This window comes from Chiloscyllium punctatum, chromosome 19, assembly GCF_047496795.1.
Source record: "Chiloscyllium punctatum isolate Juve2018m chromosome 19, sChiPun1.3, whole genome shotgun sequence".
NCBI classification, from domain to species: Eukaryota; Metazoa; Chordata; class Chondrichthyes; order Orectolobiformes; family Hemiscylliidae; genus Chiloscyllium; species Chiloscyllium punctatum.
The window spans coordinates 69731386-69803474 of NC_092757.1; the positions used below are offsets into that span (position 1 = coordinate 69731386).

At 38.8% G+C, this 72089-nt stretch overlaps 1 long non-coding RNA gene across 1 annotated transcript; it reads left to right on the plus strand.

The window, feature by feature from the left end:
• Positions 1 to 16549: 16549 nt before the first annotated feature.
• On the plus strand, positions 16550 to 46864 carry LOC140491453 (uncharacterized). The gene is made up of 2 exons (XR_011963314.1): positions 16550 to 41031; positions 44379 to 46864. It is a non-coding gene; the product is annotated as an uncharacterized lncRNA (long non-coding RNA).
• The last annotated feature ends 25225 nt before the right edge of the window (positions 46865 to 72089 follow it).

Consider the following 72089-nt stretch of genomic DNA (forward strand, 5'->3'; position numbering starts at 1 on the left):
TACAGCACCAACCTACTCAACCTCTCCTCACATGGCAGTCCTTTCACACTTGCTTTCATCCTAGTAAGTCTTTTCTATGCTGCTTCTAATGCCAGAATATCTTGCCTGAGATAAGGGCCCAAAGATTCACAGAATTTCACAAAATTCCCACTGTGGTCTCACACCTTGTGTATTTCTAGCAAAATCTCCCAATTTTCATATTCTATTCCCTTTGAAATAAAGACCAACATTTAACTTGCCTTCCCAATTACCTGGATGTAGGCTTGCTCGCTGAGCTGGAAGGCTCATTTTCAGACGTTTTGTCACCATACTAGGTAACATCTTCAGTGAGAATCCAAATGAAGCAATTACCTCTTAAATGTGGAACTTAGGCAAACAGTTAGATGGATCTTTCCCAGTGACATTTTGTATTGGGAATAAATATACAGCAAATTTCATTAGGCGCATGAGCAAACTGATTCAAGTGTTGATGTCATGCCCATTAGAGATAATTGTAGCAAAGAATAAAATGCCATAGGTAGCATCATATCAATCCATTTATTCCTTGCTGATGAAGCATTAGCCTCTCCACCTACTCATCACCATTGACACATTTCAGAATGAGAAATGGTGTAGAGAGAAATAGTTATTTCCATTCTAATTTTAAAAGTTTCAATTTGAAACATTTTCCCATGAGGCTATATGCCTAATGTGGAATGCAGATTATAACTGTTATGATTATTACAATAGTGTTGAGATATCCAAGAACGGAACATGATATATGGAGACAAGTTTAATTTTATTGTAAATTATGTAATTTCTAAATGGAAATGGTGTATAAAGAAGTCCCAAATCTTATAAATGAAGATTTTTAAACAAAAGTTATGAAACTAGACTTATTTTCACAGTTTTACACATTAATCAAATTATCTTGAAAATCAACCATTTGCAAGTGATGAATACCATACTTGAAAGATTGCACAAGTAATTCCTTCCAAGGTTTATACCAACGTCACCTTGTCACCACCAAATCAGAAAACAAGGGACTGCAATCATTAAGGTGGTCAGACTGCACTTTAAGAAACTTCTGAAATCAATACAAAATAATAGCTTTGTCCAATGCTTTTGTACCTGCCCTCAAAACTGACAGAAGTAATTTGCGCAGTAACATAGAGTTATAGGGTCATAAAAATGTACAGCACGGAAACAGACCCTTCGGTCTAACTCGTCCATGCCAACTAGATATCCCAACCCAATCTAGTCCCACCTGCCAGCACCCGGCCCATATCCCTCCAAACCTTTCCTATTCATATACCCATCCAGATGCCTTTTAAATGTGACAATTGTACTAGCCTCCACCAATTCCTCTGGCAGCTCATTCCATGCACATACCACCCTCTGCGTGAAAACGTTGCCCCTCAGCTTTCTTTTATATCTTTCCCCTCTCACCCTAAACCTATGCCCTCTAGTTCTGGACTCCCCCACCCCAAGGAAAAGACTTTGTCTATTTATCCTATCCATGCCCCTCATGATTTTATAAAACTCTTTAAGATCACCCTGCAGCCTCCCAACGCTCCAGGGAAAACAGCCCTAGCCTATTTAACCTCTCCCTACAGCTCAAATCTTCCAACCATGGCAACATTCTTCTAAATATTTTCTGAACCCTTTCAAGTTTCACAACATCGTTCAGATAGGAAGGAGACCAGAATTGCAGGCAATATTCCAACAGTGGCTTAACCAATGTCCTGTACAACCACAACATGACCTCCCAACTCCTGTACTCAATACTCTGACCAATAAAGGAAAGCATACCAAACGCCTTTTTCACTATACTATCTACCTGTGACTCCACTTTCAAGGAGCTATGAACCTGCACTCCAAGGTCTCTTTGTTCAGCAACATGCCAATCTATGAAACTTTAACAAACACATGAAAATGCTGAGGATTTGAAGAGTTCTATTAAATTTCTATCTATACTCTGTGATTGATGAGGAATATTTTGAGATGGTCACTAAAGAATAAATGTAGAATAATCAGAAATCCTGACACAAATCAATAAAGGGGAGCTCACTGCATGAGCTTTAAGAGAGGGATCAGGCTAAGAAACAGATGTGTCTATTAGTGACAGTCAGCAATATAAATATAGCAACAGCCTAACACCTGCATAATATTTAGTGAGTCATACCCACAAGCCTAATTAAACTATATAAAATTAGGTCAATTTGTGCTGAACAAACCTATCACACTTTAGAGATGGATGAAATTGTGCTCAGTTACTCCAATTAAAGATGAAGGGATAATTCTGGCACTGTCTTTGTAATGTGTTCATGACTACATTCCTAATTGCATCTTTTACCATTATTCTAAACAGACATAACTCAAAATGCTTTTGTTCAGGCAGCAAATTGTTTGCCTATGTATTGTAGAGTGCTGTCATAACTGATTAATGCTGAACAGATTTATCTATGTAAAGCAAATACCATGTGTTTAACAGAGCAAAACTAGCCTTGTTCGGAGAGACTTTTAAAAAATAGACAACAGCAATCATAGAACGTTTCAGAGAACACGTCTGGGACACCCGGACCAACCAACCCAACCACCCCATGGCTCAACACTTCAACTCCCCCTCCCATTCCACCAAGGACATGCAGGTCCTTGGACTCCTCCATCGCCAGACCATAGCAACACGATGGTTGGAGGAAGAGTGCCTCATCTTCCGCCTGGGTACCCTCCAACCACAAAGGATGAACTCAGATTTCTCCAGTTTCCTCATTTCCCCTTCCCCCACCTTGTCTCAGTCAAATCCCTCGAACTCAGCACCGCCTTCCTAACCTGCAATCTTCTTCCTGACCTCTCCACCCCCACCCCCACTCCGGCCTATCACCCTCACCTTGATCTCCTTCCACCTATCGCATTTCCAACGCCCCTCCCCCAAGTCCCTCCTCCCTACCTTTTATCTTAGCCTGCTGGGCACACTTTCCTCATTCCTGAAGAAGGGCTCATGCCCGAAACATCGATTCTCCTGCTCCTTGGATGCTGCCTGACCTGCTGTGCTTTTCTAGCAACACATTTTCAGCTCTGATCTCCAGCATCTGCATTCCTCACTTTCTCCTCAACAGCAATCATAGATCCCAGCTGCTAATATAACTAATTAAATTAAATTATACAGAGTTTGGCTATCAAGTGAAAAATATGGAAGGTATATTTTTAAAGTTCTGACATCTAAATTGGCTTGTTAACTATGCTAGTTTCAATTGCAAATTGTACTTAATTGACCCTAGTTTCATTCTTACCTTTTGGTTTAGAACATGCATATATGTCCCATATAATCTGTAACCAGAAATATATACTTTGTTTTTAGTTTGATGGAATGTAATAGAGTTATCTGATGTGATCCAAAGACACTTACACAATTTGTGCACTATCCGATGAGAGTGGAATAATTTAGTGTGACTTATTGAAACAATGCATTTAGTCACCACAGGGGCTTTTGAAAGGAAGTAGGGTGGGAAAAAGAAACACAGAGATTTGGGCAATGTTAGACTGCCTGTCACTCCCAATACAATAGGTTGAGCAATGGGTTTTTGGATGATGTGATGATATGTGAATTTAGCATGTGCAAAAAAAATGCCTGAGGAACAGGAACAGTAATTGGTGAAGCTCCAGCTGTGCACTGTGACTAAATCTCTTGCATGTAACAGTGGGAGGAGACTCAGTCTGAAATTGTTCAGAATTAGTCCCAAATGAGATATTATTTCACTGATATTATTCAGAAAGAAAGGATCACAGAATAACGAAAACATCCACACAAAGATTACCATTTTTTCAGAAAATCTATTTGACAGTAACAGTTTAGTTACAGTAATAACAAAAAGGGCAAAATGAAGGCTTGATTTTATATTTTTTCCTTCAAGTTAGCATTCAACTTTCCCCACTAAAACAGAATGATGGAGGATCTGCTTGCAAATCTTTGTCAACGCTAATTCTGCAACAAAGGAAATATTTACTTGTCAGTTGATTCTCTTTTCCTCTCAGCAGGAAGTGCTTTCAGAATAAAATATCAAGTCAAGCCTATCAGGCCTATTTGCTAGTTTTTGATTAACAGCGTTCTTCAATTATTATTGTCCTATACTTAGAGACATGCAATAGACGTTTTCACACAACCGATCATGTTCTAGTGCAGCATTCAAGTAGCCAATATTTTTTCAGAACACACCAGCTAGTCTTGATAATGTGCAGAAGCAAAAGTAATAATTTTTGCTTTTTAATGAGAAACTTAAAAATGACAATGGAATAAAAATTACAATGAGCATGAGTTTTACATACTGCCAATCATTTCTAACTAAAATCGGGCACAAAGGTAAAAAATATTCAGTTAGAGCAACAATGTTCATACAATTTAAAAATTGGTGTGCAATGAATTTATTTCAATTAGTACTTTTTATACCTGTTTTATGTTAAAATATCAGAATCACACACCAGGCATGCCCTTTTTGTGGTCTGTGACCTAAGAATTTGTATAAGTTCATATGTAGCTCCCTTTTAGTTTCCACTGTTTCAATTTAAAAATAACCAGCAACACAGCATTATGCTTTAAAAAAAAGTTGAAGGTTAGTTTATTACTCAACTGTTGTTATAAGTTACATAAGAATCAAAAAGTTTAGTCTGGTGACTCTTTGTCAGAAAAGTTAACTTTGATTTCTCTTCACAGATGCTGCTAGACCTGCTGAGTTTTTCCAGCAACCTTTGTTTTTTGTTTCTAACTAACTTCTAAACTCACTTAGTCATTAACTTGATATATTCTCATTTTTTTCAGAGTATTTCTGAGACAGGAAGAATTGTTCACACTTCCAGGGATACCATTTACAGTGAGTGTCTATTTACACTTGGAAATATTCATTGAATTTCAAAAAATCTCTTGAGATTCCTTTTGAAACAAGTTGACTGATTTTGTAGATAAATTACTGAACTCCACCAGTTATTTTGAGCTGTGCAATTTTTTGATATTCAAAACAATCACCAATAATGACAGAGTTTTATATTTTCTCCATGAAAATGCAAATTATGAAAGCCAAAGCACTGTACAATTAAAAGAAGGAAAATGCAATTCTTGAAAATCAAATAAAAAGAGAAAGTGTTAGAAATACACAGGAAGTCAGTAACTATGATTGAGCTAAGACTGCTTCTTAATCAGTCTTTCTTATTTCATACATTAACTGTTGTGTGTTTTCACCATTTCCTTCTACTGAAAAAGGTTCATTGTGATTAATTGCGCTTTGGCACTCCAAGTGTATTAAGTATCAAACACCAGTTTAGGTCTACATTATTGGAAACATAGTACTGCTACAAGATGCAAACAACAGCATATAAATTAAATACTTGATATCATCCATGTCTCAGTTAAAAATCACACAAGACTAGGTTATAGAGTTGAAAAAATGTGGTGCTGGAAAAATACAGCAGGCCAGGCAGCATCTGAGGAGCAGCAGAATCGACGTTTCGGGCATAAGCCCTTCTTCAGAAGACTAGGTTATAGTCCATCAGGATTATTTGGAAGTACTGGCTTCCGGAGACTGCTCCTTCATCAGGTAGCTGTGCAGCAGGATCATAAGACCACAGAACTTATAGCAGAAGATCACAGAGTCAAGCATGCAACTGATACAATATATTGCAGAAACCTCGATTACTGTTGAGTCTTTCATCTTTTCCAATGTGTTAGACAATAGACAATAGGTGCAGGAGTAGGTCATTCAACCCTTTGACTCAACACCACAATTTATTATGATCATAGCTGATCATCCACAATCAGTATCCTGTTCCTGCCTTGTCCCCATAACCCTTGATTCCACTATCTTTAAGAGTTCTATCCATCTCTTTCTTGAAAGTATCCAGAGACTTAGCCTCCACTGCTTTCTGGGGCAGAGCATTCCATATATCCACCACTCTCTGGGTGAAGACGTTTCTCCTCAACTCTGTTCTAAATAGCCTACCCCTTATTTTTAAACTGTGTCCTCTGGTTCTGAACTCACCCATCAGTGGAAACATGCTTTCTGCCTCCAGAGTGTCCAATCCTTTAATAATCAATGTGGGCGGCATGGTGGCTCAGTGGTTAGTACTGCTGCCTCACAGCACCAGGGTCCCAGCCTTGGGCAACTATCTGTGTGGAGTTTGTACATTCTACCCGTGTCTGTGTGGGTTTTCTCCTGGTGCTCCAGTTTCCACCCACAGTCCGAAGATGTGCAGGGAGAAGGTAGCAAAGAGTACAATAGGTAAATGAGGGTGGGGATGGAGGTGATAGGTCAGAGGGGAGGGTGGAGCAGAATAGGTGGAAAGGGAGATTGGCAGGTAGGATGGGTCATGAGGACAGTACTGAGCTGGAAGGATGGAACTAGGGTAAGGTGGGGGGAGGGGAAATGAGGAAACTGGTGAAGTCCACATTGATGCCCTGGTGTTGAAGTGTTCCGAGACAGAAGATGAGGCTTTCTTTCTCCAGGCGTCGGGTGGTGAGGGAGTGGTGGTGGAGGAGACCCAGGACCTGCATGTCCTCGGCAAAGTGGAAGGGGGAGTTGAAATGTTGGGCCACGGGGCGGTGGGGTTGATTGGTGTAGGTGTCCTGGAGATATTGCCTGAAGTGCTCTGTGAGGAGGTGTCCAGTCTCCGCAATCTAGAGGAGACCACATCGGGAGCAATGGATACAATAAATGACATTGGTGGATGTGCAGGTGAAACTGTGATGGATGTAGAAGGCTCCTTTGGGGCCTTGAATGGAGGTGAGGGAGGAGGCGTGGGCGCAGGTTTTGCAATTCCTGCGGTGGCAGGGGAGGGTGCCAGGATGGGAGGGTGGGTTGTTGGGGGGTGTGGACCTGACTAGGTAGTCACGGAAAGCAGAAAGCAGAAAGGGGTGGGGAGGGAAATATATCTCTGGTGGTGGGGTCCGTTTGGAGGTGGCAGAAATGTCGGTGGATGATGCGGTTAATGCGAAGGTTGATAGGGTGGAAAGTGAGGACCAGGGGGTTCTGTTCTTGTTACGGTTGGAGGGGTGGGGTTTGAGGGTGGAGGTGCGGGATATGGATGAGATGCGTTGGAGGACATCTTCAAACACGTGGGAAGGGAAATTGCGATCTCTAAAGAGGGAGGCCACCTAGTGTGATCTGTGGTGGAATAAGCCCAGTCGCTCCAACCTTTCAACATATGATGGTCCTGCCATTCTTGGAACTGACCTCGTGAATGTTTGCTGCACTCCCTCAATAGCCAAAATGTCCTTCCTCAAATTTAGAAACCGAGACTGCACACAATACTCCAGGTGTAGTCTCACCAGGGCTCTGTACAGCTGCAGAAGCTCCCATACTCAATTCCTCTTGTTATGAAGGCCAGTATGCCATCAGCTTTCTTCACTGCCTGCTGTACCTGCATGCTTGTTTTCATTGACTGATGTACAAGAACACCTAGATCTCGTTGTACTTCCCCTGTACCCAATTTGACTCTATTTAGATGGTAATGTACCTTCTTGTTTTTGCCACCAACATGGATAATCACACATTTATCCACATTAAATTGCATCTGCCATGCATCCGTCCACTCACCTAGCCTGTCCCTATCACCCTCATAACATCCTCCTCACATTTTACCTTGCCACCCAGTTTTGTGTCATCAGCAAATTTGGTAATATTACTTTTAATGCATTCATCTATATCACTGATGTATATTGTAAACAGCTGCGGTCCCAGCATCGAACCTTGTGCTACTCCACTGGTCACTGCCTGCCATTCTGAAAGGGACCTGTTTATCACTACTCTTGCTTCCTGTCAGCCAGCCAATTTTCAATCCAAGTCAGTATTTTGCCTCAATATCATGTGCTCTAATTTTGCTCACTAATTTCCTATGTGGGACTTTATCAAAGACTTTTTGAAAGTCCAGATACACTACATCCACTGGTTCTCCCCTGTCTATCTTCATAGTTACATCCTCAAAAAATTCCAGATTAGTCAAACACAATTTTCCCTTCATAACTCCATGCTGACTCTGACCTATTCTGTTACTGCTATCCAAATGAGTCCGTAATTTCATTTTTTATAATTGGTTCCAGCATCTTTCCCACCACTGACGTCAGGCTAACCGGTCTATAATTCCCTGTTTTCTCTCTTCCTCCTTTCTTGAAAAGTGGGACAACATTAGTCACCCTCAAATCCACAGGAATTGATCCTAAATCTATAGAACATTGGAAAATTATTACCAATGCATCCACAATTTCTAGAGCCACCTCCTCAAATACCCTGGGATGCAGACCATCAAGTCCCGGGGACTTATCAGCCTTCAAACCTAACAGTCTACCCAACACCATTTCCTGCCTAATATAAATTCCCTTCAGTTTATCCATTATCCTATGTCCTTCAGCCACTATTATATTTGGGAGATTGCTTGTGTCTTCCCCAGTGAAGAAGATCCAAAGTACCTGTTAAACTCTTCTGCCATTTTCTTGTTCCCCATAATCACGCGTTTCTGTCTTCAAGGGCTCAATTTTAGACTTAGCTTTTTTTTCTTTTCACTTAACCTAAAAAAGCTTTTACTATCCTCCTTTATTTTTTGGCCAGTTTGCCTTTGTACCTCATTTTTTCTCCATATATTGCCTTTTCAGTTATCCTCTGTTGCTCTTTAGAAGTTTCCCAGTCCTGCGGTTTCCCACTCATCTTTGCTATATTATACTTCTTCTCTTTTATCTTTATACAGTCCTTAATTTCCCTTGTCAGCCACAGCCGTCCCTGCCTCCCCTTAGGATCTTCCTTCTTCTTTGAACTGATCCTGCACCTTATGCATTATATCCAGAAATACTTGCCATTGTTGTTCCACTGCCATCCCTGCTAGGATATTGAACTTTGGCCAGCTCCTCCCTCATAGCTCCATAGTTCCCTTTGTTCAACTGCAATACTGACATTTTCGATTCTCCCTTCTCCCTCTCAAATTGCAGATTAAAACTTATCATATTATGGTCAATAACTCCTAATGACTCCTTTACTTCAAGGTCCCTGATCAAATGTGGTTCGTTGCACAACACCCAGATCCAGAATTGTGTTCTCCCTGGTAGGCTCCAGTACAAGCTGTTCTAAGATTCCATCTCCACAAACTCCCTTTCTTGGGGTCCAGAACGTTCCTGATGTTCCCAGTCTACCTGCGTGTTGAAATCCCCCATAACAACTGTAGTAATACCTTTGCGACAGGCCAATTTCAACTCCTTATTCAATTTACACCCTACATCCAGACTACTGTTTGGGGGCCTGTAGATAATTCCCATTAGGGTCTTTCTAACCTTAGAATTTCTCAGCTCCATTCATACTGACTCTACATCTCCTGATTCTATGTTCCCCCTCGCGAGGGACTTAATATCATTCCCCACCAACAGGTTTGCAGGTTTCAGTTCATTAATATGTAAATCCCAGAACTTCTTTCAAATCACATTCTCAAGATCACTTAAGGTTTAATGAACCAAAACCAGACACCCATTCTAAAAGATGAACGACTTAACAACAATCTAGTTTATTCAATATATGGTATCAGTTGCATGCATGACACTGTGATCTTTTGCTATAAATTCTGTGTCTTATGATCCAGCTCCACAGCTACCTGGTAAAGGAGCAGCACTCCAAAAGCTAGTACGTCCAAATAGACCTGTTGGACTATAACCTTGTGTTGTATGATTTTTAACTTTGTCCACCCCAGTCCAACACCGGCACCTCCACATCATGTCTCAGTTGGCAGCACTCTCAGCGAAGTATCAAGCTTCGAAGTCCCAGCACAAAAAATACGATTGTCATGCCAATACTGTAGGTTGGAGGACTGCACTATTAGAGGTGGCGTTTTCAAATGAAACATTAAACTGAGGCTCCATGCGGCTGCTCGGATATACATGATGTGAAAAATCCTACAACACTCTTTCAACAGAAAAACAGGGGAGTTATCCCTGTGTCCTAGTCAATACTGTTCCCTAAATCAGTGTAAATATAAATTATCTGGTCATTCCCCCATTACTACAACAGTGACCATAGTTTAAAGTACTTCGCTGGTTGTAACGCGCTTTGAGATGCCTTGTAGTCATGAACAACGGCAATGTAGAAAATTAATAGACGATCATATCACCAGCAAAAAAAAGTTTATTTGACCGAAAATAAGTAAGTCACATTATTGGGAGTTCTCTTAGCCAAAGAACTCATGCATTTAGTTCAACTTTTGTTATTATGGAGTGGAACAGCCAATTCACCCACAAAATTTCTTAGATAATGAGATAAACAAAACAACCCGAGCTAATGGTGTCGAAGTCACTGGGAAACCCCTTTATTATCTTTCAAACAGTGCCGTGGGATTTACTTAACGCTCTTTTACCTAGCGAGCATAATATCTCATTCTGAAAAAAATAAATAAACCACGTTATTGGTACCGAACAGCACTGGTGTCAGGCCAGATTATAAATCTCTGTGACGTGAAGTTTGAGTCAAAAAACAAATCTACGATGTTTCTAATCATTAGTTTCTGAACATTAGTCTTTCCAAATGATTATCTCTTAAAAGGCGTTAAAGTTAATTTATATATTTATTTCACAATTTCAAACGACTGAAAACTTTCGCTGTGACTTTTAAAACACATTTGAGTAATCGAAATGTCTTGCTGTTGTTAGGTAACCGTTGGGAAATTTTGATTATGAAATACGCACTGGGCCACCTGCATGTTAGGAAAAATCCAAAGTGCACTTGTTCTATCGTTCAGTTTGCACGACCGGACAAGGGCACGAACGATGATTAGCACATGATGATGATCTGTCTACTTGGGGAAAGTACAAAGAAAATGTACTTTTTAAAGTTAACGTAACGTCTTGAGGAAAACCAGTGAACAAGAAGGCCTTTGTGATTTAAGTTATTAAAGATAAAGGCAGGAAGCCATTATGACACATTTTTCCTTAAAAAAAAAGTTACATTTAGTTGGGTCAGCGGTGGCACGTGATCGGGATTACATCACATTACTGTACGTCCAGTAGTCACAAGGGCGAGACATGGAAACAGCTGATCGGCCCCAGGAGGTCACCAGGTTCGCGGCGCTCAGCTGGAGGGGGCGGGCACCGCTACGCAAACCTTTCTGTTGAGTCATTGAATCCGCCCACCCACCTAGGCCCCGCCTAATCCAACCCTCGATAGGCCCTTAAGACACAGCCCGCCAAGTTGAGTGGCTACAGGAGCTGCCTGTCATGATGCCCCTTTGCCATTCAGAATTGTACATATTATTTTAAAAGGTTATATTCAGATAAAATAGAACGTTTGTTTTCATAATTGGAATTGTTTTATTCCTGTTCGGTGAAGCGTGAAAACAAACGTACAAAAGTATGTACTCTAATATGATGGGTGCCAATAATGACGTTCAAGTTATAGCAATAACCCAACCTTTCATGGTAAAACTATCCTCAACATTCCTCCATATGCTCTCATTTTAATCAATTCCAGCGAATTAGCCGTCAAACCTTAAATCGCCATTCATAAAATGCTAAGTCATGCGGACGCAATCTGTTCTGGGACGTGTAGTTTGGTCATGCGCGACGTGGTCCGTAACCGTTAAACAGCCGGTGCACGAACGACAAATCCCACAAAGCAGCGCGCACCAGCTCGCTGTCGATGGAGAGGCGGGCACTGGCCCGCGTGTTCGCATTGGGCAGTTTGCCCCACTGACGTTAAGCTTGGAAGGCCACTGGCACGATAGCTGCAAGCGATTGGCTAATGTGGTAGTCAATCATCATACGTCACGTTTACCAGTTATTTCTCTCGTTCCCCACCCCCGCCTCGTCCAAAAACGATTTTAAAATTCCTCCCCTCGCACAGCGGCTGGGAAGAAATCGTGGCGCTGCCGTGTCCATTTCCCGCCTCCTGATTGGGTGGACTGCAGCCGGAGCCGCGCCCCGTTGCCCATTCCCCGCGCAGGGATTGGTGGGAGAGGTTGTCAATCAGATCTGACGGTATCGTGACGGTGGTAACTGTCAAGTGAAGTTAAGTGGGGAGCTGGCCGGTGTCTTAGTTCATCAGTCAGTCTGATTGTTGGCGCAGTGAGAGTGGACTTATTCTAATCAGGGGAAAAGTGTACAGTCACTTACCAGCGGCATTGCTGGCTGACCCAACTCGCCAAGAAGGAAAGCTCCGAGCCCTGGTAAAGAGGGTGATTTTCGCCGACTTGTCATTGACGACTCATCAATTACTGAGAGGACTGAGGCAGCGAGGCGCCGCTGGGACAGAGACTTTCATGGGGAGTTCGTTCACTCTTCTGCAGCCTGGAGGGTGGTGATGTGAATGTGCGCAAGTTCCTGAAGTTTAATTTAAAAATCTTAAGGGATTCTAGACAACTCCCTACAAGTGCAGAAAAAAGCTGAAAAGTGAATTAACTATTTTTTTTATAAAAAAGTTCAATTCTTATACGTCTTAACTCTTTCCTCTTCTCCTCCCCCCCCCCCCCCCCAGAAAGATCTGCCGTGTTTGTTTAAGTAAGATTTTATTTCCCGATCCTTTTTTTTTTATGGGTCTATAATTTTTTTTAGCTAACGAAGCTTTTTCTGCGTCAAGAAAAGGGAACGGCCTGTCTTTTAAAGATCTTTAAACGTACTGTGTTGAAAATAGGTGAAGGTCAGGAAAGTTCTAGAAGTGCAGCTGACTACTAAATGGGAGGTATAAAGACTTTTTTTAAAAATCGGTTTTATTTAAATTGATTTAGGGAAGTGAACATTTGGCCTCCACCTAGCCTGACCCAGAATTTCTGGATAAATCTTTGTTTCCATATGGTGCTTAAATAATAGACCCCCAAAAAAGATTTAAATTTAGGGAAATGATTTCCTGAGAGTGTTGTACTAATATTTTTGGAGCCGGGAGACAGAGAATATATTTTATTTTTCTCTTTAATTTTTTTTCGCGACTTTGGTTGTTTGCATTTATCTTTATTCATGCTTACGCAACACTGCAGTTGAGTTACTGCCCTTAGTTTGGAACTGCAGGGAGCAGTCTAGCTCCAATGTCATTGCTCTTGCGTTAGTTAAAATGGGTTTCTTCCCACCCCCACCCCCATATTTAATGATAAGAACTTCAATAGCTTAGCCCCCTGTAGAATGAAAGTGTTCCAAAGTCTCCAGATAATTATTTTGTGTTTTGGGAACCGTGCATTGCCCCGGAACTGAGAGTAAGCGAGTGAATAGAATCTCTGCGGGGGGAAAAAGTGAGATGACTAATGCGATTTATTATAAATCTTGAACATTTTATCTAGAACTAGTTGATTCATAGTTTTCACCAGGGTTGTAAAAGTATGGGGTACTCTTAATGTTGGAAATAACTATTGATGTGTTTTGTGTGGAAAATTTTCCTCCCGAGACGTGGGGTGTGTACAATTTACTGCGAATCTTGTATGTCAGAAATGAACGTACTGGGAATTTTATATTTTGGCAGATTTTGGGATTCTCACCATAACTAAATGTGAACTGGAAGGAACTGTTTAAGAGCAAAACATCGTATATAAATTGGATATTATCAAACGAGTTCATCTTCAAGAACGAATGATGTCCCTTTCCAGTGGCTCTACCATGCTATCCAACCTGTGACTAAACACTTGATCTATCGAAATATATTGTTTCTATTTCAATATCATTATATTTTAAATATAATTTTGGTAAAAGAGTTTTGAATTTAACTATACCTGTTTCTTTATAGATAATGTTTTATGTATAATGAGTTTTCAAATACTTTGCGGGGACCTCTGATTTTTGTCGTCTTCCTCTCTCTCCTCCTCACCCCACCCAAGGCTGTTTCCTGTTAAGTCACTGAATGAATGCCTCCTTAAATCTGGCCTATTGCTGAATCATGCATTAGAGCCAAGGTGAAGGGAGGTACTATACTGAAATTTTTATCACAGTTCAGACAAATGGGGCTGGCAGACTGATTGGAATTTGCTTATATGCAAGAGGCATCTCAAGAATTCACAGCATCATAAGTTGACAGTAACCCACATTACTAAAGACAGGCTGGTCCAGTTTCCATAGCTACAGTACCTCCTGCATTCTCTTCTGTTTAAGTCTATCTAAGTAGGGTGTGGCCTTTTTTAAAATAACTACATTTATTTCCATATGAAGGGAATTGTTTTTCTCTTTGAAAACAAGATTGGGCTGAGGAAATGTCTTTTACCCAATCAAGTTTTCAATGTAATAGAAACTATTGTCATACCTCTGGTTGTAAAGCCAATAAAGTAAACTTGTTTTTAAGTGATTCTGGTTTCTACCATAACTTCGTAAAAGGTTTCAATTACTATGTAACTTAACCAGGGAGATAAAGAAGATATTTTTTCTTTTTTTTTGTAGGAGGATTGAATTCCATGAATTACTCTGGCTATCCGACAGCCGTTCTTCACTGGCTAGTTTTATGTCCGTGTCAAGCAGCTAAAGCTGCCAGTTGAAGAACTGTTGAGGTTGGCTATTTGCAACGGGACAATGAAGAGGATGTGAATGTGTGGCTCTGTGGGCCAGAAGGGACTTAACTGTTCTAGTCTTGTGTGAGTAAACATTGATTACTTGGTCTGGAAGAAACATGCTTTGTAATACAGCATGTTCCAATTGGCTTAATGCTCAGTTGCATAACTTTGATTATATTGTATAAATGCACACTTGTAACTTCTGTCTCTGGGTGGGGCTGTTTTTACTTTATCTTTATGTTGCAAAAAGAATTCTAATGTGCTTAACCTCTGCATTTTGTAAGAATTCCAGGAGGCAGTTTTTTCTTATAGTACTTTGTTAGAAAGTTGTAATCAAAATAATTGCCTACTTTTAGTTTACTGCACAAAACATAACCATATAAATTTTTTAGGACATTCTAAATACTTTGTTTTAATGTAATTCCTTCATTAGTCAAATTCCTTTGAAGTGACGTACCTCCCAGCTTATCGTGTTAAAACATGAGCTGTATTAAAGAAACAATACAGTTTAAAAAGATAGCTTTGGCTTTATATGTAGCTTGTGTTTTGAGTTTTTAGGTTAATGTTCAAAATGGCGAGCTCAATTTGCAGCTTATGACTGGTTCTTTATAATCACCACGCTTTTAGAAACAAAAATGTTGTCATTTGTATTACCAAATCAATATTTTTCCTTTTTCATTAGATCTGTGGTTTTGGGGCAAGAAAAATCAATTCTTTTGGAAGCCACTTCATCAAAATGCAACCATTACAGTTTTTGTTTTTAAGGAATAAATCTCTGCAGCCTTAGACAAGTAGCCCTGTATCCAACTCTTCTATGCAACTGTTTATTTTTTTTCCTTGGAGAAATAACTATATATGTACTGCATTTTATCATGGGGATATGTCCCGTGTAGCTTCATTTTAAGTATAATTACATGACAATTCTGTCAAAGTCAAAACAACTGATGTCAAAAGGCATGATGTAGATGTTGCTTTCTACTAAATGTTAGATAGAATACTCGGTAAATTGTATTTCACCTAGAGTTTACACAAGTTGTCATTCATCAAAAGTTCAGATTGCTTGAAAATTAACTTTTTAAAAAACTTTTTTTGGTTGGACAACCTCTTTGGGTTTTTAAAAAACCTTCTGTTTCAATTCTCACAGCTGTAACTTCCAAAATTAATTCCAAATTTCCACTGACAATATTAATAAATTGCCCAACAAGCTTTCAAGTTGTTTTTTTTTGGAGCAAACCAGCTAAAAACATTGACTAGGAGATACTTTTTTCAGATAACTTGTACTATAAATGACTAAAATTTACTTTTTTCATTTCACAATACTTTGTACCTTTTTAAGTGCGCAATTCATTCTGAGATTTGGAGATGCCGGTGTTGGACTGGTATGTAGAGTTAAAAAATCACTCAGCACCAGGTTATAGTCCAACAGGTTTAATTGGAAGCATTAGCTTTTGGAGTGCTACTCCTTCCACAGGTGTTTGTGGAGTATAGGATTATAAGACACAGAATTTATAGCAAACGTTTAGTGTGATGGAACTAAAATTATATATTGAAAAAGACCTGGATTGTTTAAGTCTAATCTGTTAGAATGACCACGTTGGCTTCAGAACCATTGCAAAATGATTGGCTCAAAAGTATTTGCACATTTTTTAATCTTTTCTAGCAGATAAATTGCAATCTGTGAACTAACTTTTGTAGTTGCGTTTATCATGATGATTCCTCCCTTAGTGAGAGCTAGGCAAAACTTTCAAGCTGGTTTAAATCCTTACAAGATAAAAACAATGACTGCAGATGCTGGAAACCAGATTCTGGACTAGTGGTGCTGGAAGAACACAGCAGTTCAGGAAGCTCCTTGGATGCTGCCTGAACTGCTGTGCTCTTCAGCACCACTAACTAAATCCTTACAAGCCTACTGTCTTAATGCAAATTAACCTGCATTCATGCATGATGAATCACTGAGACTCACTGACTTGTGCTCCTCCTAACTTAATCCTACCATGGCTTCTTGTAGGCACTTCTCCCTTTTCAAGCCTACCTCCATAGCAACATGAATTGCATTTTTGGGTTGGGGGGGGGGGGGGGGGGGGTGCGGCAGAGGAAACCTGGTGGCTGTGATTAGTACAGCTACCTTAGCACCAGGGGCATATGTTTTGCTTCTAGCCTTGGGTGACTGGAGTTTGCATATTCTCCTGGTGTCTGCATAGATTCCCACCCCCAGTCCAAAGCTGTACAGTTAAATGTATTGACAATGGTAAATTGTTGAAGGATGTGCAGGCTATGTGGGTTAGCCATGGTAACTGTGGTGTTGGGGGATAGGGTGGAGAGTTGGTCTGGGTGAGATGCTGTTTAAAGGGTCAGTGCAGACTCAGTGGGCTGAATAGTCTCTTTTCTGCACTGTAGGGATTCTGATTATACTTAACAATAAATGCTAATTTAGCTCTCCTTCAATCTTTCAACTGCATGTTATTCTGCAACTAAAAGTTTAGGATCAGTTTACAAAAACCCTACATTCCTAACACCTTTTGTAGGATTTCTGAGATGAACAATCAATCCACTTTCAGCAACGATGTTTTGGACATTGTTTACCAGTGTGTGTAGCTAGGTACTTCTTCAAACAACCTAAAGTACTACTAGAATCTTTGACGGCAAACTTGGATGGCTGCGTTTTAGCAATGCTCGGAACATGTCACACAATTCCTTCCTTGATCTGTTTTGTTATCAAGACAATCTTTAACCATTTTAAAACCTTTGTTATGCTGGACAGCAAGATCTTTTATACAGAAAAACAATTTCCAATTGACCAGCGGAAAATAATGGGAGAACTAAGTTGGCTACAGAAAGGTGCACGAATAGGTTTTAAAGTATTTAAAAAGTTAAAAGAAATTTGCAGTAGAAATGTGGAAGAGATGCTATTAACATAATTTTGACCTAACAAGAGCCCAATAGCTGATTGCTACAGGATTTATTTTATTTAACCAATAGCTACCAAACATGTCCTCCATCTGATTTTGCAATGTTTAATTTTTTAAGTTAACTTTTCAAAGTCCAGAAAGCCTTCTATGGAAAGTGAAAATTGTGTAGCTGTACACATGCAAATAAATCCCTTGATCCAAAGTCGTAAATATGGCCATTGTTATGAATAGATGTTGCCCTTCTTTGTGGTAATTGAAATATTTATACTTTGATTATATGGCAATTTGATGACTGAATTCTCCTATTGAAATTCTAATGCCCCCTTTAAACTTAGTACAGTATCTCAGTATTTTGGTTGGACTGATGTAAAAGATTTCTTTTCCAGTGTCGTCCAATTGATTATATTTGCCATCTAAGCTAGACTGGATTTTGTTTAAAAGAAATTTGTAGAAAAATTATGATCTTTCGGTTTATGGCTCACTTGAGTCACCTCCCCCTCCCCCCCCCGATAGTTCTGAATTTGAGCCAACACTCCAATCTAATAGCTATACTATTTTCAGCCTTGACCTGGAAAGTTTCTTTTGCAGCAAGTACATTGATGGCACATGGTGGTTGAATCTGAAAGACCTGTTAAGGGATTTTGAAACAACTAAATTGTCAAACAGTTCTGAATATTGAAACAATTGTATTTACTACTTTGTAAAAAGTCCAATAAGAGATGAGGCCACATTAGATTTGGCCAGGTGTTAGATCTGGAGGTAGGTGAGCACTTTGGCAATAGTGACCACAATTCAATTACGTTTACTTTAGCGATAGAAAGGGATAGGTATATATTGCAGGGCAAGAGTTATAGCTGGGGTAAAGGCAATTGTGATGCGATTAGTTAAGATTTAGGATGCATAGAGTAAGGAAGGGAACTGCAGATGATAGACGCAATTGAAATGTGGAGCTTGTCAAAAAACAGCTACTGCGTGTCTTTGATAAGGAAGTGGTCAAGCAAGGGAACATTGTCTTTACTGAAGATGAGACGTGAAGGCTCCATTAAGTTGCTTGAAAGTTACAAATTAACCAGGAAGGGCCTAAAGAGTACTAAGAAGAGCTGGGAGGGGACATGTAAAGTCCTTGGCAGGTAGGATCAAGGAAAACTCTAATGCCTTCTGTAAGTATATCTGGATCAAAAGAATGACTAGGGTAAGTTTAGGGCCATCGAGGACAGTAGTGGGAAGTTGTACGTGGAGTCCACGGTGATAGGAGAGGCACCAAATGAATATTTTTGTCTTTTTCCTATGTGAGTACTGACCGTGTTGAGGAGAATACTGAGATACAGTGTAGATGGGATTGAGGTTCATAAGGAGTTGGTGTTAGCAATTGTGGGAAATAGATGGGATTGATCCTAGGATTCTCTGGGAAGCTAAGGAGGAGTCTGCAGAGTATTTGGCTTTGATCTTTGTCATCATTTGTCAACAGGCATAGTACCAGGAGACTGGAGGATAGGAAATGTTGTCCCCTTGTTCTAGAAGTGGAGTAGAGACAACCCTGGTAATTATAGACCAGTGAGTCTTACTTTCCTTGTTGGAAAGGGTTATAAGAGATGGGATTTATAATCATCTAGAAAATAATAACTTGACTAAGGATAATCTGTTTTGTGAAGGTAGGTGGTGCCTCAAAACTGAGTCCTTTGTGAAGGTGATCAAACAGGAGGATGAGGGTAAAGTGGTGGTTGTGGTGTATATGGATTTCAGTAAAATGATAAGGTTTCCCGTGATAGTGAATTGCAGAAAATAGAGACATTGAATTGAGGATGATTCAGTGATTTTGATCAGAAATTGGTGAATTGTAAGACGACAGCAGGTGGTTGTTGATGGGAAATGGTCATCCTAGAGTTCAGTTACTAGTGGTGTACCACAAGGATCAGTTTTGGCACCACTGCTGTTGGTCGTTTTTATAAATAATATGGATGAGGGCGTAGAAGAAAATTTGTAAATGTTATTAAGGTCAATGGTGTGGCGGACAGTGTGGAAGGATGTTGTAGGTTACTGAGGGACATAGATAACCTGCAGAGCTGGACTGAGGTGGCAAATGGAGTTGAAATGGAAAAATGAGGTGATTCACTTTGGAAGGAGTAACATGAATACAGAGTACTGGGCTAATGGTAAGATTCTTGGTTGTGTAGATGAACAGAGAGATCTGTGTCCATGTGAATAAATCCCTGAAATTTGTCACCCAGGTTAATAGGGTTGTTAAGAAGGCACAGTGTGGTTAGCTTTTATTGGTAGAGAGATTGAATTTTGGAGCCATGAGGTCATTTTACAGCTGTAAAACAACTCTGCTGAGGCCGCATTAGAGTACTGCGTACAGTTCTGGTCGTCACTTTATAGGAAGGATGTGGAAGTATTTGAAGGGGTGCAGAGGAGATTTACTAAAATGCTTCCTGGTATGGAGGGAAGGCCTTATGATAGGCTTAGGGACTTGTCAGTTTTTGTTAGGTGGTTGAGAGGTGACTTAATAGGGGGATCCAGATGATCAGCAGATTAGAGGGGGTGGATGGTGAGAGCCTTTTTCCTTGGACGGTGGTGACTAACACAAGGGGACATATCTATCACCCCACGATTTAAAACTATAGGACAGATGTCAGAGGTAGGTTCTTTACCTCAAAGTAGTGAGGGTGTGGAATGCCCTACCTGCAACTGTAGTGAACTCACCATCATTACGTGCATTTAAATGGTCATTGGATAAACATGTGGATGATAATAAAATAATGTAGGTTAGATGGGCCACAGATTGGTTTCACAGGCTAGTGCAACATCTAGGGCTGAAGGGCCTGTACTGTGCTATAATGTTCTATGTATGTTTTGTTTGAAGCCAGTATAATGCAAAACTCTATGCATGCACTATGGTAGTTTGTCTCAAATGTATATTGATAACTGAAATAGATTTTCTTGCTAAAGTTGACATTAAAAATGCATTGCTGAACAGAACTGTTGAAATACCATGTTTAAGAATGCACCCCTAATTAAATACATGTGGTAACCAAAATGTGTAGCAGAAAGTACTATGAGAGATGTAAACCTGCAAGATTTCAACATCTAACTAACAAACTTAGTACAAAAGGTTGTTCTAACTCCCTCTTGATTTCTTGGTAGAAATGTTGCAATAAATTCATCTTGAGTAAATGTGTAACTTGACAGCAGCCTGATTTACATAGGACTGTATGGTATATACAGGGTAGAAATGAACCATTCAACCCAACCAGTCCATGTTGACATTTATGACTTATCCAAACCTCTTTCCATCTTTCTATATATGGAAATAAGTCACTATAGTCTTGGAGGATCATAATGCTGTGCTCTCATGAGTGAGACAACTTGTAGTGATTAAAGCTTAAGGGTTTGAGAAGGTGGGACCTGATGACATCAGCTGATGCAGGAAATGAAACCATGCTGTTGATGTCTCCTCTATTCCCTCCCCCACCATATTTGTATTGCTTTCCCTAAGTGTATCAATGTTATTTGGTTCAATGGTACTGCATTTTACATGCTCACTGCTTTTGGTAAATAAGATCTGTATGTGTCTCTGTCGAGCTTTTTTCTTTATTTCAATTAACTCATCTATGCCATTTTTCTTTAAAGTTAAAATGATAAATTTTCCCTCCATGCCTTTTATTGCTTTTGTTTTCATAATATAACATGTTCAAATGTGGTAAAACTGTAAAATCAAATGTGGTTTGATTTTGTAGATTTAGCATAACTTCCCTAGTTCTCAATTTTATCCCATTAGGAATAATGCTTTCTGATTAGTTTGCTTTTTTGATGGCTATGCAAAGCCAGTGGCACACTTTTGTGATTAGTAAGTTTGCACTCCATAGACCCTTTATCTCATCTGAGCTTGCACCTTCCAGTCTTTTTTTCAAACAGACCATCTATCCTTCCTGCCAAAGCATATGACTTCATTTTGCCCATTCTACAAGTTTGTTATTGTCCTTCTATGCTGTTCTTTAGGATTTGGGCATCATCCCTAGTTGCCCTTAAATTGTATGGCATACAAGGTCATTTCAACAGGCAGTCGTCATATTACTATCTGCCTGGAGTTATGCAGGCAGTTCAGATAAGGATGGCTGATTTATCTCTGTGAAAGAAATTAGTGAATCAGAATGGTTTTAACACCAATGGTAGTTGCTGTGGTCATCCTTACTAAGACCAGCTTTGTTTCAGATTTATTAATTGTATTTAAATTCCGTGGTGGGGTTTGAACGTATCTGTTAAGAGCAATGGCCTGGTGACTGCATACAAGTCCAGTGAATACTTAACAAAATCCACTGCTTCCAAATTAACAACTACCCTTTACTCCCACAAGCTTTGTTTGAAGCCAAATAGCACTCTATTCTGCCACTTACATTCTTCCCCGCCTCCCCTGATTCTATTTTCTAATCTTATTTAGACTGTAATTGGGCATTTATTGAAACATTTTTCAAATATTGAAATTACATATACATTACTGTTGCCTACTGCTTTTGTTACTTTCTCAAAAATTCAATAAAGTTGGTCAGGCAAGGATTTCCCTTTTTGAAATCTATATTGACTATTAATTGGCCAAGGACTTCCAATCTCTGGATAATCAGACTGGGTGTTCTTTGAAAATAGCACATCAGGATCTCTGAGGTTCCAAAAGCTAACTACAGTTAGTTCCGCTATAACACAGTAGCTGTGTTCTCGTGCAATGCCATGCTAAAGTCATATAATAGCAGCACCATTTAAACTAATGGGAATGGAATTGCATCATAAGGAATGTATGCTTTAAAACTTCACTTTAGAAACAGTGTCCCAATTTGTCAATTGTGTTATAGTGAATTCAGTTAACAAAATGACCTGTACATAGTAAATGTTTGAGTTCTTATCTACTTCCCTTAGTAGTTAGGTCAGAAACATTTTAAAGGGATTAAAATTTGCTTTAACTCAATAACATGGTGGCTCAGGCGACTGTGCAAACTCCACACAGACACAATCCTTGTATTTGCATGGGTTTCTTCCCACAGTCCAAAGATGTGCAGGTTGGGTGACTAGCCATGGAAAATGCAAGGTTACAAAAATATATCTTTCAAAACTGCACTTTGTAATTTTTTTCCCTCTAATATATTGGTGTTTTTGTATTAGAAAATCCTAGTAACTGCAAAACATTGAACTTGCAATCTATAATGCCAAGTTTCATTCCAGGCACACAATTGCTAGAAAAGTCAATCAGCTGGGATCAATAGTGTGGGACACTTGGAATGGGCATTCATTGAATTTGAGGGATCTGTGTTTCTTTTTTTAAAAGTGCATGAAAGTACTGGCTATAAAATGGGAGTGTTTGTTGTGATATATGTTACATTGGTTGGACTTTCTAAATGACTTTGAATGTTACCCAAATTGGGAGTAGTAAACATGTGGATTATTTGAAGTCTGATTTAAAATTAATGAGTTGGCTGATAAATTTAAAGGGAGGAATACAAGTAAGAATTTCTAATGATGAGATACCTAAAATGATTACCCAGCAAATGGAATTAGGAAGAAAACCTGAAAATGACTTGTCATTGATCAAATCAGCTGAGATTCAGTTAGAATTTGGGGAGGTTGGGGGAGCGGAATACTTCCTTGAATTAAAAAGGGGAGTGAAAACTTGAAGTTTTAAAGTGTCCGTTTCAAAGATGGGTTGGATATTATGACTTCAGGCCAGAAAAGTTTTTAGAATAAAGTAGTTCAGGGTGATTTTTGATTCAATTGAGAGATTTAGAATTAACTCAACTTTAAGTTTACACTCGCATTAGAATACAGATATTTCGCCTTCATTTCATCTTCCTACCTCCCTTTTAAGGGTCAAAACATCTTTGGGCCTTAGTGTTTGTATTTTAACAGTTACAATTTGGAATGTGTACTCCAGGTTGTCTGAAGAACAATCCAAAAACTATAACTGTTAAAAGGGCAATACTTAAAAAGCTGATTTTTGTGTATAAAGTTTTATTAATATTTAGATCTATAAGAAACTGAATCAGGTATCTGTAGAAGTTGCAAAAATTACAGCTGTGATCAATGGTTTCAACTGCTGAAGTTGGAGGAAAAAAACTTGAATGAGTGAACTTGTGATTCTGAAAGTATTCCCAGTAAATCTTGGACTAATTTAGATGAGCCTGAAGATCTGAAGTAGCAGTTCTGACAGAAACTGTTATCTAATACAAACACTTAAATGTAAAGAGATGTCATGTGGGAATCAACAAGAAAATTGGAGCAATAGAAAATCTAGCAACAGGAAAGTTATTCGTTTTAGTGAGTAAATAGAAGAATGCTAGAACCCAAAAGCAGTTTTTTAAAAAAAAACCCTCCCTTGTCAGGGGATTGAATCTACAAAAGCCAGTTGTTGGAAGTGAAATAACTACTAATTGTAGTAATACAAATACCTAAGGAATCCTCGGAAAAGAGCACATCAGGAAAATAAATGGGTATTAAGTGTAGCAGTAGCACTTGTAGAGCATGTTCATTGTGAATGCACCAAGATGACTTGGAACAGACAAGAAGATTCTTCTATTGCTTAAGACGATTAGGCCAGTGAAGGCTCTAAATGTTGATTCTGGCTGATGGGTTAATTAAAATATTAATTGAATGCGTTAATGGAGGTTATGACTTGGTGAATTGAAAAGGTGTAATCGCTAGTGCAATAAATCCCCATAGAACCAATTGACTCTACCCCAAACTCAAATATTCTTCAACCTGATTTTGTGCAATTACATGAATTCATTTTTGAACCAATTTTGATGTTCCAAGGATTTCCAGAACCATTTTTTGGGAGTAAAAAGTGGTCTTCCACTTACCATCCACAATCTCATGGAGCATCAAAAGATGGCAATAAAGTGTACTTACTAGGACTTGTGCTGTCCAAGACATCCTAATGATCAGGGTAAAGGAATTCCCTCATTTGTTTTAACATTAAGGATACCCCTAAGGAGTCTACAAAATTCGAGACTTTTCCCATGATCTATGAACATGATGTGATAGGGCTACTTAAATTGATTTAAAGAAAACTCAGCCTACACTTCCAACCTATGTTTGAAGATTCAGAAACTAACCAGAGTGGGTGTTGGTCAAAAACTCTGAAATGTGCTCAACAGACAATAAAAAATAATCAATAAAAAGGGCAGAGCTGAAGCTTTTTGTTGCAAAATTAAGGCAGTACATTACCATTTCTGGGACACTATTAGAAACCAGGTTTACTATAGGGCTGTACAATGTAGGAGCAAAAGTGGGTCATCTAGCCCATCACATCTTTACTGTCATTGAATGAGATAATGACTGATGCAATAATCCTTCACTCCACTTTCCTGCGTTTTTCTCCCACAATTATTGATTTGATTGCTAGTTAAAATTCTCTCTCCTCCTTGGATATACTAAATACACCTTCAATTGTCCTCTGTGGTAAAGAATTCCACTGATTCACTACCCTCAAATTTCTCCATCTGTCTTAAATGTGTTACTGAGAAACCTTACTGTAGAAAAGGCTGTTTAGCCCATTCAGTCATGTGTACACTCTTGGAGCATGCCACCCAAACACAGCCCCCTTACCATATCTCCATAACCCTGCATTTACCATAACCAATCTACCCAACCTGCACATTTGGATTTTGGGAGGAAACTGGACCATCTGACTGAAATCCACACCGACAGCTGCCCAAGTTTGGAATCTAACCTAGGTCCCTAGTACAGTGAGGCAGCAGTGCTGATCACTGTGCCACACTTCATCTGAGATGCCCTCTGGTCCTAAACTCACCTATAAGGGGAAAACAGCATCTTCATATTTTCCCTGTCAAGTTCCCTAGGTTTCTAGTATGTGAAGATTGCTTTTTATTTTTTCATGTTCCTATGAATACAAGCCTAATCGACTCACCTGTCTTTATAAGCGTTTCTTCAATGCCATTATACCTTTCTTTCCATAAAAATCTCCAAACTTTTCAGTATTCCAGCTGTGGACTGGCTAGTCCCTTGTATAGTTTTAGCAAAACCTCTATCTTATATACTCCATTTACCTACCCTATTTTATGTTGAATTTGAATGCTCGCTTCTGTGACTCATAGATGAGGATTCACAAATTCACTTGTTCCAGGCATTTCCTCATCAATATGTTCAGATTATTATTGCACACCTCTGGAGCAGATGCAATATGAATCCAGGCTTCTTGGTTCAGAGGTTAGGACACTACTGCTGTACCACATGAGCGCTTATTCCTCTATTCTTCTGTTCCACAGCTTTCCGTAGTCTTTCTCCATTTAAATAATATTCAGTTCCTCTTCCTGCCAAAGTGCACTAACTCTCTCTCCTTCCCTCATTCCATCTGCCAAGTTTTTGCCTACTTGCTTAATCTGTCTGTATCCCTCTACAGGACTCCCATCCTCACCAATCACCTTCCCACTTATTTTTGTCATTTACAAACTTGTGTGATGATGTTGTCACTTTAAAAGTTTTTTTTTAAGAGATTGTAAAGGCAGTAGTGCCAAAGTGGCTACTGAAGACTGCCTAAGTCAATAGTTTAGGAGACCTTTTTTGTTTTAATAAAACTATTATAACAATGGAAGAGGGGTGACCAGTTCCCACAGATCAAGCTTTCTAGTTTTTTTTACCTGTAGCAGTCAAAAGCTGTTTGGGTCCCGGAAGAGTTGACGCTTCAGTAAAGCTTAGTTGCTACTAAGTTGATTCTTAGTTGCTACATTCTCTGAAATATCTCTCGATGTTTCCTCCTGGATTGGAAAACTGCAAATAAGAATCTGTCTGAATTTAACTTTTTGCTGAGGGACATGTTTTATGGCATATTACCATATTGGAACTGTTAATTAGTGGGTACTGTATTGATTATTTGGTTAAGTTTTCAAATGTTATTCTAAATTCCTTTTCTTTGTTTTTTAATTTAGTGTTTAAGTAAATTGTTTTGCTTAATATCAAATAGTTTGACCAGTCATATTGCACCTGGCCTCTCTTCTACCTTTTTAAAATAAGTTAGGGTCTGGGCTACCACCTTAACATTTTGAGCAGGGTCTGGTCCATAACCCTTTGGTTTTGGTGCATTCTCTTTCTGCAGTCAAGTCATTTAATATATATTTTCCATAATTATGACTCCAGCACTGGTCCTTGTGGCACATCTCTAGGTACAGGTTTTCATCCTGAAAATGTCCTTCTTATCCCAATTCTGTCTTCTATTCATTAGCTAATCATCTATCCATCTAATATACTACCTCCAATACTATACTACAGTTATTGCAAAGTCAATGCAATTCCTTTCCAATTTCATGATTTGAAAGATTTGTAATGAGGTGATTGAAATTGCATGGTTTGTTACAAAGTTGAGTTGTTAAAAACAACACTGGTAAGTTCCACTAACTGAAAGCCCATTTGGTGTTACAAAATCTAATATTTGTGTGCATCAATGCAAATATCTGCTGTAAAGAATGAAAAATACACCACAACTCTTTTGATTTATGCAGTTATGATTATATTGATTCTATGTTCAGTCGAACCTGGGAAGAACCATGAGAAAACTGCTCAATTAGAGTCAGTCTGAATAAAAATGAAAATAGCCATTCGCAAAAGTGGCTGCATTTTGTTTTTAGGCCATGCTGTGGAACAAGGCCAGGAAGTACCTGGAAAAGCAAAATAAGGGCTATCTTAAACTTTCCCAGAATGAAGGAAAAAGCAAAATTCTGCAGTATTGACATGAGTAAATTTTATCAGATGTTTCAGATTTCAGCACTTGTTCTGATGCTTTTTAACTTGTTAAAAAGCAAAGTGCCTTTTGATCATATGAAAGTTATGCTGTCGACCACCCAATTTCAGCAGAACTGACTTATCTGAAGCTTTTCAAACTAGATATTGATGCCAGTGATATTGTAGGTAATATTCTTCTATGCAGATCATTTGGCCATCAGTTACTTTTCCAGGAAATTTCTTAACAGAAATGGGACACTGAGCTTGGTCTTGGGATCATCGATGTTAACATATCCAATTTTGATATGCATATGAAGTCTTAGAATTTTTTTTTGTCACAGAATTTCTTTACAAAGCAAAAATCCCAAAGATTATTTGAGGTCTGATTAGTGCAACCATATTATTAACGATTTATGTTGGCAATTGTGAATGCTTTGTCAAGAGTAGATACCTTCCCACAAAGAAATTGCAAAAAGGTGTGATAAAGATGTAATTGTGCTTTGTTGGCCATTACGTGTTTAAGTGACTAGCAGGATACCAGTGTCAGTTAATACAGCTGAGTTTATAATAGATTGAGAAAACAGACCAGTGTTACTTCAGTTTTAACTTCATTTCAAGAGTTCAGTTTAGGAGAGCAATCATCCCAGTAGAAGGGTTTTAATTTGAGAATTCTCTCACACACACACACAACAAGTTATCAGACATTAAAAGGAGCTTGGAGCAGCAGGACTGCAAGCAAGCCATAAAACCAGCAGCCCAAGAAGAAATTGAAGAATCAAAGTTCAGTTGGGTGTCATGATATTTATCCAGGATTGAGTATTTCTAAAAATATCATTAGACAGTGGGTTAAACTGTTCTTTGCTGTTTGTAAATGTCTAAACGTGTGTGTGTGTGTATATAGCTTTAATTTGGGTTCTTCAAGTCAACACTGACAGCCTAAATACTGTGTAACCAACTGCCGAAATTAAACCGATCTATCAAGCTAGGTTTCACATCGGAGGTCTGATTTTGCCCAGTATAATAGTTATCATTTATGATATTGAATGCTATATAAAATGCAGTCAGAGTACAAAATGGGACATAATCTAGAGAAATACTGAGATTTTGGCTGACTCAGCTGAGTAGGCCAAAATAAGGCAGCTGGTCCACTCAAGGCCATGAAAGCCAGTCAAGATTAGGACAACAGCCATTTTGAAGTATTTAAATTGTGGATTAAAGCAATCCCATGGATAGGAAGAGTGCACAATAGGAGGTGCAAGATGTTGCCAATCTGAGAAGACTGGACACTTAAAGCAGCTTTTCAAAACAAAAATGCTGCAGAAAATAAAAAGCAAGCAAAGTCTGAAAAAAAACTGGAAATTCAAGAAATTTAGAAATACATGAAGTAAAAGCTGCAAGACCGATTATAAACTATTTATTATAAGATTTGTTTTTATTTGTCAAACTTGCATGTCCAATCAAGAATTAAACTTGGGGCCCAGATCTTCAAGTGTAAGGTCAGGTTACTATTACACTTGGCCACAAACAGTGAGAGTTCTGAGATTTTAATTAGTAAAGGATTTGAAGAGCATCTGTGTGGAGCAGAAATGCAATTATATGGCTACAAAGAGTAGATGATATTCTGTAGAAAGACAATGGGACAATTCCAAAATTGAAGGAAAGTTTAAGAAAGATTATTTTGCTTTAAGATGCTAGTTCCTTATGTGTATATACACTCTCTCAGGAGGGTACCTCCCATATACTGCTGAAGAAAATTTAAATAATAGCTTGACAGAATGCTATATAATGTAATATTACCTGCCCAAGAGCCAACTGGGCAGAGCTTCTAACAGTTTCCAAACCTAGTGGTAAGTTCAGGATATGTGTAGATCTGATGCAGCAGCAGTCAGAAGAGAAGTCTAGCCAAACTCTTCAATGAATGACATTGACAAGTTCTGCCAGGCTAGCTTGCTTTTCTCTAAACAAGGCAGTAAGTTTTTTTTCTTTTGCAAATATCCTTGGGTTACAAGTCAAAGCTTGTAATATCAAATATACCATTCTTCATTATTTCTGAATTAATCACTTTCCTTTTGGGGTATCATTAGCATAGTGATATTTTCATGCACAATATCTCTTTGTAAAGTAGAATGAAGTTACTTATCAGATGCATGACCTATTTAGTTCTACAGAGGGCTTCAAACTGGGGGTTGATCTTGGAGTTTATGAAGTTTGAAAGTATTACAATGAAGGTTTCCCATTTAATGTGAGTGTATAAGATTATAAATTAAACTCTAAGAACATAATATCTCTCTCTCTCTCTGTTGGATAATAGATGCTCAAAACAAAAACTATAAGTGACTTTGCACAACTGCAATGTTCAATGATGGCCAGCGATGTATGGGAGCAGCCAACCAAGTACGGAAGTTTAATTAAAATTTGATTACAATTCGTAACTTTGAAGTATTAAGCATACAATAGCACTTCAGCAGATAAGTCACTCACTTTGTCGTATGAGTAGGTGCTTTATAATCCCAGGTTTCACTCAGTAATGGCTGCTGATGTATTCTATACAGGTTTAGCAGCAGAACTCCTTCAGGTCCAGCATGTGATGGGATAAGGAAACTAGCATAGCTTCCTTCCAGTAAATGAACTATAACAGAACAACTTTCAATTGATCATAGATAAAGAAGCATTGGTGATTTGTCAGATGAGATTGGAGCTTCTCATTATGAAAGAGAATCAATTTTCTGTTCTATCATTGGATTCCAAAAATATTATCAAACTCATTTATGTATCCAAAGATTAAGGCTTGCAATGATTCTTGAGATCATAATGCAATGAGAGGGAAACTCAAATCATAGCTGACACATTGTCTACAACTGCAGTTGATCAAGATTAAATGGATGATTAATCCTTAGTTATGAAGTAGACACCTTTTCATTCATCAGAAGCTTTTTTACTAGCTTCAAAGTAGTTTTGCTTTTTTTTATAAAGGCAGGAACAGGAAATGTGACTACAAGATTGTTTGTTTGAAATGTAACACAAATGATTAGCTGCTGATAATTTATCACGAACAAAGGGAACATTTTACCATAGCAGATATTCTAGTCTTTTAATCAGCAGCTAGTGTTACTGAAGACAAAAGATGATCTTGGATCTGTGGAGGTCATGTGGGAATATTGGGTGTAGAGCTCATATACAGCAAGCTATATAGTAGCCAGGAATTTCAAAAGAAATTAAAAATTAATTCATTTACCATATCTGCAATCAATCAGTCACCACCAGAACCTTTAGTATTTCCTTGACTCTCAGGTAGAGCAACTAAAAGTTGTGACAAGATGATTTCAACTTTCAAAGGAAGGCATACTTGATCACAGTAAACGTCTATTTGAAGTGATGAGAAGATACCAGATTTCATGATACAACAGCTGAAAATGACTTTTTTAAATTACTGAAGAAAAGCTTTTATGTATGTCCTTTTCCAGAAGATATTGTTGGAACACAGCCTGAAACAGCTAATGAATGAAGAGGCTTTGAGCTTCACCTTGGAATCTAGATTCCATCATGTTACTACATCTCCGTTTGGGCTTGGATGAAGAGAATTTGAGACAATGGAGACAGTCTAAGGTTTCAAGGATTAAGAATAGTAGTTGGCATTCAGGTTTACTGGGCTGAAGGATAAAAATCCATTGCTACAGCCAAACCTCAGACTAAATATGACATTGAGACCATAAGAAAGTAGAATAATAAAGGTTAACTGATAAAGAGAAAACAGAAAAACTGGTATAATTCCCAGCAAAGAGGGAAAACTCATCAGCTTTGTCAAGCCAGAAGCTATGCAAGCATGATTGGAAGTTTGAAGGCACAGTCCCCAAACCGGCAGAGCAGTTACATCCTTGTTCAGAAGGAACAATGTTTTAAATTTGAGGCAGCAAGATCAAACTTGGGATGTTGAGAAAAGAACTACATTGATACCAATCTACAAGTTGTGGAAATGGTTGAAAACCATCCCCATGAATCAGTGGTAATTACACAAGACCAGCACAAGTGCAAAATACCACTGATTCAACCTAATGAAGTTTGGACTTAGTGATAATGTAAATTGTTTAATTATTAAATGTTAATGCAAAAGTTAGTAGAAACATGGGTGGGAGTAGGAGAGATGTAGTAATGAAAATAACTGGATATATATCATGATGCAATGGTGATATCAGTCACATACTGGAGACTGGATAATGGTGGAATATCTGCACTTGTAATACATGTACCTACACAGAACAATATTAAGTACAATGGTGTAAATAGAAAAATATGTTTGCAGAAACTTACTATAGTTAAACCACAGTCAATAATAACTAATAACAATCCAGCAACAGACAGTTCTCCTCCTTGTCCCATATGGCTATCTCGACCAAGTGCAGAATAGACCACATCACCAGCTTCGTGACAAAACACAAACCAGTTTGCAATGATAACTGACCGTGCACTATTAGGTTTCATTGGCAAGGTATAAATTACTATAATTCAGGCTATATTACTCTAAATTGATGAACAACTGTGTGGTAACGCTTAAGGTTATCCCATATTGAAGTCGCTACAGTGTAAAATGTAATAATGTGGAAAGGTGGCATAAATGGTCTCAGTATCATCAACCATTAGCATCAGAAAACCGTAGTCTCAATACTATTTGTATAGTTTCACTTATCCAATGATTTAACATAGTAAATGCTCAGATTGAAAAAGAACTCTAATGTACTTTGGTTTAACATAAAACACTGTCCTAGTCTTAAATTTAAGACAATGGGATAATAGAGTAACTTTTTGTGCTACATCATGTAATTGAGCATGACTCTGACTAGCTAAATTATAAATGCCAGTGGTCTTTAATTGAATAACAATCTACTAAATAAGTTTGTATTTAATAATTTTAACTAGAAATTTTACTAAATATAAAGATTATCCTATACTAAAACAGAATAACAACTAGAACTACAATTCTATAAGCTTTCTCTGGCTCTCGTTACACCACAGTATCTATTGGCTTTATTATTGACTCCTCAGAATCTGAGTATGCCTCCAATCTGCCATTTAAATTATTTGATTGGACAGAGCCAAAACATGTTTTCTTTGTAGCTTTCAGACATTTTATTAAATAACACCCTACATAGAAATCAAAGCCATTGTGAACTGAGCTGTCATTTTTGTATGAGAATTCAAAGACAACTGTCATCCTGTTCATAGCTGACAAGTGTTGTACAGACAAGAACTACCCAAAGCAAATAGATGCCAGGAAATGCTGCTTGTAAATAATACATTTTTTGAAGTGACCATTTTCAAATTAGGTTATTCATTATTGTCTGTAGCTTTAGGGCTATATAGTACTCAACACTTTAAATTAATGGTTGGATGCCTAATTATTGTGAATGTCTATATGTGTGAATAGAATACTCATGGGTGATTATTGCTGAAAAATGAAGTTGCTTTGTCTAATTTTTGACATCAGTATTTCCCATATTGCAATGACTTTAAATCTGGGTGAGGGCAGATATGATGATTTGAGTGATACTATGCAACAGTCACCTATAATTAGCCATGAAGTATATGAGCTATTTTGGAAATAAAGCTAATTGTGTAAAACTGAGGAACTTCTTCAAGACCAATATTATTGATGATCCGTTTGTCTTTTATGTTGAGAGAATAATAGAGGCATCCTGTTTTTGTTTTGTTTTAAAGCTGCTGATCTTCTAAATAGCCAAGATCATTTGAATTATTTTTGGAAGTCAACTACCAAAATCATTTCCTTTTTTCTACCAGTTGAAAGTTATATTTCATTTTTTTCCTGTGAAAAGCACAATTTCCTGCTCTGAATGGACCCAGACCTTGTTCTGAAATCTGCTGGTATTATGTTTGAACTAATGCAATATATTGCATGAAGTGATTTTTCTTTGGCCATGATAATTTGTCACAATGACTGAACCAATCCATAGGTATGGATTTTGCTTGAACCTGTTCCTGATATTAGCATAGTGAGTCTAAAGCATGAGTGTGCCTCACCAGTCATTTAGTCTTTGAATTCTGAGTTGCAATGATTTATTGTGATTATTTCAAATTGTATAGCCATTGAAGGTTGAAGAAAAAGATCCAATATAGATTTGAAGTTAATGTGTACTAACAAGTGAGTCAGTTTAAATGGTATGGATTGGGTTTTAACAAAAGTTAGTTTTTCAGTACTTTATTCTACTCTTATAAAATAATAGTGAAGCACTTGGTATTTCTGGCTCTTTCCCAATGCACTGGCCTAAAAAATATTCAAGCTTATGTGCTTTTTGAGTGTGGGAACCAATCTGGTATCTTAATGGGTGGACTACAGTTGCACACGATATTGGATCTTGGTTTACTGTCAAGCTGGTGAAGAGAAATGGAATATTGGACTGCTACAGCACTAATAGAGGCAGGGATTTGATGAATGGAGTAGCTTTGAATGTGATATTGGGAGAAGAAACAATACTGCACTTCATTCACATTTTCCATGAATGAATGTTTTCAAACATTTCCTATGTTTCTAAAGTTTACAGCACCTCTCCTTGGCCTTTTTTGTCAGTCCACCAGTAAATTTGATTTTCCTAGACCTACTTGTTGCTGTCTGCCTTAGCAAACCAATATTGCTGATGAAATTAATGCATAGTTTTTTAAAAAAGAAAATTCCCATGACTGGCAGCCTACATTTGATTCAGCTTTGTGTATACACCAATTAATCAAGAGGCTGTTTTAAGATCTAAAACAGGTACTATATTAAATTTCTGACCATGAACTGGTTTAAAACAAGTGAAATTATTTTCATAAGTCAACATAAAGTCTCAGCTTATGTGCCATAAATGGAATTGAGCGATTAATAGAATGTTATCATGCTGATTGTACTCAGAGGTGCTAAATATCACACTTGCGTTCAGCATGATTTCTTTTAACAAGTAAATAACGTCACAGAAGCTTTGAAAAACAAGACAAAATATTGATGGTAAAAAGGCTTACATTTTGAACTCTTGTCGAGTTAATTATTTTGCAATCTGATAATATGCAAGACTTTTGGAAACACTTTAGTAGACTTCCCGATGTGATTAGATGCGAATGCATGAGTTGGTATTCACCCAATCCATTTTAGAAACTGATTCAGAAGCTTAAGTTAAAGGTATTAAATTATGAATGTTAGATGAATTGCGATGATATTACTTTTTTCTGCTGAAAGAAGCCCTTCAAGTCAAGTCACATTAATCTCAGCATCACCAAGCTATCCTCTAATATAGTCCTTAGTATTGGCTTTTTCTGTCGTCATCGTCGTCGTCTTCCTGTTACAATTTGCTGCTCTTGTACAGTAGCGACCTAAATAAATCCATAACTATCTAGACTTGGAAATTAATTGTTTCTGAATTAAAACATAACTACTGAATGACACTCAAACTGAATGAAGTTATTATTCAGTTTAAGTTTATTATCAACTAATCTAAAGTAAATATGGATTTTTTTTTTTGTGGAATGAAAGTTATCCTTTGACCACAGAACAACAAACTTTTTACTAGTTTTGGAGTAAAAGATGCATCAGGAGGAATTCTCCGAATTTTGGAGCTTGAGCCTGACTTATTGTGCCAGTTAATTTTTATATTTATGTATCAGATCAATAGAACAGCATTTTTTAATTTGGAGTGGGCTGCTGATTTATGTAATCTTTAGAAAAAAAATTAGATTTGTTTGCACTGGTTCATGAACTTGTCATGTATCAAATAGGAATATCAGCTGATAATTTGGTATCATGAGCCCAAAGCTAAACAAAGATAATCTATCCTAAAGGTACCTAATAGATACAAAGTAGATTTAGTTTGGTTTTATATTGTAATCAAATTGCATTGCATTCTGATTTTTCTAAATGACAGTATAAGTCTGATCTGAGGACAATATAGATGTGAGATCACATTCCATATCAAAAACCCAAGTTAGAATAAAATAGCAATTTTGATGAATAATACTTTCACCACTCTTGTGGAGAGTAGCTATTTATTGCAAATATTTCAACCTTTAACATGAAAACATCAAGTTTTCTTGCTCTATGCAGAGCAAAGGATGAAACTGTGTAACAAATTACGATTTCATACTATGAACATTGCTGTCTTAAGAAGATCTGTCATGCAGTAGTCCTCCTTCTGAGGCTTTGGAAAGAATGATGTTTTATTTCATAGTAGACTTCAAAGTGTCTTGTCATCTGATAATATTTCTGTTCATATGCTATTACTAATTTCTCAAAATATATTTTAATCTACATAATTGAGACCGTGCATAAAACAAAATCAGAAATATTCTAACAATGACCAAAGCAGAACATTTACCAATCAGCAACATTCTCTAACAACACTTGCCCATCCCAATACCTCATCTGATACATCTAATTAAGCATAGATGTTTGCTTCTGGATCTATGCCTAAGTGAACAACAGCTCCAACTTCATTGAAAAATGGTCAAAGAATTTGAAATTCTGACATTCTACGATTAAGTTCCAATAAATAATGATTGTTAACAGTGAAAGAACATTGTCTGGATATTTGGTATGAATCTAAATCATTAACGAAGAAAACCTTTACCAAAGAAGATTAACCTGATTGTTCCTGACAATCTAATTAGCCATGATCTTATTAAATGGTGGAGCAGGCTCGAAATCCAAATGGCCTACACCGGCTCCTTGGTATTTAGAATTTTGCCACATTACTTTGTTAAACATGATTTGGTGAAGCCAGTGTTGGCCTGGTGTATACAAAGTTAATAATCACACAACCTGGTGTTGTGATTTTTACTCTGTTAAAGATTACTAATTTAGCAATTTTGTTGTAGTTACTTTTAATAACCAGTCACAGGAATATTTAGTGCAAGTTTTTGATCGCTTATTCATGTTTATGCAGGGAGAGAGTCCATTTCAGACAACTGGAATGAAAACTCTGCTGAATACAAGATATATCAATTCAGACACCTTTTAGTCACATGCAAATTTCAACCTTATCAGCACATAATGATGCAATTATCAGATGCCTGGAAATATGTATGTAGGGCTACATCTGCCCAGACAGGAATCACTCAGTCTTATCCTAGTGTGACAATATTTGCTTCAACCCTTATCAGTTTATTGTACCTCCACCATTTTGTCTCTTAACCAGTTAATCCTTCATATTTTCCAAGGCTCTTCAAGTCTTTCAGGGAAAATTCCTGTTGTTCTCATCCTTTATGGTGTTGAAGATTCATCTGGTGAAGTCTTCTCTTTCAATTTTACTGTGGTCATAGCAATCTTTTATTTAACTCTTTTATAGTCTAATTAATTCTTTAATTTTAGCTAGTTTACATTAGCTGTTTAAGCAAAACACTTTTTGAGTCTGACTTTGCCTAGAAGTGCAGAATAAATATTGCTTAGAAATTATTTGATTTTATTGAAGCTTTTTACCTTTTTCTTTCAGTAGGGCAATTTACTGAACTTACCAATTGAAAGGGAAAAAAAGTTTCTATTAATGATAGTGTGATTGGGAAGTAGGTTTTTTTTTTAGAGGCATTAGTGTAGTGATTGTTATTAGATCAGCCAGGTGGACTGAGAATTAGAGTTCCCTGATTGGAGCTGTTAATCTGATCCAATCAGGGAGCCCTGGCTGACTGACAAGATCAGGGATGTCATCGCTACCCTCCTGTTTTGCTTTTTTTTTTAATTACACAACATTACTCTTTGAGAAGGGCACTGCTTGTCACTGGCCACTCAGTTGTTTCCTTCCTTTCTGGTGGTGGATTTTGAATAAAGATTTATGCACTTGTTCTTCACTGTGTCCTATACCTGCACACACACCAACATGGGTGCTAGGGGAAAAATAAACACTACTGCTGTTAGGCAAAAGTGTGGGGGAAATAAAAAAGACAAACAGGAGTGTCAGACGTCATGTTTACTCTGAGATCTGCCTCTGAGGGAGTTGAATCAGTGTGTGAAGGACTGTCCTTTGTTGAGAAGGGAACTGCTTGTCACTGGCCACTCTCGTGTTTCTTTCCTTCCTGGTGGTGGATTTTGAATAAAGATTTATGCACTGCACTAGTTCACTGTGTCCTACACCTGCGCACAATGCTGGGGGAAAATGAGCACTATTGCTGTTGGGCATTAGTATGAGTGTGGGGAAAGAACAAGGGTGTCAGAGGTTCTGTTCACTCGGAGCTGGCTGAGTGAGCTGGATCAGTGTCAAGGACTCACTGTAAATAAAGGGTAACTTTGTGATGGGATACTGGTCTCTGGAATTAATTCACCGTGAAGCATGCATCAATTAAAATTGACTGACCGTTAATTGCCAGGTTTTGTTTAAATCTTAAACTGGGCAGATGACTTTTCAGGGCAATGTCTTGGCTATTTAGAGAATGGCTATCATCTATTTTATCGAGTGGAAACCAGTGTAGTAATTCTTAGAGTCAGGATTATTCAGCAAATGTCCAATCAGAAATCACAATGTTGGATAGTGTATTGAGAGTTTTGTAGGCACACTTAACCTGTTTTGACAATGTCAGTGGAAGCTGTACTAACTTTTCTATCTACAGACGCTGCTAGACCTGTTGTTTCTCCAGACTTTCTATTACAGTTTAAAAAAAGGTAGCTGCTTTGGTAATTTACAGTTTTTCAGTGATTTAATGATACAAAAGAGGAGTCATTTTAATGCCTTCACACCTGTGCTGAGAGCCCTAAGGTTAAAGGAACTCAAAGAAATGGATTGAGGTTAGGCTAGGGAGGGATTTGAATGAAAAGATTACAATTTCAAAGGCTGAAGCCATTTAATATCTCCTAGGTACAAAATGCAGCTCTCTACTAATTGGAAATGTAATACCTCTAATTATGTGTTCCTTTATTTTAACACTTCGCAGTGATGTGCTAAGACATTGTACTCCAGTTTGTAGTGTTTTAAAGCAAAATAAGATGAAGTGCCAACTTGAATATTTTCTTTGATTGCTATGTACAGACTTTGGGATTTATGAACTTTAAGTTACCTTTTCTTTTCATTCAGTTTGTCTTTTCCTGGTAGTTGGAAGCATAAATGTTACTTTCATCAGGATTCAGAATTAGGACTAGAGATTACAGAATAATGTACACAGTTATTCTGAATTGATCGAGAGGTCTGGAGTATAACAAAGTTTTAAAATATTTTACTAATGAGCTTAATATTCTGGACCATGTTTTAATATGGGAACAGGAATATTGGCTATAAGTTACATAAAGGAAATAGAAGACAGAGTTTAGCAGAGTCTAAGGGAAGATTTGACAGACCTGTTCAGAACCATGACTTGTTTACATAAATGGAGAGAAATATGTCCCCAATGGCAAATGGGTCATTCGACTCAGAATATACAGACAGAAAGTGATCAAAAAAAGAACCACCGATGAGATGATGAAAATGCTTATTGTGCAATTAGTTGTCAAGATCTGGAATGCATTGAGTGAAAGAATGATGAAAATAGATTCAGTAATAAAGTTCAAAAGTGAATTGTTTAAATTGAATGGGAACTTTTGTAGAGCTATAGGGAAAGTGTAAGGGAGTGAGACTAATGGTATTGGCTCTTCCAAGAGCTAGCAAAACAATCCTCCACAGAAGGAATGAAGCTGGTTGTATCATTCTATAATGTAAATTAAATGCAAATCTGAGTAAGACTTGGATTATAATTTAACATCCATCTAATATTTGCCTCCAAACTTTGAACAAATGATTTTGGGAGATAAAAGTGAACATTTACTCCGACATGTGTTTGTGCGAATGTTCCAGAAAGAATTAAATACTTTAATTCTGGAAGAAGTGCAACTGAATGTAATGCATTGATAATTTTTAAACCATTGTAATGTTTTGAGTGCACGTCTTTGTTTCAGAAGAAATTATTCAAACTAGTGTATTTCCGTTTTGACAATACTACCACATTATCATGTTAATCTAGAATTCCATGAATAGGATTTTTAGAATCATTGTCTTAAGGCATAACACTCTGATAGCAACAATAGTTTGGATATTTAAATGAAAAGGCTAAATTGGGAGTTTTTAAAAGCATTTTTTGTATTTCTAAGCATCATCTTGCTGTGAGCATTTGCATGGAATGTTGCCTCTCTGGTTGCTATATTATGAAATTGAGTAAGTTAGTATATGATGACTGTGTTAAGGAGATATAATGGTACAGGAATTTTCAGTATAGAGGAAAATAACTTTGAGAAAATAAGTTTTTAAATCACCTTAATCCCTGTGGCAAAGGAAAAATCAAATCTGAATAGGAACACAAGTGAAATTTCACAACTGCCAAATTAAAGTTAAGCTAAATAACGAATAGCTTTTGTTTTCCATTGAATTAAACTTTCATAGAACAAGCACAATTTCCTATATGATGGACTCCAAGTAATCTATTTCATTTTTTTTGAGGAAAAATTCTGCGAAGTTGCTCCCTATTTCAGGGATATGTCAAGTGAAGTTCCATACTTAATCTATTTTTGTGCATCAGATTAGTTGCCAGTTAGATGACCATCCACCGATCTTATTGTCTAGGAAATATTCAAATACTTGTATTACAGTTTTCAACCATTCATTTTCAAACCTTAATCAATAGCACTGAAATTGTAATGGCAAATATATTGACACCACATATTGAGGTCTTTTGTCATTGTTTGATATTCCTGTCACCAAAGGATTTATTTGGTGTATCCAAATACAGCCAGGTTCTAGATCTTGAGACATGTTACTTGTCTTGCTAGTTTCTTTTGTATTCTAAATACTAATGCATCAAAAGTCATCTAAGATGAGACTAGATGAACTTCTCTATTTTGTACTTAATAACCTTGTCTCTTCTCCCAATTATCATTTTAAAAACACAATGAAAATTAAATTTTTTGAAAAGAAAGATAAATAAGATTTTTACAGGTAGTGAGGAGCAGATTAGTTAATGTTTGATATTTCTTACCCAAAACACCCAAATTCCTCTATCATATCTTTTTGGAGTCCCTCCCTCTGTCTCTACTTATACAATGGTCTGTCTCTTTGATTCTTCCTTCTAAAGTGCATTTCCTACATTAAATCTCTATTGGCCAAGTTTGGTCCTTCCACTTCACTTATCTGTGTCCTCTTCGCAACAGGATCTCTCAAATTCTTTTTGTCTCCTCAGCAAATTTGGAAATATTACACTCCGCAACCCCCTTCAAATCATAATATAGACAGTAAGTAATTGAAACCCTGGGACTGATCCTTATGACTCTACTAGTTGTGTTCCCAACCTGAAAAATACTGTCTGATAACCAATCCTCAACCCTCACTAATAAATTTAGTCCCAGTGTCATGACCTCCTATTGTATGTAATAAACATACATGACATCTTTATTAAATGCCTTCTGGAAATTCAAACAAGCTACATCTACAGGTTCCCCTTTATCCACTCTGTTTGTTATACCCTCAAAATAAACTCTAGAAAACTTATCATCCTTTTAATCAATGTTGACTCTTTGTTTGATTACACTAAGCTTTTCTAAAAGTCCTGCATTTGTTTTCCTTAATAACAAACTCTAGTTTTTCCTAATTACAGATGTCAGGTTATTAATTATAGTTTTCCTTCTTTCTGACTCCCTCCCTTTTTTAGCTGGGACATCTTGGTACAGTTTTCCATATGCTGGAAATCTCTTGGAATCCCACGTTCTGAAATATTTCAATCAATGTCTTTGCTATCTCAGATTTTTCCTTTTAAAACCCTTTGATTAATGCCATTAGGTCCTGTGACATGGTGACAAGGCTATGAACTGCATCCTGCATCAACCCAGATACTTGGTGGAATGTAGACAGTGTGGGTATGTATTCTGGTGAACACTTTGCTGTGATAGCTCTGCAACTGGCCAAGCAAGAAGTATCAGCAGTTGACACTGAGGACTGCCAGAATTCACCACCACCTCCACCCCGAACAGGTAAACTTGTAGTGGTAGAAGTCAGGGACTTCATCCAAATGTACAGAATATAGCAGCAGCACATAGGCATATGGGATGCAATGGCCCACACTATGCAGCAGCTGTATCAGTTTGTCAAATCCTTTGACTGTTTGTTTGTCTGCCCCATCAGGGGATGTTGAAATTGTGCATACCCCCCTCATCTGTACTGAAGGCACATGACTGTAGGGTGAGGAGCTTTCAGTCCAGTCTAGATGTCCTGTCCTCAGAGACAGGACAGTGTCAGCAAGCATCCAGCTGGAGTGGAACCACCAATAGGTCCCTCTGCATTTTTCACTTGGGACAATGTAAACATGACTGGGCCCTCCAACTCCCCTTGCAATTCTACAATGCTTGGAAGTTCAAGGTGAGGAGGGTCAACTTGCTTCCAAATATCTCCTAAATATTTGGCTTGTTTCCAGGGTTATCTCACCAAACCTTCGGGACCCCTACTCTTGGGAAATAAGGCAGGGCAGGTGACCGGGGTGTCAGTGAGGGAGCACTGTGGGGCCAGTGATATAATTCTATTAGTTTATAGCGATGGAAAAAGATAGACCTGATGTAAAAGTTGAAGTTCTAAATTGGAGGAAGGCCAATTTTGATGGTGTCAGGCAAGAACTTTCAGAAGTTGATTTGGATAAGATGTTCACAGGTAAGGGGATGGCTGCAAAATGGGAAGCCTTCAAAAATGAGATAATGAGCCCAGAGACCGTATGTTCCTATTAGGGTGAGGGACAAGGCTTGTAGATATAGCGGATGCTGGATGACTAGAGAAATTGAGATTTTTGTCAAGGAAAAAAAGTATATGTCAGGTATTGACAGCAGAGATTGAGTGAATCCTTAGAATATAAACACAATAAGAGTAAACTTAGGAGGGAAATTGGGAGGGCAAAAATGGGACATGGGATAGCTTTGGCAAATAGATTAAGGAGAATGCAAAGGGATTCTACAAATAGATTAAGGACAAAGGAGTAACCAGGGAGAGAATAGGGCCCCTTAAAGGTCAGTAAGGCTGCCTATGTGTGGAAATGGGGGAGATACTAAGCAAATATTTTACATCAGTCTTTACCGTGGAGAAGGATATGGAAGATTGAGAATATGGGGAAATACATAGAAACATCTTGAAAAATGTCTATATCTCTGAGGTAGTGGTTCTGGATGTCTTAAAACATATTGTTATGGACCAGGCCAGACCCCACACACCACTCCCCACCCCAAAACATTTCCAGAAAGTAGCCAGCATCCTAACTTTGCTAGTTGGTTTTAGCAGATGTAAAGTGGATATTCCAGGATGGATGCAGCTGGCCCAATCACTTCGTTTTAAACAAAGTTGAATTTATTTGCAAGATTGCCGAATGAAACACAAATAAAAGAGAACAGAATAGAGTTATTGACCTATCTGAACACCCAACAGATTATCCCAACTTAATGATGCTGTTCCAACAACTTGCAACAATCCCCATAAACATCTCTTGGCAAAAAAGGAAAAAACAAACAGGAGAGATGTCAGAGATATTCCATTTGGAACACCTTCTTCCATGCAGCTGTTTCTTTGACTAGCAGCCTCAAAACTGACAGACTACTTGCTCTGAACAGCCAGACTGCTAAAACCAAACCAAAACAGTAAAGCTGAGATAGGAGAACTATCCACTTTCCTCTCATTATACAAATGTTTTTTTTAAACGTGAAAGCCTTTTTCCTAAGGCAGTTTATGTTGGCTATAATCAAAATGGCCCTGACCTAAAAGGACAGCATAATTTTGTTGAAAGAACCGCATCATGACAACACAAAGGTGTATAAATCCCCAGGTCCTCATCAGGTATAACTTAGAACTCTGTGGGAAGCTAGGGAAGTGATTCCAGGCCCCTTGCTGTGGGATTTACATCCTCGATAGCTGACAGACTGGAGGTTGGCTAACGTGGTGCCATTATTTAAGAAAGGTGGTAAGGAAGCCAGGGAACAATAGACCAGTGGGAAAGTTGTTGAGGGAATCCTGGGGGTCAGAATTTACATGTATTTGGAAAGGCAAGGACTGATTAGGGATGGTCAGCATAGCTTTGTACATGGGAAATTATGTCTTGCTAGCTTGATTGAGTTTCTTTTGAAGAAATAATGAAGATTCATGATGGCAGAGCAGTAGACATGATTTATATGGACTGCAGTAAGACATTCAACAAGGTTCCTTTTTATTGTAGACTGGTTAGCAAGGTGAGATCACAGGGAGAACTAGCCATTTGGATACAGAACTGGATCGATGGGAGAAGATGGAGGGTTGCTTTTCAGACTGGAGGCCTGTGACACAGTGTGACAAAAGGATGAGTGCTGGGTACACTACTCTTTCCAATTTATATAAATTAATTAGATGTGAATGTAGAAGGTACGGTTAGTAAGTTTGCAGATTATACCAAAACTGAAGGTGTTGTAGACAGCGAAGAAGGTTCTCCAAGTATTGTGGGATCTTGATCAGATGGGCCGAGGAATGGCAGATAAAGTTTAATTTAGATAAATGTGAGGTGCTGCATTTTGGAAAAGCAAATCAGGACAGGACTTCTACATTTAATGGCAAGGTCCTGGGGCGTGTTGCAGAAAAGAAGAGACCTTGGAGTGCAGATTCACAGTTCCTTGAAAGTGAAGCCATAGATAGACAGGATAGTGAAGAAGTGTTTCATATACTTGCATTTATTGGTTAGTGCATTGACTATAGGAGTTGGGGGGGGTCGTGTTGTGGCTGTACAGGACATTGGTTAGGCCACTATTAGACTAGTGCATGCAGTTCTGGTTTCCCTGCTATAAGAAAGATGTTGTGAAATTTTAATTTTGATTTAGAGGCTAACTTTGTGAAATTTTTAAAGGGTTCAGAAAAGATTTATAAGGATGTTGCCATGGTTGGAGGGTTAGAGTTAGAGGGATAGGCTGGGGCTATTTTCCCTGGAGGCTGATGGGTGATTGTTTAGAGGTTTATACAATCCTAAGGGGCATGGGAAGGGTGAATAGGCATGGTCTTTTCCCCAGAGTAGGGGAGTCCAAAGCTTGAGGGCATAGGTTTCAGTTGAGAGGGGAACAATTTAAAAGTGACCCAAGGGGCAACTTTTTCATGCAGAGTGTGCATGCATGGAAAGAGCTGCCTGAGGCTGGTAAAATTACAACACTTAAAAGGCATGTGGATTGGTGTATGGATAGGAAGCATTTAGAGGGTATAGACCAAATGCTGGCAAATGGGACTAGATTAAGTTAGGATATTTCGTCAGCATAGATGAGTTGAACCAAAGGATCTGTTTCCATGCTATACAGCTCAATAACTCTGACCAGTGGGTTCCACTTCCATACAGACTCCCTCCATCCCAGATGTGCAAGTAAGCACAAATCCAATATGAAGTGGAAGGAAGATAAAGAAGAAAATCTACTGAGGCCACATTTAGTGCTACTGGTGATACGACTTCTATCAACAAGTTACTTATATATAAAAATTCCTTTTTATAACTGTCATGTATATGTGTGTCTGTGAAGGCATACATGCGTTTCACCAGTATTTGGCAGTACTTCATATGCCCCATGGTTGGATAACTGCTGACAGCCTATTTGCACCATCTGGTACCAACCGAAGAGGTGCATGCACATAGCATTAGATCACAGTGACACCCTTGTCCTTCCTCATTCAATCATTGTAATATTTGGCTTCTTCTGAGTACAAAGGTGTACATATCAATGAGTAGTTTAGCAGTGATTGTGTCAGGCAGATGCAACATACAAAGGGTTGAATCCTGTAGGATAGTCAAGGAATAGGCAATCTGACTGTCTGTGCTATACATTACATGGATCTTTAAAAGCCAATCATTATTAGCTGCAGTTCCCATTCTTATTAGTTAAATCACCTCACTCACTTTGAGTTTTGTTAAAGCTGTTGCTTCCTATTGCATGATGGGCAGCAATTGTGTGCACTAATCTGCATTTACATCTGCCTATTTACCCACCCATCCTGGCACATGAGGTGACTGTGCCAAAGTGTGGTCAGTTGCTATCACTCTTCCAAACCCCAACCAATCTCTAAAACCAGGGTGCTCTTGGTCACTAATGATACCCACTTTCCCAGCTATTTCACCCTGCTGACCCCAGCTTCAGACTTGTACTACACCTTTACAGATCCTGCAGCTTCCTTTTTCTTTTTCCACCCACCACCTTCCTCACACTACCCCAACAGGCTCCAAGAGTTACCCCACAGGAATGGACATAATTGCCTCCACACTATTATCTGTGGGAAAAACCTGTTGGACTGACCACAGATAATCCTTTAACTGATAGGACCAGACAGTATTGGGGAAGACTTATCCAGACTGTCACAAGTACATCTTCCTGACTACATTGATTTGGATCACATTAACCCTACCACCAGACTCACTGATATGGAGCCAACTGACTATCTGTTACCATTCCTTTGACTACACTTCCATTAACTGACATGGCAGGCAGGCTGCCCTTGACTTGTGTGTTGTGACCTCCTGACTTCCATGCACTTTACCCACAGGCTTGCATTAGAGTGATTTCTCAATGCTTCACCTCTCTAGCTTCCTAAACAAGTTTAAAGAAGCCATCCCCTACAATAAGCCAGCAATACACAGGATCTGCTCAGATGAGGAGCAATACACCAAACACCTCCAGAAGCTAAAAGATGCCCTTCTAAGAACAGGATGTGATGCTGAACTCATCAATCGCAAGTACTAACATACCACAATGAATAACTGCATTAACTTTCTCAGAATACAAACATTGGAAATGACTGTCTTTTGATGTCCAATACTTCCCTGGAGTGGAGAAACTACACCATGATCTTTGCAGCCTTCAACATATCATCGATGACACCAACATCTTGCCACGGCCATCCCTAGACTTCCACTTCTTCCCTCAAACAACTGCCACATCTCAAAACAGCCTTCAGGACAACAACACCACACAACCCTGCCAAAGCAACCACTGCAAGACATGACAGATCATCACTTGTGGGAATACCACCCACCACGTATATGGTATGTACTTGTGTGACCCGGCCAATGGTGTTTACTTCGTATACTGCAGGAAAAGAAAGATGTCCTGATGCAAGTTATATCAGTGAGATTATGCAGATGCTACAACAATGGATAAATGGACACCACAGAACAATTACCAGGTAGGAGGTTTCCCTCCCAGTCAGGGAGCACTTCAGCAGTCAAGGCTGTAATCTTCCGATAAGCATCCTCCAAGGTGGCCTTCGAGACACACACACTTCTGTACCCGTCAAGATGGCCTCAACCATTATCTTGGATTCATCTTGTAATACATGTAACCCCACCATACTTTTGTGTTTGTAAAATCATTTTCCTTACTGTTCTGTTTTGACACTATCACCTTGATAAGTTTGTACAGGTTTGGGTTTCTTGTTATTTTGGTTAGACCCTCCTAATGCAATTCTTATGCCTACTGTGTTATTCCAGCCATTTGGTTTATCTCTAGCATCATCTTATTTTTGATTTTATTCTTTTAATTATCTCTCTGCCTTAATTAATTGGATCATGGGTCATGCTTTCACTTGCCATTCAGCTGATTATGCTTTACTTACACCGTTTGACACTTTTGGTCACCTACAAAGACTTGTTAGTCAGCCTGTTGACACTCCACTCAATCAATTTGTATTTTCTTTTGACACTCTTCATTACCTGGCATTACCTTGCAGTGATCTCTCCACCTATAAATGTTGTGCCTTTGTGCTCCACTCTACTTCACCTGATGAAGAAGCAGTGCTTAAAAAGCTTGTGATTTCAAATAAACCTGTTGGACTATAAAATGATGTCATGTGACTTCTGACTTTGTTCACCCCTGTACAACACTGGCACTTCTACTCCATGCACTTAGCTAGGACTGCTCCCCTAAGACTTTGTGTGTGCAGCAAGCTGGCATCCATATTTCAATGTATTTACCACGTATGCTGCTTGCACATGGAACAGGTATGAGATTGACCTAGCATACTGTCATTTTGCAAGGTTTGGGTCTCCTACACAGTTCTGTTCGCAGTAAGGCAAGTTGCCTGTTTTTGTGACTGTTAGTTGACACGGCAAGGCAAAGCAGGAATGTTATTATCATGCAGGTATGCAGTGTGCAAGGGAGTGCTAAGACAGCAAGCAACTATCCCAAAGATGCAGCTTGGTTCAATCTGTGAGCTGGGTGTCTTTTCCTGTATACAATGTCCTTTCTGCATCCTTACAACATCTGTTGCAAGTTTGCATTTCCAGAACATACTAGCAATGAATAGTGGAAGTGCCAGGCTGGTTGTGATGGGTAGGCCAATGCCAATGTCTGTGGAAGCCTTGGTCAGCTGGTGCCTGTGTTACTTACTGTCCAGAATGGAAGTCATTTGGAGCCAGTGGCAAGTTGAATCTGCCAGGTACCTGCTCTGGTTTTCTCAACAAGTTTTCCTGATATCTTGCTCATTTGTCAATAATAGTAAGACGGGAGTCTGACTATTTTCTTTTAAGAAAAAAAGCAAGTTGTGGCATTAAAAAAGCATTTAATAAGCATTCTTCGTCATCAATTGACATCTTGCTGCTACCTAAAGAGAACCTCACCACCCTCGTTGCAAAAAGCATATACAGGTAGTTATGCTATAATCCAAGTTTCGTTAACATTAATTCATTGTCTCCAATTCAATCGTGTTATAATGTTTCTAAAGCACAAAGTTTTAAAGCATTTATTCATTATAATGTGATTCCAGCCCCATTAGTTTAAATGATGCTGCTGTTACAGTTTTCTTAACACAGGAATTTACAAGAACGGATGCTGTGTAATTGCAAAACTGATTAATTTGAAGTAAGAATGGAAACATGGTGCTGGAAAAGCACAGCAGGTCAGGCTGGAGCAGGAGCAGAAGGGTCGATGTTTTGGGCATAAGCCCTCGACACTCCTGCTCCTTGGATGCTGCCTAACATGCTATGCTTTTCCATGTGCCCCACATTTAGACTCTGACTCTCCAGCATCTGCAGTTGTCATTTTCTCCTGTAATATGAAATAAGATGACCTTGACGTCAGGATACTTCACTGTATTTGTTGCCCAATTCTTGCTCGCATCTTGCCACAGACCATATCAGTTAGACCATAAAAAAAGATTCTGTCCTTTGTTTGTCATTGAGAGTCAGATAGAACTACTTCACGATTGAGTGAGCTGACATTATCTCCGGTAAAAAGACCCTCTTCCTTCCTCTTTACCCCCCACACAACCCATTCACCTTTCCTGCATGCAGGTGCATGAACCAATTAAAAAGGCAGATGGAACTTTGGACTTTATTGCTAGAGGGTTGGAGCTTAAAGGTAGGGAAGTCTTATTACAATTTGTGCAGGCTGTTGGTGAAGCCCTAACTGGAATATTACATAGTTTTGCAGCCCCGATGTAAACAAAAAAAAATACTGTTGTCGATTCACTGGGCTGATTCCTGGAACAACATGGATGACTTAACAAGAACAGCTAAATAAGTTAAATTTTATTTATTAGAGTTTAGAAACACGAGGGTTAATCTTATTAAAACATACAAAATTCAGAGTGGGCTTGACAGGATAGATATTGAGAAGGTATTTTCACCAATCGGGGAATCTCTAACAAAGGGATGTAGGAACTGAATGAGACATTCGTTTAAAGCTGAGATTTAAAGGAATTTCTTCTGAGTGGTGAATGTCCAATGCTTTATCTCCAGGAATTGCAGTGGCTAGATCATACAGCTTTAATAAAGGAGTTTTGTAATATCAGGGAGCTGAGGACTATAATGAACTAGCACAAAAGAGGAGTTGAGGCTTAGAACAGATCAGCCATGATCTTGTTGAATGATTACTAGGCCTGTGGGGCTGATTGGCATACTTCTATTTGTTATGTGCTTGCTTTCATTCCATCACTTTTGATTTTGGCTGTGCTGCAAGACACTTCAACCATGATTGAGGGAATGGTGGATGTAATTTGCTTGTCAACTTGAAAAATTACATTTGTAGTCCAAGTCTAAGTCATGAGTGTGGGAATTGCAATGCTAAGTGTCCAGGTAATATTTAAGATATGAATTTATTGTGTGAGTTGAGTGTTCGGGACTGTTGGTAAGCTTGTTTGATGCTTGTGGTGTTAATAACAGGCAAACATTAATAGTGCGTTGAAATCTCAATATCCATTTTGGTTAGTTATCAAACTTCACATTCAAAGCATTAAATTATCTTTTAGCAGAAACATGTGGACTATTACTACTGGTATGATATGCAAAGAAAATTAATGAACATTTGTTCAAGCAAAATAATGTATGAATTTTTACATGAGAAATGTTAAATTCCTCTGAATTGAAAATGTGTCTGTGTCTGTGAGTAATATGCACTCACGTGCTTTCCATAGAATGCCACAAGAATTTGTGACACAAGTAAGAAAACTTCTGGCTGGAAATTGATTCATTGCAATGTGGTGTCAATTATGGTGTTCATTGTATATAATGTCTTCAAATTTGCAATAAAAACAATTTCTATGATGAAGACCGGAAAAAAAGCCAAAGAGCTGTGGATTTTGGAAATCTTAAATAGATATATACTTAAAGAATGTGCAACCAACACAGAAATTGGAAATTGCTGGAAAAACCTCAGCAGACCAGGCATCATCTGTGGAGAGAAAGCAAAGTTCGTGTTTTAGGTTCAGTGATCACTCTTCAGGAGTTCTGCTCTGAACTTTAGAAGTTCTGAAGAAGAGTCACTGGACCTGAAATATTAGCTCTGCTTTCTCTCCACCGATGCTTCCTGACCTACTGGGTTTTTCCAGCAATTTCCAATTTCTTTGATAGTTGCATGTTCTTTATATATTAAAACACTGTTGATGCAATTATCTTGCATGTGGAACATGCTTTCCATAGTGCTAGACTCCTACACCCTTGGACTAAGTGAGCAATATTTCACAATGTGTTTCTCAGATTTGTATTTTAAAACTAGAAAAGAGCAAGAATTGTAAGTAGAATATTTGAATTTGCTTTATTATAATACTTAATATGTGAAATATCCTTTCTGAATAAATAAGGACTAAGCTAATTTCCGGTAATATTACTTCCATTTTCTTCTTGAATTTTAATGGTCCAATTTATGTTGAGTAGCCTTATTCAAAGTGAGCAATTTACATTGCAGTGGAAGATTACGTGCCATAATGCCTCTGCCTTGCAATGGCAGAAATGCTTCATCAGCCTCAGTATTGTTAATAATTGTTGTGCTCTTGTAGGAAGTAATTAAATTCCAACATGTATGTGTTCGGGTTAGGAAGTGATTTCTCTGCTGAATTTTATTTTTGATTTAAATAAACCAATGTTTAATTTGTAAAATGTAGATATATCGAGGTAGGTAGGACTTTTTTCAGTTTGATACCATTTCTTAAATACAACCTTGTGCTGACCTTATGCAAAAGACATTTGCAGTGTCTAAGTGAAGTAGGCTATTTCTGACTTTGTACACATTAGATGAGTTTGAAAATATGACTATTTCTATTTATGTAAATGTCTGGTATTTTAGCTGTAATGTAAGTGAAACAGTAGGTTATTCCCTGAAATTTGTTTGACTCCTATTTTAAGCTCTTCACCAAAATTATTTCACGACAATGTGAAATGGGTACATTGATCACCCCTTAATTGACAAATCTGCAAGAAGTTGTAAAGTTTTGGTTTCTTGGAGATTGCTTAATGACAGGCCATTCAATGAACCATGAGCAGACATTACTATTATTGAAAACTGGATCATTTAATTACCTCAACAAGATGTTGTTGAGTCATTATGGGACAAATTGACTAGAAGTTGGCAGGGGGATGGGATCCGGACTTGTAGTCCAGCAAGTAAGCTAGCTGTGTGTCAGGATGTCCAAGACTGTAGGGAGGCTGTGGAGAAGGTAGCACTGACAGGGACTACTTACGGACACAGAGATGGGCTCAAGTGCGTATACTTCAATGCAAGGAGTATCAGAAATAAGGTGGGTGAACTTAAGGCGTGGATCGGTACCTGGGACTACGATGTTGTAGCCATCACGGAAACATGGATAGATGAGGGACAGGAATGGCTGTTGGAGGTTCCTGGTTACAGATGTTTCAGTAAGATTAGGGAGGGTGGTAAAAAAGGAGGGGGGGTGGCATTGCTAATTAGAAATGGTATAACGGCTGCAGAAAGGAAGTTTGAGGGAGATCTGCCTCTGGAGGTAGTATGGGCTGAAGTCAGAAATAGGAAAGGTGCAGTCACCTTGTTGGGTGTTTATTATAGGCCCCCCAATAGCAGCAAAGATGTGGAGAAACAGATTGGGAAACAGATTTTGGAAAGGTGCAGAAGCCACAGGGTCGTAGTCATGGGCGACTTCAACTTCCCAAATATTGATTGGAAGCTCTTTAGATCAAGTAGATTGGATGGGGCGGTGTTTGTGCAGTGTGTCCAGGAAGCTTTTCTAACGCAGTATGTAGATTGTCCAACCAGAGGGGAGGCCATATTGGATTTGGTACTCGGTAACGAACCGGGACAAGTGGTGGGCTTGTTAGTGGGTGAACATTTTGGTGATGGCGACCACAATTCTGTCACTTTCACCTTGGTTATGGAGAGGGATAGGTGCACACAACAAGGAAGTTTTTACAATTGGGGGAAGGGAAATTACGATGCTGTAAGACAGGATTTGAGGAGCATACGTTGGGAGCATAGGCTGTCAGGGAAGGATGTGGTGGAAATGTGGGACTTTTTCAAGGAGCAGATACGACGTGTCCTTGATATGTATGTACCGATCAGGCAGGAAAGAAATGGTCGTGTGAGGGAGCCTTGGTTGACGAGGGAGGTTGAATGTCTAGTAAAGAGGAAGAAGGAGGCTTACATAAGGTTGAGGAAACAAGGTTCAGACAGAGCAGTGGAGGGATACAGGATAGCCAGAAGGGACCTGAAGAAAGGGATTAGGAGAGCTAAGAGAGGGCATGAAAAATCCCTGGCGGATAGGATCAAGGATAACCCCAAGGCATTCTATGCGTATGTGAGAAACCTGAGAATGACGAGAACGAGGGTAGGTCCGATCAAGGACAGTGGTGGGAGACTGTGTATTGAGTCGGAAGAGATAGGAGAGGTCTTGAACAAGTACTTCTCTCCAGTATTTACGAACGAGAGGGACTGTATTGTTGAAGAGGAGAGTGTGAAACGGACTGATAAGCTAGAAGAGATATCTGTTAGGAAGGAAGATGTGTTGGACATTTTGAACAACTTGAGGATAGACAAGTCCCCCGGGCCTGACGGGATATATCCTAGGATTATGTGGGAAGCAAGAGAGGAAATTGCAGTACCGTTGGCAATGATCTTCTCGTCTTCACTGGCAACGGGGGTGGTACCAGGGGACTGGAGAGTAGCGAATGTTGTGCCCCTGTTCAAAAAAGGGAATAGGGATAACCCCGGGAATTACAGGCCAGTTAGTCTTACTTCTGTGGTAGGCAAAGTAATGGAAAGGGTACTGAGGGATAGGATTTACGAGTATCTGGAACGGCACTGCTTGATTAGGGACAGCCAGCACGGATTTGTGAAGGGTAGGTCTTGCCTTACAAGTCTTATTGAATTCTTCGAGGAGGTGACCAAGCATGTGGATGAGGGTAGAGCAGTGGATGTAGTGTACATGGATTTTAGTAAGGCATTTGATAAGGTTCCCCATGGTAGGCTTATGCGGAAAGTCAGGAGGCATGGGATAGAGGGAAATTTGGCCAATTGGATAGAAAACTGGCTAACCGGTCGAAGTCAGAGAGTGGTGGTAGATGGTAAATATTCAGCATGGAGTCCAGTTACAAGTGGAGTTCCGCAGGGATCAGTTCTGGGCCCTCTGCTGTTTGTAATTTTTATTAATGACTTAGATGAGGGAGTCGAAGGGTGGGTCAGTAAATTTGCAGATGATACAAAGATAGGTGGAGTTGTGGACAGTGAGGAGGGCTGTTGTCGGCTGCAGAGGGACTTAGATATGATGCAGAGCTGGGCTGAGGAGTGGCAGATGGAGTTCAACCCTGCCAAGTGTGAAGTTGTCCATTTTGGAAGAACAAATAAGAATGCGGAATACAGGGTTAATGGTAGGGTTCTTGGTCAGGTGGAGGAACAGAGGGATCTTGGGGTCTATGTACATAGATCTTTGAAGGTTGCCACTCAGGTGGATAGAGTTTGTAAGAAGGCCTATGGAGTATTATCGTTCATTAGCAGAGGGATTGAATTCAAGAGTCGTGAGGTGATGTTGCAGCTGTACAGGACTTTGGTTAGGCCACATTTGGAGTACTGTGTGCAGTTCTGGTCGCCTCACTTTAGGAAAGATGTGGAAGCTTTGGAGAGGGTGCAGAGAAGATTTACCAGGATGTTGCCTGGAATGGAGAGTAGGTCGTACGAGGATAGGTTGAGAGTTCTCGGCCTTTTCTCGTTGGAACGGCGAAGGATGAGGGGTGACTTGATAGAGGTTTATAAGATGATCAGAGGAATAGATAGGGTAGACAGTCAGAAACTTTTTCCCCGGGTACAACAGAGTGTTACAAGGGGACATAAATTTAAGGTGAAGGGTGGAAGGTATAGGGGAGATGTCAGGGGTGGGTTCTTCACCCAGAGAGTGGTGGGGGCATGGAATGCGCTGCCCGTGGGAGTGGTAGAGTCAGATTCATTGGCGACCTTTAAGCGGCATTTGGATAGGTACATGGATGGGTGCTTAATCTAGGATAGAAGTTCGGCACAACATCGTGGGCCGAAGGGCCTGTTCTGTGCTGTATTGTTCTATGTTCTAAGTTAGTACTTTAACATGCAAACTTTATATTTAAGCAAATTTCTCCTTTATTAAAATAAAAGTGGCCTTTTAAAAGAAAACTAATGAAATTGAATTAAGATACTACACTTACAAGCCAAGTAACCGTACTGTCTTTAGAGGTTTCACTAGATAGGATCGAAGGTTAAACGACGTTGCTTCAGTGAAATCATAGAATCAAGGTTTCATTTTTAAAAATCCTTTGCTAACTGATCAACTTAAACATACAAAGATCTTTGTCTTAATATCAAATTTGATCTAAGTGTTTTGCCTTTTTGAAGAAAAGCTTTTAAAGAATACTTCTTGAAATTGGAGCAAATATTTTTAAGCTCTTTCAAGACGAGAATAATTATGGTCTAAGTCATGTTTAATTGTTAACTTTAGAATTGTCTTTATGGCATTGCCCTGCATAAGAACAGTCTGTGCTGTATAACTTGTCCCGATCATTGCTGGCAATTGCTTTGTTTTAGATCCAAGTTAACTTTGTCTGAGTTCATTTCAAGTTGAAATGCCAAAATGATCGATCCTGTAATGATCAGCTTAGAGATACCTATGTTAATAAGTGCAACTTGGGACAAGCCTAAATATTCTGGTAATTAACAGTATTGCTTTCAAAATTGTGATTTCTGATAACTTTGTTTGACATTTAGAGTCATAGCGATGTATACATGCATGGAAACAGACCCTTCGGTCCAAATCATTCATACCAACCAAATATCCTAACCAATCTAGTCCCATTTGCCAGCACATGGCCCATATCCCCCTCATTCCTTCCTTTTCATATACCCATCCAGATTGCCTTTTTAAATGTTGTAATTGTCGCAGTTTCCACCACTTTCTCTGGCAGCTCATTTCATACACGCACCACCCTCTCTGTGAAAAAGTTGCCCCTTGGGTCCCTCTTATATCTTTCCCCTCTCAACCTAAACCTATACCCTCTAGTTCTGGACTCTTTTTTTTTCTCTCTCTCTCTCTCTCTCTCTCTCTCTCTCTCTCTCTCTCTCTCTCTCTCTCTCTCTCTCTCTCTCTTTTACACCACCACCTCCCCCTCTCCCCCCTCCCCCCCCCCGCCCCAGCAAGGAAAAGACCTTGTCTATTCATCTGATCCATGCCCGTCATGATTTTATAAACCTCTATAAGGTCACTCCTCAGTCTCCGACACTCCAGGGAAAACAGCCCCAGCCTATTCAACCTCTCCTTATAGCTCAAATGCTTCAACCCTGACAACATATCTGTAAATATTTCTGAACCCTTTCATGTTTTTCAACATTCTTCTGGTAGGAAGGAGACTAGAAGTGCACACTATATTCCAAAAGTGGCCTAACCAATATCCTGTATAGCTGCAATATGACCTCCCAACTCAGATACTCAATGCACTGACCAATAAGTGCAAGCATACCAAATGCCACCTTCACTATCCTATCTACCTGCAACTCTACTTTCAAGGAACCTGCACTCCAAGGTCTCTTGTTGTTCAGCAACACTCCCCAGGACTTTACCATTAAGTGTTGTATCAGTACTGCTCTGATTTGCTTTTCCAAAATGCAGCACCTTGCATTTATCTAAATTAAACTCCAACTTGATGCTCAGTATCTTGAAGTAGTCAAGTTGCATGGTCTAGGCTTTGTTTTAAAAAATACTTTGAATATTTAGGAAGATAATTCACATTATTCTTTGTAATTTAACTTGTTTCTATCTTGTGTGGTCCAAGGAACTTCAGACTACTTTCTTTACAAAAAAGACTCTTTGATCAAGTTTGACATTATTTATAAACGACAACATTATTTTACACACAGATTGTGCTTAATGAAGGTCAAATTAACCAAAGCACAGAAAAAGCAATTTGACATTGACTTTAAATTATCAATTGATAGTAATTGATTTCTCAGTTGGACTGAAATTGATTGCTTAATCCTGCCTGTCACAAAATGTTGTGTTCTTTAACATTGGTCATGAAGACTATTTGATTAATTTACTGTACACGCAACCTTTTAACAGGATCCTGCTGTGATAAAAAGAACTGAAAGTTGACACTCTGAATATTGATGATCTTTAGGTAGTCCTAAATCTTCAGAGATGAAGCACAAAGATATCATGGCTGTATTGATTGAGCAAGGCCTTTAATGGCCTTTTCCAAAATATTGCAAGTTCATTTTGTATACGGTCCTTATTGTCAGCTGAAGGCTTCAGTTTCTGCATAAATGTAGCTGATTTGTTTCTTATCTTTTGTTTTCAGAATTTCAGCACCTATTTTACATCTTCAGTATACTGAAGTCAGACTTTGCTTCAAGTTTTTAATTCCTGTTTGTGGTCAACTTCCAGTAATGGATGTTGCCTAAGCTTTTTCAATTATTGGTATGATGTTCCTCTGCATATTGCAGTAATATTTGTTTTCATGTTTTTAAAGCTTATTGTACATGTAAGGCATTGGCATATTGGTGTGAAATGTGTCAAGGTGAACTGGGAAAAAGTACAGAATTTTTACCACTTGTGCTACCAGTAAGAACAGTGAAGTTCGGTTTAGCACATTAACTACTCTGTTGCTTTGGGAAAGGAAACAACTGTTTTAAATGAGGAATAATGTGCAAATACTCATCGGCCTAAAATTACTTCCAGATAGCTTTTTGATGTTACTAGATAATTTGGAGTGTTTTTTTTACTTCATATCTGAAGGTAAATCATGCTTAATTTGTGTTCTTTGTTGACCCTTTAAAGTTATTCTTTAAATCTCAATTTAGAGTTATAAATAAAGGCTCTCTAAATTGAACTTTTGTTTTATGATGGTGATTAATTGACCAGATTATAATTTTCTCAGCAGACTGGAAGTGTTATTTAAGATTTCTTCTCCTCCTTCACTTCCCCACGAACCCATCCCCCCAACCTTTCCTTGCCTCTCACGATTGATACGATGTTGTTTTTTTACGTGCACACAGCTATCTTGTATCAATTAAAAACTAGTTCACCAGAAAATATAGGAGTCAATAGTCCAGGTTTTATTGAGTGAAAGAGGAATTTTATGACTTAGTCCTGAGAGACTATGATAAAACATGGTACCAAATGCATTTTGCATGTATAAGGCAAGAATGGTACAGGAGAGAAAATAAAGATGTGTAACTTAAGTTATTAAAGCTTTTGAGGTGTGCGAAAGATCTTTTAGATCTGTTGTTTCCTCAGCAGTAATGACATTTATAGAATTCTCAGTAGACAGTTATCTTCCCCGAGATTCTTTTTCACCAGACATTTTGGGACATTGAGGATAACGAGCACACACTTCCAGGAAATGTGACGCAGAAACTTGAGCATTAGTTGAATGGCACCCCTTCCTGTTGGTGAATTCCACAGAGTGGTGATACTGTGCCCTCAGTGCCATGTGCATACAATGTGTGGCACCCTGCATCTTGGGGAAGCCAGCTTCCTGAATCCTATTGCAGCACTAAACACATCTTCAGGGAACAAAATTAATCTGGGCAATCTTACAGACATGCCATTGATCACTGTCCTGATGTAGCGTTGGTGTAAAACAGACATCCCACAGGGGTCACCCATCGCTCCCTGGAGAAAACCGATCACAGATGAATAGTGCTACCAGGAGAGGGTGTCCACTCACTCCAGCCCTTTGTTCCATTCCAGAATCACCGCAATTCCATTTCCATGGCTTTGGACACATGAAGCCTGCATTAACACTGCACTTTACTTATTCCCAGAAAGTGGAGTTGGGACTCGGAAACTGTGGGTCTCCTGCATAACCTGTGTATCTAAAGGGGCCCGGCCACTATGATCTCTCTTTTAAGCTGGCTGCTTGTTCTTTAAATCAGCCTTGCTGTCGGTCTTGCTCCTCCTGTGTTTGTCTTTTCCATCATTTGTCGACAGCCACAGCAATCAACATCCCCATCAGTATCAGGGTCCAGAATGCTCAGTGAAACAGACCTAAATTGGGCACAGAAGAAACAAAAGAGTTGCTTATCAGTGGCTTATCCTGCAAATGAGGGTTGAGCATACTTCACCACACAGTGAAATATGCTGGACACAGATAATAGGGGACATGTCTACATTAGGCATTCACATTCCAGTCACTTGCTGAAGGTGCCTTGCTAGCTGCATAACGACGAGATGTCAGTGAACAGAGGCAATCACTGCAGGCAATCATCGAAACCTTACACCCACATCAACTGTTGCAAAAATGGTGGATGAACTGAATAGATACTTTGCATCAGTCTTCATTGTGGAAAACACATCAACATTTATACCAGAACTTCAAGAGTCTGGGTTGGAGGTGAGTGTAGTGGCCAACACTAAGGTGGTGATGCTGGGGAAGCTGAAGGCTACGAAGGTGCATAAATCACCCAGACTGATGGACTACAGAGGACTGGAAAATCGCTAATGTAATATTCCTGTTTAAGAAGAGAGGGAGGCAGAAGATGAGAAATTACAGGCCAGTTAGCTTGACCTCTGTCATTGTCATTGCGAAGATTTTTGAGCTCATTATTAAGGATGAGATTGTGGTGTACTTGGAAGTAAATGGTAAAATAGGGCTGAGTCAGCACAAATCTATCAAGGTGAGACCATAGTTAACAAATTTATTTGAATTATTTAAGGAGGTATTGAGCCCAAGTTGGACAAAGGAGAGCCAATGGACACAATCTATTTGGATTTCAAGTTTTGACAAGGTGCCACATAGGAGGCTGCTAAATGAGGTAAGAGTTTGTGTTGTTAAGGGCAAGGTGCTAAAATGAATAGAGGATTGGCTGGCTGGTAGAAGACAAAGTGGAGGTAGAAGGGTCTTTTACAGGATGGCAGCCAGTGACTATTGGATGTCCACAGAGTTCAGTGTTATGACTACAACTTTTAAATATGCATTAACAATCTGGACAAGGAACTGAGGGCATTGCTGTTGCTATGTTTGCAGGTGATACAAAGGTAGATAGAGGGACAGGAAGTTTTAAGAGGCAGCAGAAGGACTTGGATAGACTAGGAGGGTGGACAAAGCAGTGGCAAATGGAGTACAGTGTGGCAAAATGTGAGGTTGTGCACTTTGGTGAATTTCTATGCCACTACTCATCTTTCCAAAGATCCTCACAGACAGCATCTTTCAAACTTATGACCATTTCCAACTAGAAGGACAAGGGCAGCAGATCTATGGGAACTCATAGATCCCCTCCGAACCACTCAACATCCTGACTTGGAAATATATTGCCATTCCTTCACTGTGTTGCTGGGTCAAAATCCTGAAATTCCCTCCCTAATGGCATTGTGGGTCAACCCACAGCAGGTGGACTGCAGCAGTTCAAGAAGACAGCTCACCACCACCTTCACAAGGGCAACTAGGTTCAGGCAATAAATGCTAGCCAATGCTCATATCCCACAAATGAAGAAAAAATGGGGAATGGCTTTGGAAATATGAAGCGCAAAGGGACTAGGGAGTCTAAGTTCAGGATTCTCTTAACCTTAACATGCAGGTTCAGTTGGTGAATTTGCCCCTTCCTAACCTATGTTAGCCTTCATTTCAAGAAAGCTAGAATACAAGAGCAGAGATTTTACTGCTGAGGCTGCATATGGCTCTGGTCAGACTGCATTTGGAATAATGAGCAGTTTTGGGCACCGTGTCAAAGGAAGGAGGTGCTGGCCTTGGAAAGGAGCCGGAGGAGGTTTACAAGAATGACTCTGACTCTGGCAATGAAAGGCTACTCTTATGAGGAGCAGTTGAGGACTCTGGGTCTGTACTCAGTGTTTAGAAGGGGGGAGGATCTGGTTTAAAACTTACAGAATACTGGAAGACCTGGATAGAGTGGAGGACAGAAGAGATTTCCACTAGTAGAAGAAACTAGGACCAAGGGCACAGTCTGTGAAGGTAAAACATCTCAGTTTAGAACTGAGATGTGAAATTCTTCAACCAGAGGGTAGTGAATCTGTAGAACTCATTGTCACGCAAGGCTGTGGAGATAGTCATCGAGTGTCTTTTAAGAGAGATAGCTGGGTTCTTGACTGACCAGTTTGCTGCAAACACAGAAGCAATGGATATATATGTCACTTTTCTGAAGAGAGCTCGGAGAAGCTCAAGTTATTCTAATTAATTATTACCTTCAAACCAATGGGAAGGATCTTTTGGCCAAGTAACCAGGCCATATCATTGACATTTTACTTGAGGACGGATGTATGCACAAATCCATAGTGGCAGGCCAACCACAATTAAATGCTTTAGGTGCAGTCAACATTATTGCTATGGTCAAAAGGTGTACCAAATCAGCAAAATCTGGAATAGATCTAGTTTGTCTCGCATGCTCAAAAGCAGTCTGAGTTTTCTAAGTATCTGTAGGCCATGTGGCATCAAAGGGCATTTGGCACAAACTTACTGGAAATTAGGTTCTAAAGACAGACTGCAGAACACAACACAGATAACCATTGAGACAGTACAACACCGCAACATAAACCCATAAGAAATATGAACAGGAGTAGTCTGTTCAGCCCCTTGAAACTGCTCTAACTTACAATATAATCGTGGCTGATTTGACATTCCTCATATCCAATTTCCTGCATTTTCCCCCATAACTCTTGATTCCCTTGCTGATCAAGAATCTATCTACTTCAACCTCAAATGGCAATTGCCAATCTTGAGGAACTACAAGAGTTGAAAAATACCATTATCCAGGATGGCCTAATAGTTTTAAGGAAGTCTGAGTGAATATTTGTTTATTTTGGCCATACAGAGATGAATGTTGATATCGTGACAAGTCATTTTCACAGCAGACAAGTCCTAATAACACAAGCATTATGCCAAGATATCATGTCCAGATGACACGTCGTATTGAATGTACAAGAAGGCTTGTGTATGAAGCTTTGTTTGTCAGGGATGACTCGGGTTATTCAATGACTTATGAATGCATGTGAGTCATGAAAATGTACTGATCCCAGCAGTGGAGTGAGCTACGTCCACATGATGTATTAACTATTCCTTAGTTCAAAGTAGCATTAGATGTATTCACACTGCATGAGGAAGATCTGTATTTTTGTGACTGATCACTTCAAATTTCCTTTGTTTGGCTTAGCAACCACAGCCTTCAAGATGCAACTATCAACACGTGCAATCATTGATTAGATGACCACTATTTTCAGTTTCTTCAGTATACTGTAATGGATAGTGATGACAACAGATCACAGCTCATTGACAAACTGCTTTATGATGTACTAAGTGGGGACTATCCCCTATCACATTGTTTGAGCATGAATGATGCGGTCACAATCCAGCAGAACATATGGAAGAGGATATCCAATCAGTGTATATTCTGGAAGCCTTTGAGGGTACCCATGTATTTGTATTTCAAACTCGCTTTCTACCCAGTGAACTGTCTTGATGGTTGATATCAACCTGCTCGCTTGTGCATTTCTTTCACACTCGTCTACCTTTTTGGAGAAGAATGCTTGGAATGGTTAGACAATTGATTAGGCAAAATTGTTTGCAGTTGCCCTCTGACTACATTGTACTGGTCAGATTAATCTATAAATATGAAGCAATACAATTGTAAAAATTTTGTTTTGAGCAAAGGCTTCCAGAATATGGAACCAGCCTAGATCATATAAAATCATTAATGATCATTTGCAATACCGAATCAGCTCTGACCAATGTGTGACATATCAAACATATATGTAGCAAGTAAGGAAGAAAACTCTGTGCAGTGATGAGTGACAATAACGAACAGCAAGACAACCAAGTTGTAAAATGAACAGAGAACAACATGTACCTCTCAGGATGGGTATGTGATCACTAGATCTGGATGAGTTGTCAGACCACCAAAGCATTATATTGAAATTTGCAATGTTAATCTTGTAAGCTGTTTTACCTATAATCATCAATTTAACAACACATGTACATATGACTCTGATGTATTTGCTCTGGATAATTTTTTTACTAGAAAAAAAAGGATGTTGTGTTATGTCTTAGTATGTCAGTGAGAAATGTGTTCATGTTATCATACTGTATTGTAGCATATGACCTTACAGTATAAAGGTCTTAGAACTCCATCTTAACCTGATTCATTTGAAGCATGACATGCTGATGGAAGCATGTTATGCTTTGTTACTGAATACCTTATTATTTATGTTGCTGCCTGGGCCAGGGTTTATTGCCAGTCTCTAATTGTACTTGAACTGAGTGGCTTGCTAGGCCATTTCAGCAGAGAGTTGAGTCAATCACATTACTGTAATTCTCTGATCATGTGCAAGCCTGTCAAGGTAAGGATGGTATATTTCCATTCTGAAATGGCATCAGTGAACTAGTTTTTTTTGACAATTGACAGTGGTTTCATGGTCATCATTTAGGTTATCTTTTATATTTCAGAATTTTTATATTTCCTTTTGGGGGTTTGAATTCATATTCCCAGAAAATTCATTGTGTGCCTGTGAATTTTACTGAGCTGTAATAAATATTGATTGCATCTTTTAAATACCATTTTATCCCCTTTGTTATGAAGGAGAAATTGAGGACTGTAGATGTTGGAGATGAGAGTAGAGGGTGTGATGCTGAAAAAGTCCAGCAGGTCAGGCTCCTTGGTTGCTGCCTGGCCTGTTGTGCTTTTCCAGCACTACACTCTCAACTCTTGCGTTATGAAGAATAACATAAGCGTTGCCACACTAGATAAAGTTACCCTGCTTAAGCAAAACAAACATCAGTCACTATTCCTACTGTCATTATTCCTTATGACATATCATAAAACATATAGGAATTTTGTTCAACATCAAATGTACTAAACAGTGATGGTATTGTAATGAGGTAAAAACAATAACTGCAGATGCTGGAAACCAAATTCTGGATTAGTGGTGCTGGAAGAGCACAGCAGTTCAGGCAGCATCCAACGAGCAGTATTGTAATGAGTCAAATTGTTGCAACTCTAAAACCATCCAAGCTACAATCAGCTAAATCGAAATATTCCACAGCTTATTTGTAGCATTATCCAGGGCTGGATGATTTAAATATCTAATTAGATTTTTTTTCATGGCCATCGAGGGAGGTGCAAAAGAAATTTCAGTGTGATGATTATTATGTTTTAGATAACTAAGCATAATTAACAAGGTCATGACTGGAATTTTTGTATGACAAATGTTGAGATTCTAATTTATACCAGAACTATCTGTGACAATTATGCTTCAATGTCGCATATCAATTCCACATCCTCTGCAGTAATTGCCATTAAAGCCCTACATATGTTTTGTTTCACCCAGAGAACACATTTGTTGTTTGGAACTTTGTCATGTACACACTGCACAAGAACTGAAACAGTTAACCATTTGGGAGGACAGGATGTCCAGAAGCCTTGTCACCTATTCACGTGGAAAGTATGTGTCAGGAGAAGTGGACATAGAGTTGAAAACCAAACCCTCCACATTTTCAGATCCAGCTGTGGAATTACAAAGTAAACAGATCAGCATAGCTTATTTCCTCAGATGGCAGATCAATATTGTGCCTAAAGTTGATAAACATGAAGTAACTGATCCATAGCAAAGGTGAGATATCCTCTGAACATCTTCTCCCTAAATTACCATCCTGCTAGCATCTATATCAATAGGATCGTTTGCTTTCATTGCAACCATTGCCTTTGCCTTTGGGATGACATCTCCAACCACATATATTCCCCTCCCTCCCTGGTCAGCTTTCCTCAGTGATCATTCTCTCTGGACACCTCGTTCCACTTCTCCACTCTCAATGCATTCCCACACCTCAGAGCACCATCCCTAACATTTACAGAAGATATAATACCTGCCCATTTACTTCCTCCTCACTATCTAAAGCTCCAAAATCCACTTCCAGGTAAAGGAGTCATTTACCTAAACTTCATTCAATCTAGTCTACTGTATTCAATGTGGTCTGCAGTACTGGGCAGTCGCTTTGAAAAACACCTACATTTCTGTCTGAAAAAAATGACCCTGAGATTCCAGTTGTCTGCCATTTCAAAGCACCACTGTATTCACTGGCAAACATCTCTGTCTCGGGCTTACTCCAGCAAAGCTCAGTACAAGCTGGAAGAAGAGCATCTTATGTTCTGCTTGAGGAACTGCAGCATTCAGGACTGAAAATAAGAGTTCAATAATTTTAGGGTGAGAACCTTTTTTTCCCATGTCCTACCCCAACCCCTACACATCAAACCTTGTCATCACGTGGGCTGCTAAGAGAAAGATCCCAATGTTAGCCACTAATGGTCCCCATCAGCAGCTATTGATTCTCCCAGTATGCCTTTGCCCATTCCTTTTTCTACCCAAATGTGTTTCTCTCTCTTGTAGCATTCCCACCTAAAATAGTTCGCAATGCGCTTGTCACCCTGTTTATGAACACTGTCATTTCAACCATGACGTGTGTCTGACTTTGTAACATTTGGTAACCTTTAGATTGTATAGACATGCCTGAAGGTTCCTCACACTGAAATATGTTTACTCATTAGCAATATGTTGTGATGTAAACTGGAGATTTATATGTTTAATTTTTAATGTTAGTTGTTGTAAGCTGTGATTTCTCATTGAGTTAGTAACTCATGGTTTTTTGTCTTAAGTTAATAATTAACTTGTAAGTATTTCTGTAACCATGACAATTTATTTAAAAATAATTTTGAAGCCTGGCTTTAGAATAGATGGATTTTGTGTATTAATGGACTTTTGTTTATTTCAGTTTATTTGCCATGCAGTGTTGCAAACTGTCTTATTAGTGTTCTGGCATCTGTTTCCTTAAACTCCAAGTAAAACCCCCTTAGTTGAGGCAGAGAAGCTTTTCATTTTACTTTTGACTTTGTGTGTTTAGTCCTGTGAAGAGTTTGTAATAGGAAGGCAGTGAAGACCTCCGAAGGATATACACTTAGTGAATTAGTGTTCAAGGCCAGATAAAACCCTGAAGCACGGTTGAAGTTCAAGATTATAAGAGCCCTAAGAAGAGCTATCTATAATTCTGTTTAAAAGTTGAAGTTATAAGTGACTTTAGTCTATCAAGGTGTCATATAAAGGGATTCTAGTGTGCATATTATACAATTGGTACTTTGGATACTGTACCTGGAGTGGTGCTTTGGTTACTGTATCCTTTGCTTTGATTCTTTTCAATTTTGTAAAGTAGTATTTTGCAGTTAATTTGGATTATACCTTTACCATGTGGTTAAAATCTTTGTTATAAGTCAGAAGTTAGGACTTTTGTAATGAACTTTAATTTTGTTGTGAAAGCAAAATCTGCAAAATTGCATGCTTACATTCTACAAGAGGCTACTCATTAAAACCAAAACAAATAAAAAGATGATCTATCAAGCCAAGTTCCTGACTGGGATCTGTCTTGTCAGATAATATCTGCTGAATAGCAAACTGTTAATTTTTTTTCAAAAAGAAGGGTTTTGCACATTTTAATATTGAGATGCAGAAAATTTTGTATTCAAAATAAAAGTGTTTATATTAACTCTGATGCAGTAACCGCTTAAGAACTTCCCTACTAATGTTTGCTGAGATGAATAGCTTTAGTTTACTTTATAATACATGCAGATTATTGTATGTTGAATACCGTGTAGACTAAATAACCATTGATTTATTGATCACTGCAATTAGGCATTGTTTAAATTCATTATTTTGACTAAGGCACTTAAAGTAAAAGGAGTGAAAGTTTTGTTGTTTAGATTTAAAATTCAACCGTTCATTTAGGAGGAGTTTTAGGTATACACCATCCAGCCAAAGCTATGCATGGATTTGTTTGAAAATTTATTGTTTGGCCTAAGCTAGTTGGAGTATTTTATCTCTGTTGATTTTTCAAACTTGGTCATTTGAAATCATATGAGGAAAATAAACCTCAAATTTTAGGAGTAGGTGAGAAGAATTGGAAGTTTTACCTTAAACCTTTGCATAAAAATGTGTAAACCTATTCAATCAGGAACTGAGAGTACTACAATAGGAAAATTAAATCCATTGTTGGAGCTGGAGCAGTTCACATTCTCAGTGGAACATTCTTCTATCTGCTCAGTATTTTTAAAAAAATGAAAAGTCAAAGCAACAAACTCTAAATTAAATTGTTAGGAATGGTAAAAGGCACAGTAAATGATTATTAAACTTAAATGATCTCTGACTAAGCCCCACTTTCCTCAACTGGATCCACCGTGGCCTGTGGGTCAGGAAACTATCAGTGAAGATTGGGGACTATATTTCACCCTCTCTAATACTCAACACTGGAGCCCCCAATAGTCCATACTCAGCCCCCTAGTGTACTCACTGTATACCCGTGACTGCATTGCTAAATACCAGACTAATGTCACTTATAAGTTTGACCATAGTCTGTCAAATCTCAGATGGCAAAGAAGCAGACTACAGACGGGAGGTGGAAGATCTGGAAAAATGGTGCACTGAGAACAACCTAGCTCTCTATGCCAGCAAAAGTAGGGAACTCATTATTGACTTTTGGAGGGATGTTACTCGTGCTCCCCTACACATTGACAGCACAGAGGTGGAACGAGTGGAGAGTGTCGAGCTCCTGGTTGTGGTTATCCACAACCAGCTTTCTTGGACTCTTCTTGCAGACGCACTGGTTACAAAGGCCCAACAATGTGTTTTCTTCCTCAGGCAGCTGAGGAAATTTGGCATAATGGCGAATACCCTTGCCAATTTTTATAGGTGCACCATCGAGAGCATTCTGTCTGGATGTATCACTACCTCGTGTGGCAACTGTACCATTCAAGATCAGAGACTGTTAGAGTGGTGAACTCAGCCCAGACGATCGCAAAAGCCAACCTCCCATCTATAAAATCCATCTACCAGGCCCACTGTCAAGGAAAGGCCACCAGCTTTCTTAAAGACCCTGCAAAGTTCTTCAACAACCTCTACCATTGGCGGAAACCTGAACACACTGGACCAGGCGGTTTCATAACAGTTTCTCCCCTATTATTGTTAGAATACTGAATGGACTCAAACTCTTAACATTCGCCTATACCTGTGTTTTTTTTTTTGTAAATATATTTATTAGCAAATTTTTTTAACTTTACAAACCTATAAAAATATTTTTTATCAATAACAAATGTGTTTTTGTTTACCTATTATTTACTATCTATACTAAACAAAGGCAAAAACAATGTAATTTGCCTTTTCACTGTGCTTCAGTACACGTGACAATAAATTCTCTCTTTTCTCCTCTTTTCTCTTCTCCCTTTTCTCTTCTCTCTCCTTTCCTTTTCTCTTTTCTCATCTCTTTTTTCTCATTGCATTGGACTCTTCTGTATTTTCTTCTGGTAATGAGCATGCAATATTACTTTTATAAGATTGGAATAGATATATTTACAAAACTTAACTGTGAGCGGCAATACCAATCTTTTAAGATATTTCTCTGGGATAGAGGGTTAATACAAAATAGTTACTGATCCAATGGGTACAGAACAAAAGTTTTAAATCATTTTGTCCTTGCCAAATCGTTTTCTCATTGAAATAAGAATTCCACCTGATTGCCTGCTTTTAATATTAAAACCAACAGGTTTGTGAGTATCTGTTGTTTAATCTCAGAGCAAAGTTAGTGATGTTCTAAATTTTATTAAATCCAGCTTTTGCAGGAACTTTATAAATGCTGCACATACTGTTCTGGTCAACATCACATTCAAAGTATCATCATTCCAATTTAATCAGGATTGGCTATTAAATGAAAATTTGGAAGTTCTAGCTTTCACTGCTAGTTAATGTTTCAATAGCCAGTACATATTAAAATTAGCTCAAATGCCTTTGCATAATTGCTTAATAGTTCCATAGTAATCCCTGAAAATAGAACTTGTAAGGCTTACAGTTAGACAAATAGTTTGGGTGAGATTTTCTGGTGTCAGAGGAGACACAAAGACTGATGGGCAGGTGAACATAATTGCATGAGGAAAAAAAAATCAGACTTTAGCCATCAAGAGGAACATTAGAACTTAAATTCTGCATTGAAAGAGTTCAACATCCTTCTCAGTGAGCACCAAGAGGCTTAGGTATATATTTTAGCATTTCAGCACAATACTCTGAAATCAAATCGGTCTTCTGAATCCACATCTGATTTGAGAAGCTCTATGCTTCAAAAACTGACTACATACAACAGTGTATATCAAAAGTCTTTCACTTCTTCCTAAAACAAGTGCCTGCTGCTTTGTTTTTTTTTTAAATAATGCCTCCATTGAGTTGCATTGTAAGTTTTCCAAGTATATTCAGGGTGTCCACGGGAGGGAAAGCTTGTTGTGTTCTTGAGCCATGGTACAGCACCTGTGGAGAACAGTAGGAAGCATTTTTGGCTGATGGGCTTGGTAAAGTGTACAGGCCATAATTCCTGGTATAGGTAGTTCATATCGGTGGATGTGTCTTGTGAAATTTTATTGGAGAGAGATTTGTGGCAGTCATAAACGAGTTGGATGTGGTAGGATAGGGCTTGGTAGGTCAGGGTTTGGGAACATATGGTTCGGCGGGGGAGGGAAAGACCATCAAGGAAAGTGAGGGTGTAGGTAGTCTTAATCATGTGAGGTTGAAGGTTAGGAGGGGCTTTGTGGTCTGGATAGTGGTGGGTCCTAGGTGCAAAATGGGAATATTGATATCAGTTTTCATAGAGGAGAGTGATAAAAAAAACAGAGTGAGGTTGTGGGTTGTAGAGGCAATAGAGATAACAAAGTAATGAGGAAGATAGAAAATGGGCGATGTTTGTTGGATTATCAGGAATGGCTGGAAATAACTGCATTCAAATAATGAATCTCACCACCTTAACTATAAAACAACTGCACAATACTCTCTTTTGACTTTGAAAAGGCTACACCAAAAGTGGGAAGAGTAAGTTTTTTTTATAGATAGGCAGAATTGTAATTTAGATTTTTCTTTGTCTGACTGAAGGGGCATCCCATTGAAAATGAGTTCAGTGGATGGAGAATAGTAATTGACTAGCTTCAATTCCTGCATGACTGTCATGGACTAGACATAATGGCCTCAAAATATATTAAGAAGATAGTTTAGACCCTAACTTTTTCTCACTTATTTTAAAAGTGTAAGGTAGAGTAATCCAGACAGAGAGCAGTTTGACCAATTGATTTATGTTAAGCAAAACACGCATTATTTTTACTCTTTTTTTTTTGACTGTATTTTTAAGGTAAAGTGGCTTAATGGTAACATTATCAAAATGTGTAACAAAATAATAGATATATCTAAGTACTAATTAACTGTTACAATATAGTAACATCCCATAAACACACCTTTGGCAAAATCAATTCAGTAAAATATGGATGTAGGTTTGCTCACTGAGCTGGAAGATTCATATTCAGGCGTTTCATCTCCATACTACGTAATATTTTCAATGAGCCTCCGCACACAGCACTGCTGGTGTTTCCTGCTTTCTATTTATATGTTTGGGTTTCCTGGGGTTGATGTCATTTCCTGAGAAAAAAACAGAAAATGGCATCACCATAGGAAATGCAGTCACCACAGGCAATGACATCACAAACCCAAGGAAACCCAAATATATAAATAGAAAGCAGGAAACACCAACAGTGCTTCGTCTGGAGGCTCACTAAAAATATTACCAATTTGGTGATGAAACGTCCAAAAATGAACCTTGCAGCTCAGCGAGCAAACCTACATCCAGAGCCTTAACCTGAGCTACAACTCTTCTCAAAACTTGCTATCAGTGAAATATATTGTCTTGTATGCTCTGGCATCTCAGTTGGAAGCTTCAGCTACATATGGGAACTGTGGGAAAAAGATGAGTTGGAGAATTGCTGGCAGATCAATTGTGCTAAAGGCAAACTTAGAACAGTTCTGCTACAAAGTCCCTGAAGAGAAGCTGCCTATTGTGGAAGCGAAGACTCATTGACAAGCTTAAAGTGCACACTTTCTCAATGCTCATGTAAATGTGGTTGCAAGAAGCTATTCTCTGATGCCACACATTCCACAGTATGGCTGTTTGGGCAAAGGTCTGGTGGGAAATATTGCTAGGAGAAGAATTTGCCTTTAGCATAATGATGCATATTTTGGAGGCAAAAGTCAAGGAGAAAGATGACTATATAAATTAAATTTCTGAATCACCTGACCATTTTTCTGGTCATTCCTAAGCTAAAAAGAAAAGTGGAAAGAAGGCTGCAGCAATCACTGCCAACAGCTGTGCCCAACTGCAGAGGTGTAACATCCAGTGCAGAAGGGGCAACATTAATGTGAGCAATTGCCAACACTAAGAAGTGCAACAATCAGCCAGGTAATGCTGAAGACTCCTCAGCTGGCAGAGGCAGGAGAGTCGCTCTTGCATCCACAAGAACTGATGGGCAATCCCATTCCAATTGAAGACTGTCAGTTTTAGATTACCTGCAGTGTGGAAACAGGCCCTTAGGCCCAACAAGCCCACACTGATTCTCCAAAGAGCAAACCACCCAGACTATATTTACCCATGACTAATGTACCTAACATTACAGACAATTTAGCATAGCCAATTCTCCTGACCTGCACATCTTTTGACTGTGGGAGGGAACCGGAGCACCCAGAGGAAACCCACGTAGGCATGGGGAGAATATGCAAACTCCACACAGACAGTTGCCCAAGGCGGGAATTGAACACGGGTCTCCGATGCTGTGAGGCAGCAGTGTTAACCACCGAGCCACCGTGCCAGAGTAGGTTTTCCACAGCTACAGAGTGTAATCAGTTGTACCCACATTGTTATTGGAGTACTCTGTCAGTAATATGTACTGTTCATTAATAGGAAAGGGTCTGAATGCACAGAACATCCATGAACATACCAGCCAGATAATGCAGATATGTGCATTCTATCTGGGACGTTGTCATAACTTCTACTTTGTAGAGCATACAAATGGTTACATCTTTCAGTGCAGCTTGGAATAGGAGCTAGTTCCTCAAGACCTAGCTGATGACATCTTTCAGGAATCCTCAGACTGACACTAAGGGTTGGTACACTGCTATGCATGCTTTAATCAAGGCCATTGCTGAACACCCACAGGACTCCTGAAAATGAGATTCAAATGCCTAGAGTCATCAGACAATGCCCAAATTACATTCTGTGCAGCACCCTCCACAACATCAAAGTCAACACAGGGGGTGTCTTAGGAGAAGAAGAGATGCAGGAGCAAGTGGAAAATGTCCAAGGATGGTGAGGATTGTAAAATCAGCTAAGTGATTCTTCATAGACAGGTAGAAGACAGACTAATGGCCCAACAAGACAGACAGGCCTCTGACAATATTTCAGCCAATAGTTTCAGGGCAACTGTGCCTAATCGACATGTTTGTCTTAAAGTTCTGTATTTTGAATATCCATGATTTTCCAGTCCAAACTGGCATCACTGCATGATGCTCCCTTGCCTGGCTTACGATGTTGCTTATGGCTTATCAGAGGTATGTTCTGCAAGAGGTTGGCCTTGTCTCCAGTCCTCCTGGTGTCAAAAACCTGTGGATTGCTTCCTCCACTGACTGCAGCTCTGTATCATTGATATGCTCACCAGGTTGTGCCCCTCAGTCTATGATAGACAGTGTATCCATTGAGGTAATTGTGGTGATGAAGAATCCAGGTGAGTGCCATACTGATACTTCCTCTGAGCTTTTAAAGACATCATCCTCAGAGATGATGGTGCTGATGAGAGGTTATGGCCTTTTGTGCTGCTTCTTCTGCTGTTCACCACCAGTAACCATAGAAGAGAAGAGTAAAAGTTAGTCAAAATGCACAGTTTCTTATGTAGACCAATGTATGAGACTAACTTACTACTTGTTTGAAAATAACAGACAGTCATCTTCTTCACTGGCTTCTTTAGTCATTCCGTTCAGTGCAGAAATAATCTTGGTCCTCCTGTAGAGTCATACAGCATGGAAATAAACCACTCGACCCAATTTGTCAATGCCTACCAGGTTTCCTAAACCTGGTGCTGATCTGCGCTGCATCACTAAACTGCAGACTCAGTTTTTGTCTGATTTGAGGCATTTCCATAATTGAATGGGGGAAATGAACATAGTGTCCTGTGGTGCTGCAAGCTTGCAATGAGGGAAGGGGTAGCAAGATGACCTTTTAACGCGGTGTCCGAACCTTTGACTCGTAAGGTCCGGGCAGAGGTGAGAACCTCCAGGCTGCCCACAATGTGTGGTTCACCAATTAACTCATGAATTAACTCACATCTGATACAATACTTCAAATCCAATTTGAAAAACCCTGGCCATTGCTTGACATAGTAAATTACACAGAAGTATTGCAAAATGTATCTAGTATCACATTCTGCATGTGTATAAATTGTTACACCATATCAATGCTTATCCATAGTTAAAC